The sequence below is a fragment of the Nannobrachium achirus genome (assembly GCF_963921795.1).
Source record: "Nannobrachium achirus genome assembly, chromosome: 4".
Lineage (NCBI taxonomy): Eukaryota > Metazoa > Chordata > Actinopteri > Myctophiformes > Myctophidae > Nannobrachium > Nannobrachium achirus.
In genome coordinates this window covers 6,895,195-6,967,283 of record NC_137813.1, presented here as the reverse complement: position 1 = coordinate 6,967,283, position 72,089 = coordinate 6,895,195, and the positions used below count along the sequence as shown (strand labels likewise).

The following is a 72,089-nucleotide window of genomic DNA, read 5'->3' as shown; positions in this document are numbered from 1 at the left end:
TCATCCTGACTGGAGCATCGGTTTAGCTAAAGAGACTGTTGACAGGAAGGCAGAGAGAGAACCACCATTCTCACCAGACAATGGAATGTGGTGTTTAGAGCACAGCGGTGAGAAATACACCAATGGCTGTGAAACCATCACATTTGAGCGGAATCCTCAGAAGATCAGCGTCCACCTGGACTATGAAGGTGGGGAGGTGTCCTTCTACGACACCGAAGACATGGCTCCCATCTGCAGTCATAAATGCATTTTCACTGAGAAACTCTACCCATTTTTAGCCATTAGAGAGGCTAGCGGTTTCGAAACCACTGATATCAAAGTCTGCAAAGAAGACTTGGATAGCAAGCAGGGGCATAGTTCTGCCGATTTAAAATGACTCCAATACGGAAGTAAAACTTCCTATGATTGGCCGCTAGTTGCGCTGTCCCCCCCCCCGGCCGGTTGCAAAAAGAATTGTTCTCCATTGGATCCCATTCATTTTCCCCTTTCGTGTTCTAGCCTTAATTAACATTTTCATGAATACTTTATGGTTCCTATCGCTAGTTAAAAATTGCCTTTCAATCACTGTTGGAGCCAGTTTTAGTTTTTTGGTTTTGTCCACTTTGTTTCTAGTTTTCGTTTTCATAAATAGAAAATATGATTTTGAAAGATATGAAGTTATTGTAATTTGGTATTCTGTATAGCCCACCTCTCCTCCTCCAGGTATGGAATAATGCTAAAATGTGTCATGTAAAATAAGTTAGCCCTTATGTGGTTCTCTTTCCCCTTCAAAGTAAAAGCTTCCTGTTATACTTTATTTTGAAAGGTTGGACAGGAAGTAGGGTAGCTTGTTTAAGGTTACTTGTCATTCTTGCTGGGAACAATGGAACAAAGAAAAGTTTGGTGGAGGTGAGGGAGGCATACAGTTTTTGACCCTTATTATTTATCGAATTGCTATTTTTGGACCTTTTCAGTTTAATTATTTACTTGGACATTTTTGGAAGACAATAAATATTTTTCAGTGCACTTCAACTTTCTCCTTTCTTCTTTTTATTGGAAAATAATGGAGTCAAGACACCCTTCACCAGTAGAGGTTTGGATTAAATGCCTCTACATCTAAGTCAAAAACTACTGCTTGGACATGGAAATTGGAACTTGGAAAGGAAAATGAAAGATGGAAATGGAAATGGAAAAGGAAAATGGAGGATGGAATCATGAAATCAAATAATGGAAAATGGAACATGAAATCAAAGAATGGAAAATGGATCATGAAATCAAAGAATGGAAAATGGAAATGGGATCATGAAATTAAAGAATGGAACTAATGGAAAAAGGGGAAAAAAACGGAATTTTCTCTGGAAACTAAAGTGTGAGTACAATGTGCTGAATAAGACTTTGTTGCATTGTGTGCTTGCTTTTGAACTTTGTATCTGTGCTTTAATCCACAATAGCCCAAGTGCAAGTTTTGGAAAATGAATTTCTATGGACAATGACTTTTTAATTGTGCTGATATGGCTGACAGTGACATGGCAAAGCAAATGAATGACGGTGATCTGCAAACGGTCACAGATGTACCTGAAGATAAGGCTGTTATGGCAAACCCTAATCCATCTATTGAAATGATGCCCGATGGGGTTTCTGAGGAACAGCTACATAAGCTGATTGGCTCAAGGAGAGCTAAACTTGGAATGGTGACACAAAAAAAGAATGAAATTGAAGTCCTGATGGAAAGTGGAACTGTGGAGGGTGTTTGCCATGCATTTGATGAGTTTCATAATGTATTGTCTGAATTTATGGAATTGCAAGTAAATGTACAAATGTCTCTGCCTATTGGAGAAAGAGATGCAGACCACATGAACTGGTATGAACCCAAGTTGCTTGCATTCAGAGACTTCATTAAGGAAACAGAAAAATGGTTAATAGCCAATATGAAGAATGCAAAACAGCCTTTTCATCACTCTACACAGATTGTGCAGCATGAGGTGAGCTTGGAATCTATTGACCGTGTGTCTGTAGCATCTAAAAGGAGCACAGCATCCAGTGCACGTGCACGAATAATTGCAGAAGCAGAACGTGCTGCACTATTGGTTAAAGCTTCATGTCTTGAAGACCAATATGCTTTGGATCTGGAGGAGCTACAGCTTAAAGCAAGGAAGGAAAAGTTTGCTGTTGATTCTGAGTTGGCTGCTACAAATGCAAAATTGAATGTTCTATATGAATTGGAGGAGAATGCATCTCAATTGAAAGTGGCACCACAAGCACCTGCAAAATTGCATGTGCTGAATGAAGTGGAGGAGTTTTCATCTCCCATCCCTAAGGGAGCACAACAAGCACATAGGACCATGGACCGTTTCAGTCCTCTGACAATGGACCAAACAACATTAGGAGAAGCTTCTTTGAATGCTGCTTATGAACTGCAAGGCGCTAAACCTCGCCCACCTCCTGTCAGTTCTGCTCAAGAAAATACTGCTCAGGTGCCTACTAAAGAACAAGCAAGTATGGAAAGGGGCAGAAGTGAGCAGCAGGCAGATCCCAGACATGGTGGTGGTGATGAGGAGCAGCATCCAGATGTCAGCTCATTAAGTCTCCACACACCGGCAGCGCAAAGGGACCAGCATCGAGACTCCAGACCTGGGGATCCAGTGCAGCATCCAGACTCCAGACCTGGTGATCCAGTGCAGCATCGAGACTCCAGACATGGTGGTCCAGCGCAGCATCCAGACTCCAGACGTGGGGATCCAGTGCAGCATCGAGACTCCAGACCTGGGGATCCAGTGCAGCATCGAGACTCCAGACCTGGGGATCCAGTGCAGCATCGAGACTCCAGACCTGGGGATCCAGTGCAGCATCGAGACTCCAGACGTGGTGGTCCAGCGCAGCATCCAGACTCCAGACTTGGTGGTGCAGCCCAGCATCCAGACTCCAGACGTGCTGGTGCTGAGCAGCATCCACATCCCAGATGTGGTGTTGCAGACCAGCATCATTATGCACCTCAGGGTACTATTGGTGCGAACCTGGCCAGACAGGACCTGGACAGAGGTCACCATGAAGGAGACAACTCTGAAACATTAACTCTTTCAAATATCCTCAGAAGACAAAATGACATCACTGAATATTTAGTTGGGCAACAGCAGCTCTCATTATTGCCCACTAGAGACATTCCAATATTTCATGGTGATGCACTCCACTACAGATCTTTCATCCGAGCTTTTCAACACAATATTGAAAGCAGGACCAGCAGTAATCAAGACAGGCTCTATTTTCTAGAACAATACACTGCTGGACAGCCAAGGGATCTTGTGTGCAGCTGCTTGCATATGGACACAAGAAGAGGATACATGGAGGCAAAAATATTGCTTCAAAAGCACTTCGGACATGAAATGAAGATAGCAACTGCTTATCTGGAGAAGGCTCTCAACTGGAATTCCATAAGGGCAGAAGATGGAAAAGCCCTGCATGCTTATGGCATATTTCTGAGGGAATGCTACAATGTCATGCAGGATATTCAATTCTTAATGGAATTAGAAACCCCTTCAAACATGAGAGCCATTGTTGCGAAATTGCCCTTTAAGCTGCGTGATAAATGGAGATCAACAGCTTGTGCTCTACTCGAAAGGAATAAAGAAAGAGCCAAGTTTATGGACCTCGTGGAGTTTGTTGAGAACCAGGCAAACATTGCTTTGGTTCTGCCAAATAATCGACAGATAGCAGAGCAAAGAGTTCATCAACTTTTGAAAAAGTTCAAAAAGAATGAAAACTTTCACCTTGAGTACACAGCTTTTCTCAATGATGTCATCGAAAAAGGATATGCTGAGCCGGTGCCAAAAGATGAACTGATGAGAAATGATGGGAGAGTGTGGTACCTACCACATCATGGGGTGTACCACCCATGAAAAGGGAACATTTGTGTGGTTTTCGACTGTGGTGCCCCTTTCCATGGAACCTCCCTGAATAAAGAGCTCCTACAGGGGCCGGATTTGACAAATACCCTATTGGGTGTACTTATTCGATTCCGCCAGGGACCTGTTGCTTTAATGGCGGATATTGAAGCAATGTTCCACCAAGTACGGGTGGATAGCGAGGACAAAGACTTCTTGCGGTTTCTATGGTGGCCTAATGGAGACACAACTCAACCCCTTGCTGACTTCAGAATGACTGTACATCTCTTCGGTGCTGTCTCTTCGCCCAGCTGTGCAAGCTTTGCACTAAAACAGACAGCCAAAGACAACGAGGACAAATATTCTGAAGATGTCATCAGTACAGTCAACAAGAACTTTTATGTGGATGATTGCCTCAAGTCTGTTGACAGTGTGGAGCAGGCAATCTGTCTGTACAAAGACTTCAAAGACCTCTGTGCAAGGGGAGGATTTGGCCTAACCAAATGGACCAGCAATAGTAGGTCTGTTCTTGCTTCCATCCCAGTGGAGGAAAGGGCCAAGGAGCTGAAACAGCTAGACTTGGACAGAGAGCATCTGCCCATGGAAAGAGCTCTCGGTGCTCAGTGGAACATTGAACAATACACTTTCACTTTCAATCAGACTTTGAAAAGTCAACCAACCACTCGACGTGGAATACTGTCTATGGTGAGCTCAATTTATGACCCACTTGGTTTTCTCTCACCAGTTGTCCTAGTGGCGAAGAGGATACTGCAGGACCTCTGCAGAGTCAAGTGTGGTTGGGATGATTGCATTCCAGATGCTTTGTCTATGCAGTGGCAAAAGTGGCTGGCTGAACTCCATCACCTCAGCAACTTTCAAGTCAGCAGGTGTGTTATTCCAGATGGATTTGGCAAGATTAAGTCAGCACAGTTACATCACGTTTGTGACGCCAGTGAGAGTGGCTATGGGACAGTGTCATACATCCGTCTGGAAGATCACAATAACAACACACACGTGGCTTTCTTCATTGGAAAAGCAAGAGTTGCACCACTGAAGCACACAAGCATCCCCAGACTGGAACTCGCAGCTGCCGTGTTAGACTGTTAAAAGCAGAACTTCAAATCACAACTGAAGATTCTGTTTTCTGGACTGACAGCATGTCTGTCTTAAGGTACTTGGCCAATCGCAATCAAAGATTTCAAACCTTCGTGACCAATCGAATCTCAACCATCCAAGCACTCACAAGCATCTCTCATTGGCGACATGTAACTACAAAGCTCAACCCAGCAGACGATGCTTCTCGTGGATTGAAAGCTGATGCCCTCCTGTCATCTAAAAGATGGATCAATGGACCTGCTTTCCTCACACTGCCTGAGGCCCAGTGGCCAAAGTCTGCAGCACTGGGGCCCATACCTGCTGGTGACCCAGAGGTAAGGAAAGACATCACAGTTTGCAGTACTGAGGTGAAAATGGATGACAATCCAACATGTCAGTTCATCCAGTACTTTTCTACATGGAGAAGATTAAAAACAGCAGTGGCATGGCTTCTCAAACTAAAAACTAAGTTGAAAGAACTGAGTTTGGCCAGGAAAAAACCCTTGATCAAAACTCAGTCAAAAAGTGTCCCACATTTGTCAGTGGAGGACTTGGATCAAGCAGAAAAGGCAATTGTACGTTTTGTGCAAGACCAGTGCTTCTCTGAGGAAGTTGACATTCTGTCAAAAAACAAAAGCCACATTGGAAAGAAAAGCAGGATTTACAAACTCAATCCAATAATGGTTGATGGCATCCTGCGTGTCGGAGGAAGACTGAGTCGAGCTGCTATGCCTGAGGAAACCAAGCATCAGATGATCCTTCCCAAGAAACAGCATGTGTCAGATTTAATTCTGCGGCACGTCCATGAGCAGGTTGGACATAGTGGGAGGAACCACACACTCTCAAAGCTCAGACGGCGCTACTGGATTCCACAGGCAAATGCAGCAGTTCGTAGGATGCTCAGAAAATGTGTGTTTTGCCAGCGGCAAAATGCTAAAGTTGGACAGCAACAGATGTCTGATCTACCTAAAGATTGTGTGTCCGTGGATTTTCCACCATTCACACACACTGGAGTCGATTACTTTGGGCCTATACTGGTCAAAAGAGGAAGGAGTACAGTGAAACGGTATGGGGTAATTTTTACCTGTCTCGCATGCCGTGGAAATGGCCTATTCTCTGGACACGGACTCATGCATTAATGCTCTGCGACGCTTCATCTGCAGAAGAGGAAAAGTGTCCGAGATGAGGTCAGATAATGGAACCAACCTTGTTGGTGCTAACCGGGAGCTGAAACAAGCTTTAAAGGAACTAGACAATGACAAAATCCACAAAACTTTGCTTAAAGATTAAATTAAATGGACATTCAACCCCCCTCTCGGCGCAAATCATGGAGGCGTTTGGGAGCGATTAATCCAGTCCATTAAAAAGGTCCTCAGATCTGTTTTAAAGGAACAAACCATGGATGATGAGGGCCTGCAAACAGCGCTTTGTGAAGTGGAAGCAATACTCAATGATCGCCCACTTACTCCAATTTCTGATGATCCCGGTGATCTCGAAGCACTCACTCCAAACCATCTACTGCAACTGAAGTGCAAACCCTGGCTGCCGCCAGGGGTTTTCAAAAGGGAGGATTTGTACTGTAGGAGACGATGGAGACAAGTGCAGTACATCGCCGATTTATTCTGGAGGCATTGGACAAAGGAGTATTTGCCACTTCTACAGGAAAGGCAAAAATGGAACAGAGTAAGAAGAAGTCTGGTACCTGGTGATCTTGTCCTCATCGTCGACGAGACTGCGCCCCGCAACTCCTGGCTGATGGGTCGTATCCTTCAGACTATGCCAGACTCCAAAGGCTTGGTTCGACAGGTCAGAGTGAAAACCAAGTCTAACATCCTGGACAGGCCGGTTACCAAGCTCTGTCTCCTTTTGGAGGCAGCTTCATAGAGCCAGCAGCAAAGGCCTCCATCAATGAAGTCATGTCCTGACTTCCAACGACCCCCCCCGCACACACGCAAACAACAAGGACAATCAAGGACATTCGTCTTCAAAAAGAAGAAAGACGTTTTTTGTTTATTTACTACTTATGGTAAAAAGGAAAAAGTGGACAAAGCTAAGTTAAAACAAAAAGCATTTAAGAAACATTTGGAAAAAGATGTGGTATATTTCAAATCATGTAATATGATATCTGGCTCCATCTTGATTTTGCAATGTTGTAATTGTTTACTCTAAAGCCAACAATTAGGGGCCAGAATGTTGGAGCCAGTTTTAGTTTTTTGGTTTTGTCCACTTTGTTTCTAGTTTTCGTTTTCATAAATAGAAAATATGATTTTGAAAGATATTAAGTTATTGTAATTTGGTATTCTGTATAGCCCACCTCTCCTCCTCCAGGTATGGAATAATGCTAAAATGTGTCATGTAAAATAAGTTAGCCCTTATGTGGTTCTCTTTCCCCTTCAAAGTAAAAGCTTCCTGTTATACTTTATTTTGAAAGGTTGGACAGGAAGTAGGGTAGCTTGTTTAAGGTTACTTGTCATTCTTGCTGGGAACAATGGAACAAAGAAAAGTTTGGTGGAGGTGAGGGAGGCATACAGTTTTTGACCCTTATTATTTATCGAATTGCTATTTTTGGACCTTTTCAGTTTAATTATTTACTTGGAAATTTTTGGAAGACAATAAATATTTTTCAGTGCACTTCAACTTTCTCCTTTCTTCTTTTTATTGGAAAATAATGGAGTCAAGACACCCTAGGCCTTAACCAGTAGAGGTTTGGATTAAATGCCTCTACAATCACCATCATAATTATGCGTTTTGTCGAAATTTGGTCAATTTATTTTAAAATGGATGATAAAGTTGCAGGGGCGCGGCTGATCCCAGATCAGCCTTTGCCCACATCAGCTCATCAGCGTCGGTCGTAATGCGACGCACTGTTAGCTTGTAGGTCGGTTTTCTTTGTACAACGGCGTATAAACATTGTTACAATATAAAACTATTATACAAACCCAGGTTACACTGTACAATATAGGCAGACGCTCTTAATCCAGAGCTATTAAAATGAGTGAGGACATAAATAAACACACATATAGGCTATTCTGTATAATTATATAAATGTTAAAACATCGTTTTTGTTAATACACCTATAATTTATTTACTCTTATAGGCATATCAGCCACACGACTTGGTATTTATTTATTATGAAGGCTATACCTGCCCGATTGTGTAACAACTTATGAGAGCCTATATATAATGCCACCAAAACAATGCGTCTTTATTTTCTTTCTCGTCATGATTTGTGCAAGTATGGCATGCCACATCAATCCGTGATCGACATGAGCCTACAGATTATCAGTGGCCACTGCCGCCACTCACAGCTAAAATAGCCTATGTTCAATGGAAGCCTATATTATTTTATGAACTCGTCTTTAACATTGGCATATGGCATTCTTGATAATTTGTCATGTATGCCTACCACAGACTTACTTTACATTAGGCCTACTTCAGACCATTTATCAAATATTTCATGTAACATTTTGCAAACTGAAAACAGCACTTTTTACATGAGTTGCATGTCCTGCTATCCTGTGTATCCCTTGGCATACCTCATCCTATTGTTGGAGCCAGCTGAGTATGGGAGATATTGGTCGGGAGCTCTTTTGGAATTTGAAGTTGGTCATAGCAGGCTTCGGCGACGTGATGTTATGGTATTTAATATCTGTCTTTTTGTAGGTTTAGAACGGCTAGTATAATAATGTATTTCCCGCAAGTAACCACTCGTATATAAAGTGGTATAGCCTATAATAGAATATAAAACTAAACAAAAGAAACACTCAACATTTAGCGCCTCGCCAAATGGTATTAATTAAAACATTTGAAAACGACACTGAGGCTACAGTATAATTGTCAATAGAACAGTCTGCATGTCAAACAAAGTTAGCACTTACATTCACACATACAAATTTCACACAAATTAGCATAGGAACGCACACAAATAGGCATTGGTTGATCTCACATTTTATTTCCAAAATATAAACCAGAATGAAATTGACTGAATCAAAGAGGAGGAATAGGCTGAATGATGTAGGCTACTACTGTAAATACCTCAATCAAACAAAAATGACATGAATCAAGCGCATTTATGTTAACGATCGCTGATTGAAATAACCTCTTTAATATGTAGGAATAATTAACCCACGATAGTACTGCATAATGTCAGCTCAATAATTAGTTCACCAATCAATTCATTAATCCAGCTTCTTGCTACTGTAGCCTACTTAGCATGTCACAATCATTGACTGTAGTCACAATGGACAATTCATATGCATATTGCATCCATTCCTACATTTATCGCATTGTTAACATAGGTGTCACATTGACATTGTTGACAGCTTTTGTTAAGAGGTGTGAATGAAAACTATTAGTGCAACTTCAGTCCTATAAACATCACAAATCCCTGTTAATAAATATGAATAAACCCATGCATATTTCTCTGGACGAATGCCTCTTTGCTTTGTGAAAAGTCTAGTGGACAACTGGATTATTATAAGATCCTGCGGAACTGCACGGGCACTTTCAAAAGTAGAGTCCTCAACAAGGCTTCCAATGCGGGGTACAGAGTCCTAGACGGCCCGGTCAGGTTAGCGGAGGCTGCAGTCCAAACGTTCGGTGCACACATCTCCGTGGTAAAATGAAAAAGTTTTTCGGACATTTACTGTCACTGCGGTCCGTCTGTGTCAGCCATACTGGATTTATTTTTCGCTGGCTGGCTTGTGGGCGGTCCACGTTTTCTTCTTCGTCTGCTATATTTTCGGCAGAGCTCAACACATTCTCCCGAGTATCCTTGCGTTGCACGTGACCGTTGGCAGCCAATAGCATCTCTGGTGCTTTTACAATTCTATTTATTTCTATGATGGCGACACCCATTTCAAGGGGTGGAAAAGGGCCATTTGCGCTGCATAGAAACCAATGGCTTCGCTTCGTCCATATTTTTCTACAGTCTATGATAGCAAGTATATGTGATCAAGTACTGTTACTGTATATGTGATTATACAGATGTGATGACAGACAGACAGACAGACAGACAGACAGACAGACAGACAGACAGACAGACAGACACAGAGAGTATTTTAAAATGTTCTTGTTTTGTTTTTTAACTGGAATAAAAGCTAGTCTAACATGCAAAGGTTGTTGTAATTATTGTTTACATCAGGTATTCATATCTCTCGTGGATTAATATTACTCCCGGTGAACAGTAAAATGTTAAGGTTATGAAGTGTTGGTTCCAGTCATAAAGCAACATTTCCGTGTAATAAAGGTTATTTAGCACACACAATAGAATCCATCGAACATTCTTTAAGTTCTCATCAATTGGGGTTTCAACTGTATACTGACCGATTTAATATTGGATTTATCTTGAAAACAAAGCCTTTCCGGAAGGTGTCTTTTCCTGGATCTTTAGTATCTTCTTAAGCATGTCCAGGGGTACCAGAATCAGTTGAAAAAACATTTGCATTTTTTATTTGTATTTTTTTTTATTTGAGATATAGCCATTTAAAGCTCCCCGCAGCCATCTGGGACACCATCTTGAAAATGACGACTTTCTGGGAGGTACATTTTGGTAGATTCTTTCTGTTATTTAGCATGCCTAATGCTACCAGAATCCATTGAAAAACCTTTTGTATCAATTATTTGGGGGTTAAGTGATTTTTTTTCCATAATGTATATTGACTCACATATTCAGTTTAGTTATAACACCACATCAAAATGTAAAATGTCCAACTGATATTTATTGTCAGTTGTAATGATCACTAGACTCACTTATCTCTCACACTCCCTCCCCAGTCAGTGTTAAAGTTTTGAATGAATGTAGAATTATGCGCAGGATGTAATGTGTAAAGAGATGTGAGGGGACTTAATTTAACTGACTTATTCCAGTGTGCCAGTGATCATAAAGTGATTCACATACTGACTGTTAGGTTCCTATTCAAAAGAAGGGACACAAACTGATAACTAGTTTGATAGCTCGATAGATAGATAGATAGATAGATAGATAGATAGATAGATAGATAAGATATTCGAAAAGCATATCTGGCTATCTCTGTCTCGTCTCTGTTGACAGGAAAAAGAGAGTAGGCCATTGTTTCTACATAGTCTGTATGCATGTTTCTGGTGCAGTTCAAATGATTTAACCCCAAATTCGCAATTCAGTGCTCTAATTGAAATTATATCTGGTATGGTGAAAGGAACAATTTTTCATGTTTTAAGTTTTAACCAGTACTATTACATTTATGAGTAATAGTGAAAGAATCAATTTATCGAAAGTATAAGGTCGTGGGTGCAAGCGGACAAAATGGGTTTTCTTAGACGGATGGCTGGTATCTCCCTTAGAGATAGGGTGAGAAATTCAGTCACCCGAGAGAGACTTGAAGTAGAACCGCTGCTCCTACACTTGGAAACGAGTCAGCTTAGGTGGTTTGGTCATCTAGTACGGATGCCCCCCCCCCCCCCGAGCGCCTTCCAAGGAAGGTCCTCGATGCACGTCCCACTGGGAGGAGACCCCGTGGCAGACCAAAGACCAGGTGGAAGGATTACATCTCCAAACTGGCTTGGGAACGCCTCTGTATACTCCCTGTGGGAGTGGAGGAAGTTGCTCGGGATAAGGAAATCTGGAAGTCTCAGTTGGAACTGTTACCCCCGCGACCCGATTCCGGATAAGCGGTTGAAGATGGATGGATGGATGGATATTTTCACAAGTAAAAGGAAAAAACACCCATTTTCAACATTGAACTATGTCATTAATAGGCTATACCTTAGAGAAAATAAGAAGAAAAAAAGTCATCACGTTGGAATAATTCACTGCATGTGCAATGTATCTAGAATAAATGAAAGTTTCAAGAATTTTTGCTTTTAAACATTATTATTATTATATTAGGGAGTCTTACTGGTTATTATTACTAGAAGCTCGGCGACCTGGCCAACTCGGAACAATGTAAATAGGGAATGAATGCCCCGCCCTTTAAACAGGTATAAACCCCATTATACCTGTTTTCATAGGACCCGTTTTGACCATCTGTCTGCCTGTGTCCATTTATGCCCATATATGGAGATATCTGTATCTGTCTGTCGGCGTCCATTTTATGTCCATATATGGAGATCACTGCAGTTATAGTTCTGGGTCCATTTTATGCCCATATATGCCCATATATGGAGATCTATGTATCTGTCTGTCTGTGTCCCTTTTATGCCCGTATATGGAGATCTTTGTGATTCTGCGTCCATTGTATGCCCATATATGCCATATATGGAGATATCTGTTTATCTGCGTCCATTTTATGCCCATATATGAGATCTCTGTCGCTTTTTTGCCCATATATGAAGATCTCTGCACATACAGTACCGGTTGCGGAAAACTCTGATGTCAGACATCAGCTCCGCATACGGGCATTCATTTTATTCCCATATAGGAGAACGCGCGTGCCGGTGGGACGAACGGTTCTCGAGATACGCGGATTACATACATACATACACACTCACAGAGATTTTTTGTTGACTCATGTGGCGTACGTGATGTCAGAGCCTTTTATGATGTTATGTCACAATGAGTCAGCGCTTGCGCCGATTTCCTCCGGAACAGCCTGATGTCAACAATCAGCCCAGCATAAGGAGATTCCGAACGTTTCGTGCCGGTTAGGGAAAACCGCGCGTCGGGTCGAGTCGAGGCCCGGCACTGCACTCCGTGCCGCGGCGGGGAACGCGCATGTCGAATCTGAAGCCGGTGGGACGAACGGTTCTCGAGATACGTGGATTACAGACAGACAGACAAACACGCAGACACGCAGAGACTTCTCGCATTTATAGATAGATTACCCTTATTCATCCAGTTTGAGGGTCCACAGCATAAAAGTGATCACAGATTAGTGAGTGATCATCAAACCAGTTGAGACTCTTGAGTCTGCATTCCTTTAAATTGTGTCATACTTCATAAATGTCATCAGATACAGATCTGTTCCCATTGTTGTATTAAAGCTATGAAACCATAAGTAGGCTAGCTATAGCCCGATCTCCTCTTGTCCTCAAGTAACCCTGTTCTCTGCATAATAGCATGGTGGAAAGTAACTAAGTACATGTACTAGAATACTGTATTAAACAAATTCTGGGAGCTTTTTCTTTCTTTTCTTTTTTAATTTACTGAAGTGTTTCCAACTGTCAGTACTTTTACTTCTACTTCTACTCCACTACGTCTCAGAGGCAAATATTGCACCTTTACTCCACTACTTTAATTTAAAACTTTAGTTACTAGTTATTATTAGGGCCCGAGCACTGCCCAGTATTGCGAAGCCCTTTTGTATTTGTAAAGATTATTTTATCCAAAATTAAATGGGGAAAATGAGGGCCTAAACTCAAAGTTACTTGAAAAGTTGAGCAACTTTGCACACACATCACAAGTGGTGAAAAAATACGTATTTTGATGTGTGGCCTAAAGGGCTCGATTGCGCCATAGACTGTAGAAAATATGGATGGTGGGAAGTGTTGACGTCACCATTGGTTTCTATCCGAGCGAAAATTTAACCTTTTTTTGCCCTTGTTTGGGTGTATTAATAGTACCCAAGAAATGCTATTGTGGAGCATCTTAGGGCTTATTGCGTCTAAAAATACATAATAGCCACTTGTACGCATGGCCCATGCACTCACTGAAATCAGAATCGCTGTAACGATAGAAAGAAAGAAATCAAAACTAAGTAAGGACCTTTAAATAGCTCTACAATAAATAAAATTGCAGATCCACAAGCTCACAACACCTCAAGGCATTGCAGTTTTTCACAATATCTGATCTGTCTGATCGGAATTTTTTTAATTGAAACTTTCTTTTTTAATAATGCAATGAATATTGCAGTTTTATGCAAATTCTTCTTCTGCCTCTAAAAAATACATGCAAAGTCACATTTTCATGACAAAATAGCGTAGAGGGTTAGTTCAAATATCACTGAAACCAATCTTACCCCAAATGGCCAAAGGGACGCTATATATTTTTGAGCAGTTTGTAAAACGCTTAAACCCTTTTTAAGCCTGGGATTTTTGAGCAATTTGCATGAAACATTCTACACGCAATCTAAGGACCTTTATCTAACATGCCTATGAAGTGCACAATCTTTTTTTAAACAATAATAATAAAAAATATAGCTGCAAGCAGCGATAAAGTGGCCAAAAACAACTCAAATCATGAACACAGCCTGCGATGTGTGTGAAACTTTGCAAGCACGTTCCCACTAGGTCAAGGAACAGATGCCACCCTTCTCACATTGGCCTGTAATAACGCCACCAGCGGGTCAACTTTAGCATAACACATTTTTGGAACAAAATGCTTCAAATCATGCATGCAGTGTCCGATGCGTCAGTAACGTCAAAGAGAGCACTGCCTGCGATCTTGACATTTTGTACTTTTATAGCCATTGTGTTTTGGCTTGAAGCGAGCCCACAATTGTTTCGAATGAGCAATATTTTCTAGTTGAACAAAAAGATTGTCATGTCATGTCATGTCATGTCATGTCATGTCATGTCATGTCATGTCATGTCATGTCATGGTTAATGATGAAATGATGAAGTTTCTTCTTTTGGAACAAGCAAAATAGCAACACAATAAAGTGTAGTATAAAACAAGACAAACATAGTTTCTTAGTGGTTTTGGAGAGCAAAATTTGTGTTGTGTTGGTATGACAATGATGGGCCGCATAGACATGCTGCATTGTCACCAAAACGTGAATGGAGGAGAAGCATTGTTAGATGTAATTATAATCACACCGCTGGATTCACTGATTAACACACCATATAAATGTGTGTGGTCTAGGGCTGCGAATCTTTGGGTATCCCATGATTCGATTCAGAATCGATTCTTGAGGTCACGATTCACAATTTTTTTCGATTCTTTCAAATCAAACAATTCGAATTCAGAAACGAATATTTTCCGATTTAAAAACGATTCTCGATTCAAAATGATTCTCTATTGAATTCATATATCAGGATCTACTCCAGCTATCTCTTACCCTAACCGTAACCTTAACCTCTATGGACGTGTTGCCACTCCGACAATAAGAAGTCATTGTCGGAGTGGCGACATGTCGGAATGGAGAGAGCCCCCCGGTGAGGTCATGAGGTGATGACGTAATGCTGTGCCTATGCGACAAGTAACCAGCAGCAACAAAAACTACCTTTTCCGGTTTTACCTTCAGAATAAAGTATTTACACTGCCCCATACCCAGGCCCTCATGCGACGGCATGGCACGCCACTTAACATTATATAGACTGTAGACACATTTGATGTACCGGAGCGCAAGAGGCAGGTGGTGGAGCCAAGCTCCGGCATTAATTAAGCCCTGGGTCTTGAGCTTTTGAACACGTGTAGTCAGAGTGACTCAGCCTGATGGCCTCAAAAGTCTAGTATCTCCCCTGGTACAAAGGGATATCCCTTTGGTCTGATGGTTAAGATACACGGGAAACCCGCTTTCGAATCCTGGGCGTTACACATGGGGATATAACAACCAAGGTGGTAATTATTGGTAACTATAACTGGGCCAGGTTATAGGAGGCGGAAGTCCCCTAAAAATCTTACGTTAGGCCTACATGTCATTTAAAGGTTTACTCTGACTTTTGTGTGAACCTCAGACAGTAATATACATTTCTTGAGTCAATATTTAGATAGGGATGGGTATCGTCTGCGATACTTTTAATGGTATCAATCGCATGACATCGATACTATTGAGTACATGGTTCACGTAAAAACAAACCTCATTTCGATACTCTTGAACACACCCCTGGCCGGTCGCATCTGTAAGAGTTGGGCTACTGAGAGTTTAATGACTGCTTTAGTAGGCTACACTCGTTACCGTGGAAAATAGCCGACAATAGCCTATAATGTTTATTATTATGTGTATATTCTATTGTAGACAAACAATAGCAGCCACCCATAACAGTAATAGTAGTCACATCAACTACTCTACTACTACTACTAGGCCTACTTGACATGAAAATGGCTGAATAACTGGCTTAATAACCTATTTTGGTGTGTAAAATAGCCCATAGAAAAAGGCGGGTAATAATTATAATAATAATAAATAAATAGTATCGAAAATGGTATCGAAAAGGGTATCGTATCGATTCCCAGGTATCGAAAAAGGTATCGTATCGATTCAAAGGTGAACGATACCCATCCCTATATTTAGATATCTGATATTAATTTAAACAGTTATATGAGAACCAAAATGGTGATTGGTTATTTGAGGTGGAATTCCCCAAATAGGCTACAATGAAGAATTTCTCCTGCCGAAACAAAGAAAGAAGGAATTGAAACCGCTGTCAGCAATATTTTAACTATGTATCTGTCCCTTTAGCAAAAACAATGATTTGTGGTTGTCTGGGTGGCCTAGACAAAAGGCACCCAGACAACCACCCAGACAACCACCAATCATCTGACCCGAAAGTTTCCAGAAAAAAAGTGAACTGAGAAAAGGAAAAAACTGAACTACAATCATACGGCATGTATTTCACACGTATTTCATTGCAATTTCGGTGCGAGTTCTGGCACCCATGGAGAGCGTCAGGGAGCGTCATGGCCGTTCCCGGCGGTCACATGGTTTCCCTTCCTTATTTGAACTTGCAAATACGCGTTCAGACAAACCACAAATCATCTGACCAGATGATCAAGTGCTGTCAGCAATATTTTAACTGTGTATTTGTCCCTTTAGCAAAAACTGCACTTTATTTTTGTTAAAGACAAGGAACTTGCAAATACACCCAGACAACCCACAAATCATCTGACTGAAAGTTACCCGAAAACAGTGAACTGAGAGAACTGAAATGTGCAACATATAGCATGTGAAACTTGACTTGAAGTGCATTTTAAAAGTTCTGTGAATCATTGTTGCATAATTGTTTGCTGTCTTGCCTTTTTGTTAGTTTTCTTTTAACTAAATTATTGACGTAATCTATGTTTGCATTTGTTTTTATTAAACTGACAGTATTAGACTTGACTTGGATCTGGGGCAATTTGAGCCACTTGACTTGACCAATTCTTTTTTCATAACTCATATTTGTATGGCCCTTTGCCATAGATGCTTGGCATGAAAGCAGAGTACATTTACGTAGCTTTTATAATTGTAAAGGTTTTATCAACTTATTGCAATAATGTAAACACACAAAGGTAAATCCAAGACAACATGTCTGATTTATTCATGCTTGCACACATTCTTTGAACTCATACAAACACAACATAATATCTAATAAATTATCGTAATAAAAAAAATCATAATTAAAAATCATAAAATAATAAATCATGAAAATCATGATATCTAATAAATATTATCTAATAAAAAAATCGATTTTTGGAAAATGAGAATCGATTCTGAATCTTGCCATGTTAGAAACACGATTCGAATTCGAATCGATTTTTTCCTGCACCCCTACTGTGGTCCCCCTGTCTGTCTGTCTGTCTGTCTGTCTGTCTGTCTGTCTGTCTGTCTGTCTGTCTGTCTGTCTGTCTGTCTGTCTGTCGCCAATGCCGCAATATGCATCAGTCAATTGATGGGGCTTTATTGAATAATTAATGTGTTGCTATGCTTGAACTGTTGTTTAATTATTTTTCATACATTTTGTTTTAAGTTCTAAATGTGTATAATCATTGTCTCCATGTGCATTACATGACATCTGTTTGTCTGTTAGTGACTGTAGTGTTGTAATATTGACCGGAGGCCTACTGGAACTCAAGTGAAGCAAGACGACAGTTGGTAGACAGGGGAACTTCCTGTCGAGGTGAACAGGAAGCCAGTTCTCAGGAGATGGGAAGTTGTGGTTAGGTGCTTTCCACGCTAGCAGAGCCAACTCAAAACTGTCAACAACACGAGCAGAGGAGAGAGATGATGTGCTGAGATATGCATTAATGTGAGGTTGTGCACATGGGTGCGTGCACATGGATGCTTTGGCATGTATACCCTTCTGCTGAGCTGGTCAAGTCCTCGCTGTGATGTCAGAACATGGCATCCATATATGGAGTCTGTGAGGTCAGATGTAGAGGTATTGACCAGCTCCATATATGGAGACATAGGTGATGATCCAGCCGTCTCCATGTATGGATATCGAGAGTTTGATGAGGTTAGTGTAGTGATCTTCATATATGGAGATCCAAGTGATGATAGTCAGTAGTCTTGATTTGCAAATGAATTCTGTCTTGGCCATATATGGCGCATCCGTATGGGCATTGCCAAATATGGCTTAATATATGGGTATTCCCAGATATGGGCTTAGAATTGATGGCATCAGGGATCTCCATATATGGGCATGGATATCCAGGTGATGATAGTCGGGAGAGTGTTTTCTCCTGGTGATTCAGTCCGAGTGTATCAAAGGGTGCGTTCGGAAATGCGCACCGGGTGTGATTAGGGTTAGGGGTTAGGGTTAGGTTTAGGCATAGTTTTACTGAGGTTAAGGTTAGGGTTAGGGTTAGAGTTAGGCATAGTTTTACTGAGGTTAGGGTTAGGTTTAAGCACTCACTACAATTAGAGCACACACCCGGTGCGCATTTCCGAATGCACCCTTTAATACACTCGGACTGAATCACCTGCAGAAAACACTATCCCGGATTCCCGGTCGTAATTATTATTATTATTATTATCATTACCCAAATGGATGTGTAGGCCTACCTATTTTGTAAAGGTGACAGGAGCATGTTTTTTTTATAGAGAGTAGGCCTAAGCATGATGGGAGCACATGCTTTGAGGAGAACTGCACATAAGAAGCATAATATTCAACTACTGATCAATGTGACTTCACTTGTAAAGAGAAAAGAGGTCAGTTTGAATTAAATAACAATTATAATGACAGTGCCAAACCACATTTCTTTAAATTAGCCTATCTTATTTTCCAGTATAGGCCTAATGGTGAAATAACCCCCATGCAGCTCATGCAGAGGTGCTGGATTTGGGTTTGATGGAAATGTGTTTGTGTTAATTTAAATAAACAGAAGCTTCGAATCATTCTGCTGTCTGTGTCTTGATCGTTTTCTCCTGTGTCGTTGCACCCCCTAGTGGCCTGAATTCATGACTACAACCACTTGTAGCGTACGTGTGTGAGTTGGGTTCAAGAACACTAATCATCAACGCTATTATAGATAACATTTCTCTTTCTCTTAGCGTTGACATTGTTAGAGGATGAGACAACACAACCCTTCCTTGTAAAGTTAACATGCTGATAAAACCCTCACGTTAACGTGCAGGGGTGTCACTGTCTATAAAATAACAGAGCACAAGCTGGCACAACAACAATACAATAGGAAACTAACATCTCTTTACTGTTTTGCTCAGTATATTATATAAAAAAAAAACGTTGTTATTAACTTTGTAACACGATTTATCTCCATTGTAAAAAGGTGAAATGTAGACCTATGTATTATATAAATATACATTTAAATACATTATGACAAGGGAGAGTCGGAAAATAAAAGAAACTCACACACTGCACAGTTTGTCCTGGGTGGGTCACCGTAGAGCCAGCCTGCAGACGAGCTAAGTCAACTTAATGATGTCTTTATAGATATGCAACTTACACCGAAACGTGATCATACAAAAGTACAGTCTCCTACAGATGTGATAGTGTGTGTTGTGGGAATAGTGAAATGATGACGTTTATAGGCTAATAATTATAATGTTGAAGCTGTTAGAGAATAGAGACTGAACAGCCAACTTCAGCAACAGTGTCTGATTCCACCTGTAACAGCATGTCAATAGTTCCACACACACTGTATCATACACCACTCTAAACCAATCACAGCTGCATAGGTAGGCTGTCTTTCAATGTTAGGCCTATATGAGATAGGCCTACAGTCAGAGTGTGGTTCCTGTGGAAATAAGCCGTAGAGCTTTTGAGGATCTCCTTTTTAGTTGACATTGTACCATGCAGTGATTTGTGCTGTCATGAAACTACTTTTTTTCTATTGCAAACTTCAAATAAAAATTTCAATCAAAAAAGGCTTAGGCCTACATAGGGTGGCCTCAGAAAAGAGGACACTTTTCTGGGTGCGCTGATATGGGACCCCCAAATTGATATGTAGGCCTATTTAGTCACGGACCCCCTTCTAAAAATATTTTGTACCAGCCAGGGACCCAAATATTATACCAGATTTTTACACTTGTTAAAAAACAAACAAAAAAAACACTAGATCAAGTAGATCTTGTAGATCGGCTATTTCGAATATATAGTTTAAAAACAGGTTTAAAGTGGTGGGTACCCCATTAATTTATGCACCCAAAGGCCCTTCATGAGTTATTGTATTTTATGATAGGCCTACACAAAGAAGTACATGCTGAGTGCACAGTGACTGTTGAAGGCATGGCTGTGTCATCTACTGCTGCACAGACCCCGGCAGCTGTGATGATCCTGCTCACTGTTACACTGTTAATAACATGCTTGTGCATCGGATATCATTCTGAGCATGAGATCACCGTTACCAGACAGATCAAGTCAATCAGTGCAGAAGGAAATCCTGCTGCATCCGTAAGACTTTTGATCCACTCAGCAAAACCACAGAGCAATGCAGTGGAGAGAGGGAGAGTTCCACTCACACAGGGGCTGAACGACACCTACGGTCCCAGAGAGGAGGAGGAGGATGATGAAGACCAATGTTCCATGGCCCTGGAGAGCAGGTTTGACTGTGCCCGGGACCGGGTCCTCAGCCAGGCCGAGTGTGAAGAGAGAGGCTGCTGCTTCGCTCCCCTGACCGCTCATCACGGTAGGCATGGCACAGTTATTTTGACATAATTGTCTAATCGCAATTATTTGACATAATCGCAAATATTTTGTCATATAGTGTTTCCATGTTGAAAAATGTTGCTATATTTTCAAACATTTTCAAAGATGTTGGAAATAGCAGATCTACAAGCTCACAGCGTGTGTCGAGATTTCCACTCTCAATATTCTTTTTAAAGTATAAAGTTGTCAAATATGTCAGTCATTTCTTGGTGTATTTAGAATAGGTGGTATATTTAGGTTATCAGCTATATTTTCATCCAAGCCTTATCCCTAAACATTTTTTTACCGACTTTTTTTCTATTTTTAAAACCATTTTAAAATAGCCGATCCTCATCAAAATGTTGTGAGCTTGTAGATCAGCTATTTGAAATATTCAAACATGATTTTCAATATACTAAAAAATGCTGAGAGAGCCCTACTGTATGTGTCACATCTGCCATGTGCAAACAAACAAAGCCAAACAGAAATGTAATTGTCAACGACAAAAACACAATTAAATCGTTAATTGCACTTATTTGAGTGACAATAATAGTGGGCTCTCTCAGCGCCGCCTTCTTTCCTTAGCGCCGCCCCGCCGCCATCTTGCTGGGGGTAGAATATGTAAACAAACCACTGAATGAACAGAGCTACAGCTAAAGCTACAGCGTGGTCTTGGGTCGCGCGCCTCCGACTACTCATACCTTTTCTGAGCTGAGGTCTCGCAACAGGGTGTTTTAACAAGTTCTTCACGACTGGATGTGTGAGAGAACCGTTTGTCACCGCTCTCAATAACCTCCATGTCGTCTGTGCTAGGGTAAGTTTATATGTATTTAATTTGTTTGGCAGCAACTGTTAGCAGGCCAGGGCAGGGCTGAAGCAGCTAGTCAGCTGGATAAAAAAAATCACTGCTGCTGCTATAATAATCTATCGCCATAATCCATTAATGTGATTTCAACTGCTCGACTTGAGTTAAAACTATGAATAAACTAGCCCTGAATACATGACGGTCATATGATCGTCATGTATTCAGGACAGTTCAGGTCTGTGTGTCGTCAGTGGTGTAAAAAACGCGTTGTTTTTGTTTTTGGCCACATTTGAAGATTATTAATGACCTTGAGTCTATCTGTGTCTGAAAGGTGAATAGACAAGAGTTCTTAGTAACTAAAAAAAACAACAACTCCTCCTCATGTTTAGCCTAGGGCTAGGCAGCACTTTCCATGTAGTGGCTGAGAAACGTTCTATAAACGTCACGTGTCGCGCTATATGTATTTTGACCTAACATTGTTATTGACCGAAATCATTACAACTAGGGTCAGTAAAACCACGTTATTATAACTATATATAATGGCGATGTTTTAGATCAAGGGTCTTCCGACATTTTTCTAGGTCTAGGAACAGTGGTTAACAACATGTGGGTCTCCAAATTATTTTGGGGGTGACGGGGGTCCCCAGATGATTAACTTAATGATGTGCAACGTTGTTTTCTCACTCAACAGTGAACAAACCAACATAAAGTTTAAGTGTATAGTGGATACCGGTATGTGCATATTTCACAAGTGGCTATTTAAGGACTTTTTAAGGAAGACGTAGGGACACAGAACACCAATGAGCTGGCCAGATGTATGGAGAACCGAGATGACTGGAAACAACGATGGAGGGCTCGTCTGAGGACGACCTAGATAGATAGATAATACCTCTAACATGACTAATTAAAGTTGTACCATGTAACTTTTTTTATAAAACAAATCTTAAAATTGTCCTAACTGTTAAATCGCTAAAGTTTTAGAACACCCACTCCGTTATTTTCAGCTTCTGAAGCCTTCTCTTTATATGTTTTCTATGATCCTGGCCGTGGACCGGATTTCGCGCAAAATTGACGTAATCTGCATCATCTGTATACGTTGTGTATACGTTGCCCAATCACATCGCCGATCATGCACACATGGTACACTACCGGCCAATCACAGCGCATCTTGAAGTGGGGTCGCCATATTTGTAGTCGCCCGTGTGTCTCTTTACTCAAAAGGTAATCTCGCCTACCAGGCAGGGTGAAGTAGTCCGTTTCTCCGGAATGCCTGAACGCACAGGAACCAGGGACCCCTCCAAAGATAGCTCTCGGCGTTGTGGAGGCAGACGCGGGGGTGTGAAGGTACGAAAAACGGGCGAAAGACGCGAACGCGACCGCGGTTTGCTATATGGCTACTGACCACTAGTTGAGAATCTTACACAGTATAGCTTTAACATTGGCCAAATTGTGAAATATTAGAGGCAGAAATTGTTATAATAGCAGATCTACATGCTACATGTTGATCTGCTATTTTCACAATAGAACCATGTTATGCCTCAGCTCTTTAGTGCTCGCCAGGGCCCCACCCCAGTAAAAAATATGATTATTCTAGAGGTCGTTGGCCTGAAAAGGTTGAGAACCACTGGTCTAGGACACCTTAGCTGAGAGATGAAGCAAGCATGCACCCCCATAAACATTGGATAAAATTGTGTTTTTTACGATAAGGTATGACAATAAGGCACGGGAAGGAAAATTCTCAATAGCTGAGTTCTAGGATCAGAATGTAATATAATTATCATAAATGTACTTAGTTACTTTACACCACTGTTCTCAGAAAATCGAACCTCTGTTCGAAGTGGAGCTGTGTGTGTGTGTGTGTGTGTGTGTGTGTGTGTGTGTGTGTGTGTGTGTGTGTGTGTGTGTGTGTGTGTGTGTGTGTGTGTGTGTGTGTGTGTGTGTGTGTGTGTGTGTGTGTGTGTGTGTGTGTGTGTGCAACAGCGCCCCTCCCTTAACATGTGTGGCCAGAAAAGGTTACTGCAGGCTACATACCCGGAGACAGACAGACAAACAGACAAACAGACAGACAGACAGACCCACACACACGGCCACGTATAGGGAGCTCCACACAGCTCCAAAAAACTGACCTGGACTGGTACATTTGGACCACAGCACTAGGCTACCATACATTTAGGGTTAGCAGGCGATGAACCCTGTTGTTTTCTGTGACTATACAACATGTTTCAACTGGCTTTTCTTTTCTCACTGTAGGCATCATCTTTGGAGTGGGTGGTCCTTCAAGTGGAGTCGTCTTCTTATCCAGTTTCATCATTATACTGTACTATACATAACAAATGCATAGAGATGTGATAGAAAATCTGTGTGATTCTAGTCATAATAAAAAATAAATTCAAGACATTGGATTTTCCTTTTGTTTTTTTACTTCTAAGAAATAATGTACACAGTTTTAGTTTAGCGGTGTGTGAACCTGCAATTTGTAACAGTTAACCCAGTAAAATCAAATTGTTGATTATAGCCTTTGTGCAGTTCAACAAACACAGCAAGTACTTTTCTCAGTTATTGTCGGTTTCAGAGAAAGTGGTTCTCAACATTTGGGTCGGGACTCCCATGTGAGTTTGTAGATCGGCTACTTTCACATTTTTATCTGTGAAACAGAGTCAAGCTAAATGTAATAATGCCTCAACTCCTACAGTCCAAGTAAGTGCTTATTAGGGTGGGGGGTCCCCAGTTCACATATTATGTTGCAGGGGTCACGGCTTGAAAGGTTGAGAACCACTGCTCTACTCCAGTATGGTGACAATACGTGACAATGTTATAGATTGTTTTTTATTCACAACATGATTCTTTGTTTGGCTGCAGTATGCCTTTTTGGTGTGGAGCACCTGAAATATACAAAGGACAGGTAGAATGGATGTTTGGATCTTTACAGAAGGAAGGTAGCTTCATAGATGCCTGTATGAACATACCGGTATGTACACAACATGCACTTCAAAATGAATAATACAGGTATGGGTCATTCTAAATAGTATAATATATATAAAACATCTAGTTAGCACAATTTCCCTGTGTGTTAGCCTATCTAATTTACCAGAAACTTCATCTGCAGAAGGGCTGCACGCTTCTTGCTAAAGTATAATGATTTTGCTTCCTACAAATTGGAACAATTACTCAAACTATTCTGATCTTGTTTCCCAATTTGACTTATTTCAATAACAAGCTCACAATGCTCTCCTGTCATTGAATGACTCGACTGTAAACAGAGGGGTTCGATTAGTACTAGTAGTCTAATATTTTTAAATGAGATCACATTGATGTATGAACTCAAGATTGTGTGTGGTCCACGGTTGGAGTTCCTGTAAGCCACTTCTTCCACATCTCTTCTGAGGGCGATTCTTCTATGAACTTGGACATCATAGTGAAGTATGGACTGCCAACGGCATCTCGCTCCTGCATCAAATAAATGAATATGCAATTATAGACAACGAAGATGAAGAAAAAAAGTTTGACTTCCACTGACAAAAATAATAGAGCTAAAAAGTAACAATGTATCACATACAGTAGCTCTGCATTTTACCTTGTTACAGCTTCAATGTAATGTTGAACAAAATAAATGGGACCGTACCTATGTTCCCCAGGTTCTAAGTTCCCTACCCCCACAAAAAAGGTTCTATGTTCCCCGCTCATGCAAAAATTCAGGAAACATGTATTTCTAATGATTAACAACAACTCTAAACACACACAACTAAAATAATGGGGAGAAATTACGAATACTAGTGGGACAGGGAGGCACTAGGACATGTGGGCAGACTGGGCACCTGAACAAATGTACAAGTGGGCACCTAAATTACGATTGCCCACATGTTGCAAGTGCCCAAATGTCCCACCATGTCCTGCATACATTTGACAGATTTGACAGGAAGGACAAATCCCTTCCTGATTGTGCTGGGAATTTGCAGAAAAGAGCAGATCACAATGTTTACAACACATCGATCTTGTGCTATTGTTGGGCAAGAAGTTGGTGTAGAGGGGGAAAAAAGCAGCCCAAGTACAGAGTGAGAAGTCATTTTGAACAACTATTGTTGTTTGATTACGTTATTACAGTTTGCAGTATAGTACAGGGTCATCTAAAAAGGTATTTTCCAAATAAAGCATTAGGCATGTTAAATGTGAAAATGCAACCATTAACATGAATCAAATGGTTAAAAACATTAAAGTAACACAGACTACCGTGCTGTCATACAACTCATGAAGGTGACTATTAAAATCTAAATTATTGTCATTATATATAGTTAATATGCCATGGTTTTAATGACCCTGCATGTTAATAATTTGAACAATAATGAGTCATCCACAAAGGACAGAATAAAGTTATTTCTGAAGTGCAAACTATTTTGTGTCAATGATGATAATGTCCACATTTTGGATTGAACCAAGCATCAACTAACTAGCCTAGCAGCACAGTACTGTCTTTAGACTGAGCCATTGTTGTGACTTGCAATGCAAGGCATCAGTTAGTGATAGAAAGAGAAAAGTGCAAAACAAAAAGAGGGAATTAGATAAATAAAAATAAACTCACCCTCGCACAAATCACGTTATTGAGAACGGAGAAAAGCCCTGGAGAACTCCGCAGAAACGGTGGTGTTGTGTTGGTGGCTACACGCAAACCCACGCCTGCTTTAGAATTATACCAACGGATAAAAGTCCTAAATTCCGCTAAATTCACTTGTTTTTTTACTTGTAAGGATCAACACCAATTACCCTGATATTTTCTTTGTATCGTTTTCTCTCTACAGTTGATAAATGTCCTGTCGGGTCCATTGATTTAGCTGCAGCCAAAAGCTGACGCGTTCAAAACACAGCGTTGCTATGGAATGCTTGGAATGTAAACATCTGGTTGCCCCCAACAAGATGGCGGCGGTGGGCGGGCCGGCGATAAGCGGGGAGGGGCAGATAGGGGACTATTCTTGGTAATGTAACATGTCCTCATGGTGACAGCCCTGCATGGTGGTAAGGTTTCTGGTGGTCTTGGAGCTGGAGCTCCTCCGTGGTGCTTCTACCCACACTCCTACCCCGGCTACACCATGGTGGGACCCCTCACCCCCACCCCGCGGGGCCACGCCGCCACCCTGACGCGCTCCCAGGCCTCCTACCTCCCCGGGGAGGTGGCCACGCTCCGTCTGGAGGTCATGGAGGAGAGCCAGGGTCGCCTGCACCTCACCGTGAGTCTCTCCGTCTATCTAGGGTCTAGGTCTGGCTGTCTTATTTCTGCCTGATTTTACTTTACTTCAGAAAGAGATGGAATGGAATATGCAGAAGTATGTCATGTTTGAGGCTGGGCTATAGGCACCAAAATGTCACAATATTTGTTTTAGCAAATACCTCAGTGTCAGTATTGTGAAGACAATGTCTAATTGTGACGATAATATACATGATTTGTGAAGTGAAAATCTTTTTGAGGTATTAAAAAGGTCTTGAAAGTTTTAAGACCTCTTTAATACCTCAAAAAGAGAAATTAAAAAGTCCATTACTGCATCAAAAAGTAATCAACAAACAAGCTAAAAACCGGTCAAATATTGTCCATATTTTCTAATAATATAGAAGGAGACAACAATTGTGAAAGTAGCTGATCTACAAGCTCACAACGCCTTGCAAAGCGAGGCGTTGTGAGCTTGTAGATCTGCTATTTTCACAATATTCATCTGTGGAACCGAAGTTGAATGTCTCAATTCCTACATTCCATGTGCTTGGGAGGGGTCCCCACTCCCCAGATCAAATGTGATTACCGTTGGGGGTCACAGCCTGAAAAGGCTGAGAACCACAGATGTATAGTAATGTGTTAAGATGAAATACAAGGTAGATTATGTCCTCCTGCCTGTTTAAAACCATGCTTTGTTTCCCCCCAGATAAAGGACCCTTCATCTCAGAGATATGAGGTTCCTCTCCCCCATGGTGACCACAGCAGTAATACTGATGTCCTGAACCCCCTCTACACTGTTGAATTCCTACCGGAACCTTTTGGCTTCGTTGTGCGCCGTGCGTCCAATGGACGGGTAATGTAAGTAGTGGATCGTTTACGTTCTGTCTCTTGTGCATATTTATATGTCCTTATGGCATGTTATGATGGCTTATCATAACATCATGTTGTTGTATTAAACCAGTGGTTCTCAACCTATGGGGGGTCCCCAAGTTATTCTGGGGGTCCCCAGATGATTAACTTAATGGGCAACATTGTTTTCTCTCTCAACAGACAAACCAACATGCAGTTTAAGTGTATAGAGGGTATCTGCACATTTCTAAAGTGACAATTTAAGGACTTTTTCAAACCTCTAAAATCACAAATTAAACATTGGCCAAATCTTCCACAATAGAACCGTGTTATACAGAATGGGAGGGGTCCCCAGTTCAAATATGATTATATTGGGGGTCACGGCCTGAAAAGGTTGAGAACCACTGTATTAAACAGCTCTTTCTCAACGTTGGTTTTGGGGGTCCCTTATTGGTCAATGATTCTGAGAGTTGAATGAACTGAGGACTTTCAGAAATGGTTTGATATAGTTTAGTTTATTTCAGTCAGTTTTGTGGTAGCATACAAATATGTCATGGGTAATACTAAGAAAACAACTAGTCTATAAAGAAAAATAAACCACATTTCTGACAAAAAGGTATAGGCTGATAGCCATAGCTTCATAAATGGTGGTCCCCATGGCCTAATGCAGTGTTTCTCAATCTTTTTTTTTTTTGGCTTGAGTACCTCCTTTCGCAGATTTTTTGAATCCAAGTACCCCCTTGATCCGACAGCAACATTTTCCCAACCCAAATTGAAACAATAACTAGCAGTATGATAACCCCCCCTTTTCAAGAATATAACATCACAAAAAATAAAAAAGGGACTGAGAGTTTCAACATATGTGGCCATAACAATTCAGTCCAGTTTTCATGGCAATAACTTACATTCAAACAACATTCAAACACCAGTTGCCTGGTATAATGTAAATTGGTTTGGCAACTATCAGGCTCACAATAAGTTTCTCCAAGTGTCATCATTAAACATAACAGTAAATGTTGTTTCTCCTTCTAATTCAATTGTAGTTAATTATTTAACTATGAATAATAGTATCATGATTTATACTTATATTTTTCTTTTTGGGGGGCATTATCTTGAGTACCCCCTGCAGTACCTCTGCGTACCCCTAGGGATACATGTATCCCCATTTGAGAAACACTGGCCTTATGCACATCAAAACAATGGTCTTTGAAATGAAAAGGGTTGAGAAGAAACGTATTAATCCACTTGACCAGTGAATAAAGTAATTGTCTTCTACCTGATTATAATCATAATGTAATGTAGCTCATGTTTTCCAGGTGTGTGTGTGTGTGTGTGTGTGTGTGTGTGTGTGTGTGTGTGTGTGTGTGTGTGTGTGTGTGTGTGTGTGTGTGTGTGTGTGTCTGTGTGCGTGCGTGCGTGTGCGCATGTGCGTGTGTGTTCGGTTTTTGAGATGAGATGAGATATACTTTATTAATCGCTGAAGAGGAAATTGAGCAGCAGCATAGTGTGACAATGAATAAGTAAACTACTGGACAAACAAGAACACACAAACATACAGTACACATGGAGACACTCACAAAAGACCCAAGTCGACCCATGACTCATATGCATGAGGGAGAGAGTTCTTATGCATGTACATTACAGTTTACAGTTTAGTTTATGAATTTAGCAGACACTTTTAATCCAAAGCGACTTACAATATGCAGGTAATACATCGCTATAATAAGCAAGATGATATGTCAGAACATCAACAACAATATAACAAATGCATTGGAATATCAATCTAGAAAAAACAATATCATAGGTAGACCATGCACCTAATCAGTAAAAAAGAAAAACAGTTTCTAAAAACCTAAAAAATAATGAGCTTCATGTATGGTCATTGAGGGAAGGGGAGTGTTACAGTAGTGCAATGGGTTTTGGTGGAGTCTGAAGAGATGAGTCTTCAGGCCACGGCGGAAGCTAGGGAGTGAGTCTGTAGTTCTAAGTAATCTAAAAAATAAACCCATACCATACCATACCATACCATACCATAAGTGCGACAGGGAGTTTATTCCACAGTTTGGGGGCCTGGAGGGCAAATTGTCTAGGACAGTGGTTCTCAAAGTGGATTCCAGTGGGTTCTTTAGGGGGGTCTAAATTGACCCATATAAGTCTGTAACTCTGACAGTGTACAAATGGAACCAAATGAACCCGTTAGCGTTCATTTGGTTCCATTTGTACACTGTCAGAGTTAAGGGGAGAACTTGAAATGTGAAAAGTTTGAGAAACACTGGTCTAGGACGAGTGGATTTTTGTCCTGGGGTTTTTAGCGAGAGTTCTGTCAGCATCCCTTTTTGCTGTCTGATGGCAGTAGGCAAGAAAGAAAGTCTGTACCGCTCCGTGCGCATTTTTTCGGGGGGGAAAGTGAGCCTCTGGCTGAAGGTTTTTCTTTCCCTGTCCAGTGTGAACACCACGGTGGCTCCGCTGCTGTTTGCTGACCAGTACCTGCAGCTGTCCACTGCCCTGGCCTCCTCCCTGCTGTCTGGCCTGGGCCAGCACTACACCCCTCTCACCCTGGACCTCAACTGGACCTCCCTCACGCTGTGGAACAGAGACATGGCCCCGCACGTGAGTCTGTCTGGTGAAACCTCCACAATGGATGTCTATCTCTAAACCCATTAACACATGGAGTGCCTAACACTCCGCGGGACCATTAAAGCTATACTGTGTAAGTTGCTCAACTAGTGGTCAGAGCTGTATAGCAAACCGCGGTCGCGTTTGCATCCTTCGGCCGTTTTTCGCCGCGGACCGGGCCTCTCACCACCGCGTCCGCCTGCAGCTCGCCGAGATCTATCTTTAGAGGGGTCCCTGGTTCCTGTGCATTCAGGCATTCCGGAGAAACGGACTCCTTCACCCGAGTATATGCTGTTGTTATGTTGAGGCAAGCTACTTCCTGAGAAGTCAGCAAGATGCGCTGTGATTGGCCGGCAGTGTATAACCCTCGCTGTGATTGGCCGGTAGTGTATGATGACGTAATTTTGCCGCGAAATCCGGTCCCCGGTCAGAATCATAGAAAACATATTTACAGAAGGCTTTAGGGGATGAAATTCACGGAGTGGGTGTTCTAAAACTTTGGCGATTTAACAGTTAGGACAATTTTAAGATTTGTTTTATAAAAAAAGTTACATGGTATAACTTTAACTTGTCCAGGAACATGTTAGCTGGAGTGAGGGAAAAGACTCAGTTTTCCGTGATGCCTCGCGAAATAATGTAGTCAGGATATTCTGTCGTCCTTTCACTTGTATTCATCATGGCTGCAGAAAAACACATATATCTCGGATATTTTTCCCATATTGCGTGTTTGGTCAAAACGTCCTATAAAAACATTTACCATATTTGTTGACAGTGTAAAATACAACCAAAAACACCACATTTGGGATTCTCTGGTCCCAACTTTGAACCGTTCCACATTCTGAATTCAAATAAAAAGTACAGTGGATGTTTACAGTTGTTTATTGTATTGTATCATGTTATTTTCTGTAGAGTGCTGCCAACCTGTATGGCTCTCACCCATTCTACCTGTAGAGTGATGCCAACCTGTATGGTTCCCACCCATTCTACCTGGTACAAGAGGAGGATGGTCTGGCACATGGTGTCTTCCTACTCAACAGCAACGCCATGGGTACTTTATTTATTCTATGGTTACTGGATTACCACTTTATTAATGCTGGATTACCACTTTATTAATGCTGGATTACCACTTTATTAATGCTGGATTACCACTTTATTAATGTCAATGGTACCACTTTATTAATGCATGGGTACCACATGGGTACCACTTTATTAATGCTGTATTACCACTTTATTAATGCCATGGGTACCACTTTATTAATGTCATGGGTACCACTTTATTAATGTCATGGGTACCACTTTATTAATGCTGGATTACCACTTTATTAATGTCATGGGTACTGGATTACCACTTTATTAATGCTGGATTACCACTTTATTAATGTTAATGGTACCACTTTATTAATGCATGGGTACCACTTTATTAATGCTGGATTACCACTTTATTAGTGTTAATGGTACCACTTTATTAATGCATGGGTACCACTTTATTAATGTCATGGGTTGTACTGGGATTATAACTGCATTCATTCCATTAAGTCATGGGATGTATTCAATCGTTGAGTTCAGGAGGAGGCATGCACATCCCACAAAAATAGTTTCAGGTGCTGGACAAAAATACGTACTTAGGAGGAGGAGGACAGAGGTCAAAACGTTGTCCTACATGATTAAATAAAGTACTATTCCTGGAGCTACGACTCAGTGTGCAGACTTTCCTCCTCCTCCTCCTCCTATGTATGTATTCAATCGTTCACATCATTTATTCACATCAGCTTCATTCCACATGCCAATAATAATTTATTATTAAATGTCTTGGCTCTCTGTTCTGTACAGAGGTGGTCCTGTAATGTAATTACTTGTGCAAGCAGAGTGTGCAAGTACTGTAATCCTGGCCCTCAAACTGTGGCATAAACTCCCTGTCGCACTTAGAACTGCAGACTCACTCCTTAGCTTCCATTAGAGCTACAGACTCACTCCCTAGCTTCCATTAGAACAACAGACTCACTCCCTAGCTTCCATTAGAGCTACAGACTCACTCCCTAGCTTCCATTAGAGCTACAGACTCACTCCCTAGCTTCCATTAGAACAGCAGACTCACTCCCTAGCTTCCATTAGAACTACAGACTCACTCCCTAGCTTCCATTAGAACAACAGACTCACTCCCTAGCTTCCATTAGAGCTACAGACTCACTCCCTAGCTTCCATTAGAACAGCAGACTCACTCCCTAGCTTCCATTAGAGCTACAGACTCACTCCCTAGCTTCCATTAGAACAACAGACTCACTCCCTAGCTTCCATTAGAGCTACAGACTCACTCCCTAGCTTCCATTAGAACAGCAGACTCACTCCCTAGCTTCCATTAGAACTACAGACTCACTCCCTAGCTTCCACCGTGGCCTGAAGACCTACCTCTTCAGACTCCACCTAAGCCCATAGCACTCACCTACCCCAACGACCATACGTGAAAGCTAGATAGCCTTTTTTTTTCCTTTTTTTTTCATATAGCCTAAAACTTTTTTAGTGATTAAGTGCTCGGTCTACCGAAGTTATTTTTCTCTAGATTTATGTTTCTATGCATTTGATTTATTAATGTTCATGTATTGATGTATTACCTTGCTTATTGTTAGTTGCTCTGGACTAAGAGCGTCTGCTAAATGCCTAAATTGTAAATTGTCTGAACCTCTGTTCTGTAATTATATTACTATAAGTATTACAGTAACTGTATGAACCTGTAATGTAATTATTACAGTAACTGTCTGAACCTCTGTTCTGTGTACAGAGGTGATCCTCCAGCCTGTAATGTAATTATTACAGTAACTACAGTGTGTGAACCTCTGTTCTGTGTACAGAGATAATCCTCCAGCCTGTAATGTAATTATTACAGTAACTGTATGAACCTGTAATGTAATTATTACAGTAACTGTATGAACCTGTAATGTAATTATTACAGTAACTGTATGAACCTGTAATGTAATTATTACAGTAACTACAGTGTGTGAACCTCTGTTCTGTGTACAGAGGTGATCCTGCAGCCTGTAATGTAATTATTACAGTAATGTCTGAACCTGTGTTTTGTGTACAGAGGTGATCCTACAGCCTATAATGTAATTATTACAGTAATGTCTGAACCTGTAATGTAATTATTACAGTAACTGTCTGAACCTGTAATGTAATTATTACAGTAACTGTATGAAACTGTAATGTAATTATTACAGTAATGTCTGAACCTGTGTTCTGTGTACAGAGGTGATCCTACAGCCTGCTCCTGCTCTCACCTGGGTGACCATCGGTGGAGTCCTGGACCTCTACGTCTTCCTGGGTCCCGACCCCCAGAGCGTGGTCCAACAGTACCTCCAGGTCATCGGTATGTTGGTGAAAACATCACCTTATTCAAACACACTGACCTACTAGTAAGACACCTAAGGGCGAGGTCGCGCCATGTCTTGGCCAACTGGCCAGGGATGTATACTGTATCGGACCAGTTACCCATATATGGAGACCCATGGTACCCATATAGAGAGATCCATGTACTGTATATGGAGATCTGCTGTGAGAGCCCAAACATGCTTACTCAGTTATTTGTTGTGTGAAAGTCCTATGACGTCTATGACATCTGACATCATACATACTGTACAATCCCTTTTATGCCCATATTTCGAGATCCCTATCTGTAGAACCAGCCACACAGATGAGGACTGTCTTCCTCCATAATGGATATGGGGATCTCCATATATGGGCAAAAAAGGGATTCTGTTAGTGTGGTTCCCCTGACATGACAGTGATGTCAGAGTCTTCTAGGGTGGTCCTTCACATTGGGGCAGTGATATGATTGGTTTACAAAGTCTTCTAGGATGATCCTTCACATTGGGGCAGTGATATGATTGGTTTACAAAGTCTTCTAGGATGATCCTTCACATTGGGGCAGTGATATGATTGGTTTACAAAGTCTTATAGGGTGGTCCTTCACATTGAGGCAGTGATATGATTGGTTTACAAAGCAGTGGCTGCAGGTTTCGTATCAGTGGGCTGAGATCCCATCGTCTGAAGACGTGAGTCTGCTCTAAATACAACTTGCAGTCATTTAACATGGTTAATGTCCACAGAAAGAATACTAGGGGAATGGCAGTGCAAGTGTGTGTGTATTTACTGTAAATGAAGGCATCTCATCACAGGTTATCCTATGACAACAACAGGGGGTCCGGGACCACTAGGGGGTCCTCAGAGTTACTACAGGGGGGCCACCAAATCTTTGTGTGACACTGTGACATGAACTTCATTTTTACATTAACCAATTGAACCCTAGCATCCCTATTCTGAGGAGAAGATTTGCCGAAAATAGCCCGATCTACAAGCTCAAGCACAAAATTATTTTCCACAGAAAAGACAGAGATTTCTCTTGAACCCCCATATGTCATATGTAGCCTACTACATTTGTATAACATTACTTAACTACATTGCAAAAAGTAGCATACTTCTCATGCAAAAGTACTTAATGTAAGTGCAACTTACATTAAGTACATGCTTTCTCATTTAGACAAGGTACTAGGGTTAAAAACCGTGGCTTTGACACTATCTTAGAATAGATGTAGACCTATTTGACTGTGCAAAAACATAGGCTAATTGTCTTCCTTGATGCATGAATGATGTGCTAACATTTAATCTTGGCATGCCGTATTGAGGGTTTAAGTGTCTGAAAATACACAAATCCAACATAAACTGAAGGTATCTATGAAATCTATGAACATTTTTAATCTAGTATGTAGTGGAGGTCCCTGCTTCATCTCTGTCTCAGCTAAGGGGTCCTTGACCTGAAAAGGTTGAAGACCTCTGTCCTAAGATACTGTATGTGCATTTAAATGTGTTTAAATGAGGGCATGTGTTGTCTTCACAGGTTATTCTATGATGCCTCCGTACTGGTCCCTGGGCTTCCACCTGTGTCGCTGGGGCTACCGGACCACCAACGCAACACGGGAGGTGGCACAGCGCATGCACCATGCCAACCTGCCCCTGGTAAGGAGGTGGCACAGAGCTTGCACCATGCCAACCTGTAAGGAGGTGGCATAGAGCTTGCACCATGCCAATCTGCCCCTGGTAAGGAGGTGGCATAGAGCTTGCACCATGCCAACCTGTAAGGAGGTGGCATAGAGCATGCACCATGCCAATCTGCCCCTGGTAAGGAGGTGGCACAGCGCATGCACCATGCCAACCTGCCCCTGGTAAGGAGGTGGCATAGAGCTTGCACCATGCCAACCTGCCCCTGGTAAATCAGTCTACAAAACAGGGGCCATAAACGATATAGTATATTATTTCTACAGTGGTTCCCAAACATGTGTGTCGAGGCACACTGGCGTGTCTTGGGATTACTGTGACAAGCTCACATTATTATTGCAATATACATGTATACGTCTATACAAAAGTTACAAGATATATGTTTTAATTCACTGGAATTCACAGGAATTTCATGGAGGCCATGAAGACCATGGCCGTCGTTACCCCTCAGTTTGGACTTGTGCCCCTCAAAAAATGTCATGCCCTGAGGCCACAGTGGCCTTAATGCCCCAGCTGACTGTAGCACTTTCTCCATCCAGTGACTTTGATTGGTGCAGGGCTGAGCATGAACCTTAAATTGAATTAATTATTTAGATAGACAAACAATATATATATAATAATCATGGCCTTCCTGCCCTGGCATTTGGCCTTTGTGCCCCCAAAAAATTACGACACCAAAGGCCAAGTGGCCTTGCCCCTAAAATGATGAAATTCCAAGCCTGGTTTTGTGTTGTTGTGCTCATCAGGACGTCCAGTGGAACGACCTGGACTACGCTGATAAGCGCCGGGTGTTCACCTTTGACCCCCAGCGATTCGGGGACCTTCCAGACATGGTGCAGGAGTTCCACCAGAGAGGCATGAAGTACGTTCTGATACTGGTGAGATGATGTCTTCTACTGTACCTACTGTACCTACTTTACATACTGTACCTACTGTATCTACTGTACCTACTGTATCTACTGTACCTACTGTACCTACTGTATCTACTGTACCTACTGTACCTACTGTATCTACTGTACCTACTGTACCTACTGTACCTACTGTATCTACTGTACCTACTGTACCTACTGTATCTAATGTATCTACTGTACCTACTGTACTGTACCTACTGTACCTACTGTATCTACTGTACCTACTGTATCTACTGTACCTACTTTACATACTGTACTGTACCCTCTAGATTAAAACATGAAGTACGTTCTGATCCTGGTGAGTACTGTACCTACTGTATCTACTGTACCTACTGTACCTACTGTACCTACTGTACTCACTCATCCCATGGCCTAGGGGGCCGTAGGGATGTCATGGTGGATGCTTGGGCAGTCGGGGATCTCTAGTGTTCTCGATCTTCTGCTGTTCGTAGCAGGGTTTGGAAGCTGCAGCCATGCAGTCCATTCCTTGATGTTGTCCATCCTGGACTTTCTCTGCCTGCCTCTTCTTCGCTTTCCCTCTACTGTCCCTTGTAAAATGGTCTTTGATAGGGACGTATGTCTAGTGACATGGCCGTACCAGGGCAGTTTGCAACGTTTTACTGTTGAGAGTAGAGGCTCCTGTTCTCCAGCATGAGAGGTGACGAGTTGTCTAACATAGTCGTTTGTCCGGTGTTCTTTGTATGAAATATGAAGCATCCTTCGAAAGAAGGACTGTATCCTGCGCTCTGTGTCCGCTGTGAGTGTCCAGCTCTCACAACCATAGAGTAGGGTTGAGAGTACTAGTGATCTACTGTACTGTACCCTCTAAAACATGAAGTACGTTCTGATCCTAGTGAGTACTGTACCTACTGTACTTACTGTATCTACTGTACCCACTGTATCTACTGTACCCACTGTATCTACTGTATCTACTGTACTGTAGCCTCTAAAACATGAAGTACGTTCTGATCCTAGTGAGTACTGTACCTACTGTATCTACTGTACCTACTGTACCTACTGTACCTACTGTATCTACTGTACTGTACCTACTGTATCTACTGTACCTACTGTACCTACTGTATCTACTGTACTGTACCCTCTAAAACATGAAGTACGTTCTGATCCTGGTGAGTACTGTACCTACTGTACCTACTGTACCTACTGTACTGTACCCTCTAGATTAAAACATGAAGTACGTTCTGATCCTGGTGAGATGTCTTCTACTGCAGTGGTTCTCAACCTGTGGGTCGAGAAAGTTAAAGTCTATAGAGGGCAGGGTTCGAGTTATGTGGGGGCCAATGGGGGCTTAGCCCCCATAGATAAAGTCTGGGACCCCATAGTCAAAAACCCCTATGGGGTCTCTTTTTTTCCCAAGTGTCTTTTTTTTTTTTTTTTTTTTCTCCCCTGCGCTCTCTGGCTCTCATCAGTGGCGGTTTTAGGCAGAGGCTACTGCCATCTTAGCCTGAATGAGACATCTCTGATAAACCTTGCATAGCCAGACTTACTCGTGTCCCTGATTGGCTCTCACGGCTCTTTGCCGTTGTCCCATTGGCCAAAAAGAAAAAGCAGACAACATTTCTTGACTCCAGAAGAACTCTTTGGGAGTTTCCGCCCCGCCCCCCTTTCAGAGGCTAGTGTGTGTTTACTTTCGCTTTGACTGCACGTTTATCTTTCTGGATATGAGAAAAAGAAAAAGCCTCAAACGGAACTGCGGCAACAGCGAACAGGTAAATAAACATTCTTGCACTGTCAGTTGTAACTTGTGTTGTGCGATGGAGCCACGTTGCTGCTTTAGTGGCGATAAGGGCTGAGTTGCGTTAGCCAGCTGCCTTGCGTGTCACGGATAGACTTGTAATGCTGCTGTTTTGTAATCTCTCCTACCTCGCTGTCTGACTATCTTGCTGGCTGGTGCATGTGTGCCGTTCCCGATTGTTTAGCAAAAAACAAAACGCGGAAACCCGAATAAAATGCGATAAAAACGCGATCAAAACCGCGAAAAGCCGCCAATTTTCGCACGCGCGCTTTGCGTGCGTGCATGACCCCCCCCCATGTAGGGCCCCCATAGCTCTGGGAGTATAACTCGAACACTGATAGAGGGTATCTGCATCAGGCACGTGCACACATAGACATCAAAGGGGGCTTGAGCCCCTGCCCTTTTATCCACCTGTAAAAAGTGCCCTCTCCAGAACATGAATGCAGTTTTTACTGTGGTGAAAAACTGAATGCTAAAACTGAACTTGAATGCTACCCGAAGAAGGCAGCATTCAAGAGAATTGCCTTGTCCAAACTCTCCTGAACTTGAAAGCAGCATCTTATGTTGAAAGAATTGCCCTCGCCGTCCAGAAATCCACTCCACATCGCCAGTATTGCCTTTTTCATGCTTAGTTTAGTGTGTTATGAAGTACCGAAAATAGCCGACCTCCAAGATCAGAGCTTGAGGTCTGCTATTTTCAATATTTTCACCAAAAGGTCTTTTTTAGAAAGTTCAGCCCCTGCCTCTCTAACATTCTCTGCCTGTCCCTGATCTGCACATTTTTAAAGTGGCAATTTGTGGGCTTTTTAATACCTCTAAAATGACAAAGTAAACATTGGCCAAATTGTCAAATATTAGAGGCAGAAATTTTGAAAAAAGCCGATCTACATGCTCACAACGCCTCGTCGCAACGCATGTGAGCATGTAGATCTGCTATTTTCACAATAGAACCGTGTTATTGCGACTGTCAGGTCGCAGTTACTGTCAAAACCTCGACCAGCTGTCCGTCTGTCAGTCTGTCAGTCAGTCTGTCACACACACGTCACACGTCACACTTTTGCCCTGCTCATATCTCCGCAACCGTTGCCCCGATCCATGCCAAATTTTGCACACACACTCCTTGCCTGCCAAACTACAACCTCCACCCAATTCTCACATGCCCCTCTTCTAGCGCCACCATGAGGCCGATTCTTGCAAAACACATTTTTGGACACTGCTCCTACAATTTTTGCCCTAAAATCACGCAAATCGGTACACAGTATGTCTACACTCATCTCTTCAACATGGATCTGTCCCATTTAGCGCAACCTTCAGGCCGATTTTTTAAAACACATTTTTGGACACTACTACAGATTTTGCCCTAAAATCACGCAAATCGGTACACAGTATGTGTACACTCATCTCATCAACATGGATCTGTCCCATATAGCGCCACCATCAGGCCGATTTTTTCAAACACATTTTTGGACACTGCTCTTACAAATCTTGCCCTAAAATCACGCAAATCGGTACACACTTGCTCTACACTCAAGTCATCAACATGGATCTGTTCCATTTAGCGCCACCTTCAGGCCGATTTTTTTAAACACATTTTTGGACACTGCTCCTACACATTTTGCCCTAAAATCACGCTGCGACCTGATGGTCGCTTATCTCCCGATTAGGGAGTCTTACTGGTACTAAATGTAATGCCTCAACCCAGTTAAAATATGATTATTTTGTGGGTCGTGGCCTGAAAAGGTTGAGAACCACTGCTCTAAAACATGTCTTATACTGTAACACATACTGTACCCTCTAAAACAGGGTTAGGGCAACCTTAGGCATGGGTTCCAACATTGGCACAGGGGAGGGTGATCACTGGCACAGTGGCAGAAGTGTGAGAGATGTCCTGACAATCAAAATATGTCGTTTGAAGGCGTGTCATTAAAAGTTATGTTGACATGGCACACTGATTATCTAGAAAATAAAAACATGGCACTTAATTTCAAAAAAGGTTGCTGACCCCTGCTCTAAAACATATACGTTCTGATCCTGGTCTTTTGTATAATGGATGAAATGGTTTGGTTTGATGAACTCTGTCTCCTCCGTGTGTCCCAGGACCCTGGCATCAGCAGCAGCAGCCCCCCGGGGACCTACCCTCCCTTTGATGACGGCCTGGACAGACAGGTGTTCATCAGGAATCTCACGGGACAGCCTCTCATCGGGAAGGTTTGTGCGCTACTCGTCAACAACCAAGAATGTATGTGTGTAACTGTGTAACTAGAAAATACTGTTCCTACGAGACAGTGTGGGCTCGCTACTCCCTCATTGGCTAATGACAGTTTTTGAAGTCCAGAATGAACAGGTTTTTTCAAAAACAAAATGTGTGTTTCATGTCCATATATGGTCATCTCAGTCCAGAATGAACAGGCTTTTTCAAAAACAAAATGTATGTCACCTCATGTCCATATATGGTCACTCCAGTCCAGAATGAACAGGTTTTTTCTGTCCCGTACGTCCAGAATATCAGTCCAGAATGAATAGGCTTTTTCAAAAAGCAAAATGTGTGTCCCATGTCAATATATGGTCATATCAGTTCAGAATGAACAGGTTTTATTGCGACCGTAGGTCGCATTTACTACCAAAAACTCCACCGGCTGTCTGTCTGTCTCTCCGTCCGTCCGTCCGTCTGTCACACGTCACACGTCACACTTTTGCCCTGCTCATATCTCCACAACCGTTGCCCCCATCCATGCCAAATTTTGCACACACACTCCTTACCTGCCAAACTACAACCTCCAAGGACCCCCGGAGCTTCAGGGACCCCCAGGTGTAAAAAATGACCAAATGTGCAAAAATGACCAAATGACCACCCCAACGGGGCTGCTCACGGGGAATTCCTGGGGACCACCCACTCCTGGTGCTCCAGAACGGATGCAAAAGTGGTGGCGCCCCCAGTGGAGGACCCCCTCCACTGCAGCTCACATAAAATGCCGTAACTCGGGCTAGGAGCGTCCGGGAGAGCCGGGGCCGGTACCTATTCGTCCGCCAAGGCAACGCGGAGACCCCACCCCTCATTTCTCACATGGCCCTCTTCTAGCGCCACCTTCAGGCCGATTTTTAAAACACATTTTTGGACACTGCTCCTACAGTTTTTGCCCTAAAATCACGCAAATCGCTACACAGTATGTCTACACTCATCCCATCAACATGAATCTGTCCCATATAGCGCCACCTTCAGGCCGATTTTTAAAAACAAATTTTTGGACACTGCTCCTACAGATTTTGCCCTAAAATCACTAAAATCACTACACAGCATGTCTACACTCATGTCATCAACATGGATCAGGAAGATTTAGGAAAAAACACATTTTTGCCCTATTTGTCGAGATAAGCTCCGATTAGGGAGTCTTACTGGTCTGTCCCGTACGTCCGACTGTCCGTACGTATGTGTGTAGTGTCCGTCCCGGTCTGATGATTGGATACTTTGAGGATTGGTCAAGCTTCACATGACAATTCGGCCCTCCAGATAAAATCATTAATTCATTCAGAATATAAGGAATGTATAGATCACAGAGTTCATAACTCTAGAACACATAGAATAAAAGTTCACCACTTCACTTCGAACCGAGGTTTGATTTTTTTTAGGAGAATAACCTTAGTATATAAAGATTCAGGAGAACATACTGGCCTGGGAGAACATGCTTTCAGCGAGCCCACAAATCTTTACTATATAAAGATTTGGGAGAACAAACTACAAAAGATTTCATGTGGGTGGTGTTGTTATTGTTACTATCAAAACCTCCACCGGCTGTCTGTCAGTGTGTCTGTCTGTCTGTCACACGTCACACTTTTGCCCTACTTGTATCTCCGCCACCGTTGCCCCAAATATATAAAAAGTCCTGCTTGCTGGTCTCTTAGTTGTTTGTCAACTGCATCCCTCTATAATTATTTCAGTTTCTGTTATCTTTGTGGCCTACTAAATGTTTCAACTTCTGCTAGATTTTCAATGTATTTACTCTTGTCTGCCTTAATGCTCCTTTTTACCATTCTGTTAGCATCTGTATATTCTTATTGTGCCTTTGCTTTTGCTCTTATGCGGCTATTTGTCATTGCTGCAATAGGTGAGACCTATTGCATGTACAAGACAGATAAAACCTGAAGGCCAAATTATCATGTGAAGCTTGACCAATCCTCAAAGTATCCATTCATCTGACCGGGAGGGACACCGCACACATATTCTGGACGTACAGGACAGATAAAGCCTATTCATTCTGAACTGATATTTTGCACGTACGGGACAGGAAAAACCTGTTCATTCTGGCCTGGAGTGACCATATATGGACATGAGGTGACATACATTGTGTTTTTGAAAAACCCTGTTCATTCTGGACTGAGATCACCATATATGGTAATTAAACGGACATTCTGTTTTTGAAAAAGCCTGTTCATTCTGGACTAAAATGACCATATATGGGCGTGATACATACAAAGCCACTCATAGGAAGCGGTTTTCACCGCTTCAAGAATTAGCGATAGTACAAAGGCATGGCCCTTAGCCAATGAGGAGCAGCATCCTTGGTGACATCATCACCAACAAGTGCGACCTGATATAAATAACAACAAGACGTGGGCTTGAGGCCAGTATGTTTGCCAGACCCATGAAATGGGTAGGCCTACATAAGCAAATGTCGGTCCGGGTTTTCTATATAAAGGGTATATATGATGATGACATGATGATGACATGCCTACAAAAGGCATGATGTCATAAATGATGATGACAGACAGGGGGTCTGGCACAACCAGGTTGACCTGGTCTAGTTTATCAGTATGTTATACCAAAACTTTATTAACCAAAGTTATTGTCCTCAAAAAATCACACCCAATGTGAAGTGAGCGGTGGTCGTGCTTGTATAACGTCTTCAGACTAGGATATAGGTCTAGGACGTAATTGGTGATGTAATACAGGCTACACACACACACATTGCCATGGCAAAACGCTGAGGAAAAAGTGGCTACAGATAGGTCTAGGATCATGTAATTAGTGATGTAATACAGGCTACACACACACACACACACACATATTGCTATGGCAAAACCCTGAGGAAAACACATTGTTCAAAAAATGACCGACAGTATAGAGGCAGGGCCCTTAACCAATGAGGAGCAGCCAATGGGTAGATCTTTGTGCCCATATGGTGTTCCATGCGAGCCCACACTGTTTCGTAGGAACAGTATTTCTAGTTTATGATGTATTCTCGGGCTTTTATGCCTTTATTGAAGCGGTGAAAGCCGCTTCCAAGGAGTGGCTTTGTCTGTCCCGTACATGTCCCGTACAAAAAGCCATAGACTTCCAAGGAGTCCCGTGCATGCAGAATTGGGGATTGGTCAAGCTTCACATGACAATTTGGCCCTCCGGACAAAATCATTCATTCATTCAGAATTCATAAAAATATAGAACTAAAGCACATAGAAAGCATAGATCTTAAACACAAAATGTATAGATATAGAACACAGATTTCATAGCTCTAGAACACATAGAATAAAAATTCACCGCTTCACTTCGAACTGAGATTTTTATTGATATATAGGACAGCAGACTGACAAGAAATGGGAAGAGAGATGAGGAGTGACACGCAGCAAAAGGTCTTCGTGACCGGGATTCGAACCCGCGGCACGCTGTCAGGCTGGGTACGCATGCATGGCATGGCAACAGTTTGTATTGTGTGTGACGTCAGACAAGAGCTCTGTCAAGAATATCCAAGGTCCAGAGAGACAGAGAGATGCTCCCTGCATACAGATAGATAAGAGTCGTTTTGGGATTCGTGCTACTCGCTTTACTTGGCTGAAGGTCAGTTGATTTCAACCTCTGAATCCATCCCGTTCGGAGCAGTGGGCGACTGAGGATCGGAAACACTGGCCGTTTCCGGATACCAGACGACTGGACAGTGGTGAGGAAATACAGGTTTTACGTGAAATGAAAGGCAGCGACGATGACAATGAAGGCAAGGAGAAGGAAAAGGAGGAGCAGTTACCTATGGTCGGTCCCATTGCTCTGTTCAGGTTCGCGGATGGCTTGGATGTGGTGATGATCGCACTGGGCACGGTGATGGCGTTGGCTCAAGGAACGATCATGCCACTCATGTGCATCGTGTTCGGGGAGATGACGGACAGCTTCGTGGGCGACTCCCTGAGTGGTCGCCTCCCCGGCAACTTCACCGTCCCCAACATGGCCTTTCCTGTGTCCGATCAGATCGAGACTCTGGGCGACATCATGACCCGCTACGCCTTCTACTATTCCATCATGGGAGGCGGGGTGTTGATCGCCGCCTACATGCAGGTGGCATTCTGGACGCTGGCGGCGGGTCGGCAGGTCAAGCGCCTCCGGATGCTCTTCTTCCATCGCATCATGCAGCAGGACATCGGCTGGTTCGACGTCAATGAGACGCACGAGCTGAACACGCGCCTCACGGACGACATCTACAAGATCCAGGAGGGCATCGGGGACAAGGCGGGCATGATCATCCAGTCCTTCACCACCTTCGTGGTGTCCTTCGTCATCGGCTTCATGAAAGGATGGCAGCTGACCCTGGTCATCCTCTCCGTCAGTCCCGTGCTGGTGATGTCTGCCGCTTTGTACAGCAACGTATTGATGTCCTTTACGTCTAAAGAACAGGGTGCGTACGCCAAGGCCGGAGCCGTGGCCGAAGAGGCCCTCTCTGCTGCCAGGACGGTGTTTGCTTTCGGCGGCCAGGACAGAGAGATCGAGAGGTACCGCAAGAACCTCGAGGACGCCAAAGAGATGGGTATAAAGAAAGCCATCTCTTCTAACATCCTCATGGGTTTCACCTCCATGATGCTCTACCTGTCGTGCGCTCTGGCCTTCTGGTACGGCAGCACCCTCATCCTGAGTGCAGAGTACACCATCGGCAGCGTGCTCACAGTCTTCTTCACTGTGCTGATAGGGGCCGTCTCTATCGGCCAGACGGCCCCGAACATCCAGTCTTTAGCCGGTGCCCGAGGAGCGGCACACAAGGTCTACAACATCATCGACAACAGACCACTCATCGACAGCTACTCCGAAGACGGCTTCAAGCCAGACCACATCGGAGGAAACGTCGACTTCAACAACGTGGACTTCAGCTACCCCTCTCGTCCTGACGTCAAAGTGCTGAACAACCTGTCTTTGGCGGTGCACAGTGGTCAGACCGTGGCGCTGGTCGGGAGCAGTGGTTGTGGTAAAAGCACCACAGTGCAGCTGCTGCAGCGCTTCTACGACCCTCAGGAGGGCAGCGTGTCTATAGGCGGCCATGACATCAGGACGCTGAACGTGCGCTACCTGAGGGAGCTAATCGGCGTGGTGAGTCAGGAGCCCGTTCTGTTCGCCACCAGCATCGCCGAGAACATCAGGTACGGACGGCTTGACGTCACCCAGCAGGAGATCGTCCAGGCCGCCAAGGAGGCCAACGCGCACGACTTCATCATGACCCTGCCGGACAAGTTTGACACTCTGGTGGGCGACAGAGGCACTCAGATGAGCGGAGGCCAGAAGCAGAGGATCGCCATCGCCAGAGCGCTGGTTCGAAACCCTAAGATCCTCCTCCTGGACGAGGCCACCTCTGCTCTGGACGCAGAGAGCGAAGCCAACGTACAAGCTGCCCTCGACAAGGCGAGGCAGGGCCGGACCACCATCGTGGTGGCTCATCGCCTGTCCACCATCAGGAGCGCTGATGTGATCGCAGCGGTCCGGGAGGGTGAGGTGGTGGAGCAGGGGACACACGGCCAGCTGATGGAGATGGAGGGCGTTTATCACGGCCTGGTCAGCATGCAGACATTCAGCAGCGCGGAGGAAGGGGACGGAGAAGCGACGGATCAGAAGAGTCCGTCAGACGTTGCTGAAATGGCCCCGTACAGGAGGAGGACATCTACCAAGGGTTCCTCCTCGGCCATCGGCTCAGAGAGAGAGAAAGGCAAGGAGGAGGAGGAGGAGGACAAGGAGGTGCCAGATGTGTCTTTCCTGCAGGTGCTGCGCCTCAACCTCCCAGAGTGGCCGTACATCGTGGTTGGTTTGTTCTGTGCCATCGTCAACGGTGCCGAACCGCCGGCCTTTGCCATCCTGTTCTCCAAGATCATCAAAGTGTTTGCGGAGCCAGACCAGGAGATTGTCAGGCAGAGATCCCTTTTCTTCTCTCTCATGTTTGCTGCCATTGGAGTTGTTAGCTTTGTCTCCAGGTTTCTGCAGGGTTTCTGCTTTGGGAAAGCCGGTGAGATTTTGACCATGAAGCTGAGACTGGGCGCCTTCAGAGCCATGATGAGGCAGGACCTGGGATGGTTTGACGACCCGAAAAACAGCGTGGGAGCTCTGACCACCAGACTGGCCACGGACGCTGCACAGATCCAAGGGGCGACGGGGCTGCGCATGGCGACGCTGGCTCAGAACCTGGCTAACCTGGGGACCGGTTTGATCATCTCCTTTGTGTACGGCTGGGAGCTGACCCTGATGATTCTGGCCATCGTTCCGCTCTTGGCCCTGGCCACAACCGTCCAGGTGAAGCAGCTGGCTGGACACGCCGCCAAGGACAAGAAAGAGCTGGAGAAAGCCGGCAAGATCGCTACGGAGGCCATAGAGAACATCCGCACCGTGGCCTCTCTGGCCCGAGAGGCCAAGTTTGAGTCCCTGTACTACGAGAACCTCCTGGGTCCTTACAAAAACTCTCAGAAGAAGGCCCATGTGTATGGCATATCCTCCTCCTTCACCCAGGCCTTGATCTTCTTTGCGTACGCCGGCTGTTTCCGCTTCGGCGCCTGGCTGATCGAGGCGGGGAGAATGGATTTCGAGGGCGTGTACCTGGTGGTCTTTGCCGTGATGTACGGAGCCATGGCGGTGGGGGAGGCCAACTCGTTCACGCCAAACTACTCGAAGGCCAAGGTGTCGGCCTCCCACCTCATGATGCTGATCAACAGGGAGCCGGCCATAGACAACATGTCCCAGGACGGGGAGAGCCCGGAGGAGTTTGACGGCAGCGTGCGCTTCGACAGCGTCGAGTTTCATTACCCGTCGCGCCCTGGCGTGGCCGTCCTGAAGGGTCTCAGCCTGCAAGTGGGCAAAGGAGAGACCCTGGCCCTGGTGGGCAGCAGCGGCTGTGGCAAGAGCACCGCCATCCAACTGCTGGAGAGGTTCTACGACCCCCTCCGAGGGAGGGTGCTCCTGGACGGACGGGACGCCACCCAGCTGAACATCGGGTGGCTGCGGGCCCAGATGGCCGTGGTCTCCCAGGAGCCCGTCCTGTTCGACCGCAGCCTGGCCGACAACATCGCCTACGGGGACAACAGCCGCGCCGTCGTCCCCATGGAGGAGATCCGGGCGGCTGCCGAGGCCGCCAACATCCACGCCTTCATAGAGGGCCTGCCGCGGCAGTACGACACGCAGGCGGGGGACAAGGGCACGCAGCTGTCGGGAGGGCAGAAGCAGCGCGTCGCCATAGCCAGGGCCGTCCTCCGCGACCCCAAGATACTGCTGCTGGACGAGGCCACGTCGGCGCTGGACGCCGAGAGCGAGCGGGCCGTCCAGGAGGCCCTGGACGCCGCCCGGCGGGGCAGGACGTGCATCGTGGTGGCCCACCGCCTGTCCACCATCCAGAACGCCGACCGCATCGCCGTGCTCCAGGACGGCCGCGTCGCCGAGCAGGGCACGCATCAGCAGCTGCTGGCCAACCGGGGCGTCTACCACGACCTGGTCTCTGCGCAGATGACCTAGCGATAGGCATGGGACCATATGGACATTTCATGTCACGACTATTGTGACAAAAGAATTGTGAATTGAAATCTAAATACCCCCAACATCCATTATCCTGGGGGAGAACATTTGTCCAAAAATACCAGATCTACAAGCTCACAATGTGTGAGACTTTAGATCGGTATTCTTTGGCCAAGAGACTAAAAGAAAGAATCAAGTAATCTTATCGAGTACGTTATTTCCAGGTCACTTTTACCAATTATAGAGGGTTTAAGTGGTTACCGGATATGCAGCTCGGCAAATAAAAGTTCTATATGGGGATTAAACACTGTTACCAAAATAGATTAAAATAAAAGAAAATCACACCCAATGTGAAGTGAGCGGTGGTCGTGCTTGCATAACGTCTTCAATACATCACCAATTACATCAGTAATTGGTGATGTAATACAGGCTACACACACACACATTGCTATGGCAAAACGCTGAGGAAAAAGACTAGGATATAGGTCTAGGATGTAATTGGTGATGTAATATGGCTACACACACACACACACATATTGCTATTGCAAAATGCTGAGGAAAACACATTGCTATGGTAAAACGCTGAGGAAAAGTGGCTACAGATAGTGGCTACAGATAATTGGTGATGTAATATGATGTAATATGGCTACGCACACACACATATTGCTATTGCAAAACGCTGAGGAAAACACATTGCTATGGCAAAACGCTGAGGAAAAGTGGCTACAGACACATGCACAGCCACTCTTAGGAGCGGTTTACCACCGCTCAAAAATAAAAATAAAACACTGTATATAGCTGAGCGTATATGGGGGTTAAACACTGTAACTCAACATGCACATTGCACGCCCGTTTATGGGCTCTTAGTCTTAGCTGTATACTCGGTAAACAAGGTGCATCCCTTCGTAGTCATTTTATTCGGTGGGTAGGGGTGGGTGCCCAAAAGATAGATTGTTATCTACCAGTAGATCACAAAGGCTGTGAAAGTACTTTAGACCACATGACTTAACCCTAAAAAACTATAATTAAAACTTGTATATATTGATATCACACACACCATACCTGTAAAATTATCTAGCCAAAAACTAAAAACCTTTTTTTTTTCTCAAAAAATAAAATAAAACAATCAATTGTAATCGTTTAATTTAATCAATTTAGTCCCCCCCCCCCAGCTAAATTAGTTAATATAGCATGACGATAATTGTATTTGTTGGCCATTCAAGATATATACATTTACAAGCTACGAGCTTGCTACCTTTGAACATCTTGAAAGTGTTTGAGAAATTCTGAATAATTTAGAATTGTGTAACTCAAATCTTTTCCTCTGGGGGTCCCTGGCACAAAACCTTTTCAGATGAGGGTCTGCAACCAAAAGTATGTAAATGTAGGGGTACTTGGCATGAAAAGTGCCGCTATTCCAAAGCCCCCATTTCACCAATGGGATAAAAAAAAAAGAAAAAAAAATGGGTCGGCAATGAGCTGGTCATTTTGAAAGTAGTTCATCAATTCAAAAATCACACTGGTGCGAAGTGAGCCGTGCTCACGTCGCATGGTATCAAACAGGGCTCTGTATCAAACACGACGCACGCATAGGACGCACATGCATATCTCCTTGTATGGGCCCTTCTGTCCGTGACATCAGCTGTGGTACTTTCTGTGACGTTAGTCTCTTACTATGGACATAGGGACACACAGCCATACTACGGACATACACAGGGACACACAAAGCCAGACGTAGGAGCGGTTAGCACCGCTCAAAAATAGGATGGGGTATGGGCCGGGGTAATACTGTACATGACTGAGGTCAATTAATATGATGTCATAGAATGGTCACACGAAGTCCTGGATCCACATGGTAAATGGTTCATTACTTGTGCAAGTACTGCGTTCGGCTGCATATGTAGTAGGCGGGCATTAATGAAAAAGTCGAGAAGTCGACTCAGTCGACTCCCACCAGAGAAAGTCGAAAGTCGAAGTTGAAAAAAAAAAATCTATTGTGAAAATAGCAGATCTACATGCTCACAATGCCTCGCGATCTGCTATTTTTCTTAGGTATTAAAAGGTCCTTAAATTGTCACTTTAGAAATGTGCAGATACCCTCTATACACTTAAACTTTATGTTGGTTTGTTTACAGTTGAGTGAGAAAACAATGTTTCACATTTAATTTAATACAATCCCTTTTATGCCCATATATGGAGATTTCTTTGGTCAAAGTTGATCCCATGCCATAGCACCAGCGCTCGCCCAGCAGTCTTCCGTCACCCATGCGGATGCGTGCACGTGCCCATGTGCGCAAAGGGCGAGGTCGCTTCTCGCCCTTAGGGCGTCTTACTAGTTGCTAATGTGTGGAGGAGCCAAAACCAAAGAATTGTCCCATGTCGTACGTACAGGTGTGGCCCGGCCCAACAGCCTTCCCTGACTTCACCAACCCAGAGACCGCCCAGTGGTGGGAGGACTGCATCGCACTGTTCCATTCTAAAGTGCCTGTGGACGGCCTGTGGATTGTGAGTACATGAACACTGGTGTTGATTTTGATTTAATTTTAGTCATAGTCTTTTGAAAGACATTCCATTTTTAGTCTTATTTTAGTCACCTGAAAAGTTTTAGTTTTAAGATTTTAATAGACTGTCTAAATCTACAGTTTTTTTTGACAAATATTGTGTCTGGCCTTGATGTCGTAATGCCAGATTTTACACTCGGTTGCAAGCCGAAAATAGCCGAACACCAGAGCACAACCGAACATAAAATCACTTGTCTTTTAGTTCTACCGGATCTTCTCCACTAGTCCCTCCCTAACATTTTAGTCTAGTTTTTATAGGCTGACCAAATAGTCAATATGTCAATATTTAGTCAGAGTTTTAGTCATCATAGCTTAGTTTTTATTCAGTTTTCGTCAGTGAAAAAAAGGTAGTCGACAAAAATGTTTCCTCATAGTTTTAGTCGACGAAATCAACACGGACAGAATACAAGAAAGCTCTGTGCAACAGCCTAGTGACAAGGCTGTTATGCCAGGGACCCCCACAAGAGAAGATGTTTACAACTGTAGTAGAGCTTTAAAAATCTTCTCTTATGGGGGTCCCTAGCATATCTTTTCAAACGGGGGTCCAGGGCTAATAAGTGTCAATTTGGGGGGTTGGCACATGTGCACACAAGCCTGCACACAAACACACACTCACTGCAACACGGGTCTGCCTGTGTTGAGTGTCACACAGTGGTGATCATGGTAACAACCTAATTTTAGTATTTAAAAAAATGTAAAACAAGGGGTCATTACTCATAACCGAAAGAATAAGATCACAGATACAAGTGGCCGAAAAGGGTTTTCTCAGACGGGTGGCCGCCGGCCTCTCTCTCTTCCTTAGAGATAGGGTGAGAAGACGTGCAGTCATCCATTTGGTTTGCGCTCGAGTGTTGCAAATAGCAGCTCGACAATCTCACGACACGTCTCGCTGCGACTTCCCCTGCATGTCAGGTCTGCCCAGTCTATCGAGGTTTTTAAGACCCTCATAAAGACTCACCTTTTTAACTTGGCTTTTAATCAGCTTATGTTTTATTTTGTTCACTTGGTCTGTTTCACGTTGTATTTTATTTTGATGTATTGTTGTTTTGTCTTCCTGTTGCATTGATTTCTCCTGTTGTACAGCACTTTGGTCGACACTGTCATTTTTAAATGTGATTTATAAATAAAGGTTGATTTGATTTGACCCGCCTTACATGCATTTTAATTCGACAAAATCAACTGTAGATTTTGCTGACTAAACTAAAACATTTCAGATGACTAAAATTTGGTTAAAACTACATTTACAGTAAATGTATTCAGAAGTAACTCAGAATCCCCCCTGGTCGTCTCTCCTCCAGGATATGAACGAGCCGTCCAGTTTCGTCCAGGGTTCAGTGGATGGCTGTCCTGACACCGACCTGGAGAACCCCCCCTACACGCCAAGTGTGTGTGTGCGTGCGTGCGTGCGTGCGTGCGTGCGTGCGTGTGTGTGTGTGTGTGTGTGTGTGTGTGTGTGTGTGTGCGTACGCTCCATATGGCATTTACACTACGTTTGCACAAATATCGTTATTGTCGGCATGGCCGAGACTATGTTTTCGCCCCTGTCCGTCCGTCCACACATGTGTCCCCGTGTCCTTCCGTCTGAGGACAGCTAATCTCCGGGCACCGTTGCCACCGATGGCAGCAAAACTGTGCACGCACACTCCCTGGGTGCCAGAGCAGAATCTCTGCCTCCAATGTTTCACATGGGCCTGTTATAGCGCCACCAGGAGGCGGATTTGTGATTGTGAAAACTCATTCTTGGATAGTACTCCCACAAACATTACACAAATCGGTACACAGTATCTCTATAGTCATTCAACAAAATGGGTCTTTCAGACTTTGGCCCATTATAGCGCCACCTAGAGGCCATAATATCCTACCTGACCTTGCGGAGACCTGTGCTTGGAAGAGCACTGCTTCTAGTTTAGTATAATTTTTGCAATAATCATTCCACATACATGTGTTATATGATGTGTGATATGTAGGTATGTCAGTTTTTCTCAAACTTTATCGTGTCGAGGACCCACAAGTTGAATGTATTTGACCGCAGACCCGCATCTGAAAAGGTTTTGGGCCAGAAGAATTCTTCGAGATTTCTAAAATAGCAGATCTACATAGCAGGTCCACAACTTGTTTAGCTGGTAGGTCAGCTATTTTCAATAGTTAAAGATGCAGTGCCATGATTATTTCCCCCCTCTAAAACATGATTATCAGGTATTATGATTATACTAGGAGGAAGATTTTTTTCCAAAAAAGTGTACAGAAAGAGTTAAAATTATGTTTTTATGTGGCCACTCCCACCAGTTCATTGGTATGCGTGGTTGTCATGGTGGGTGGTGACCCAGTTGAAGTTAGCCACACCCACATATGTTGGGTGAATGGTAATTAGGGGAGGGGTTGATTCTGTGATGTAATAAGTAGCTGTGTTTTTGGACCAGCACGTTTGACCCCACAAGGTGGCAGCCTACAGCTAAAACCCAAATAGAAAGGCAATACATAATTGCTCATAACAACCACACCAGGGGGTCTAATGAAGTACTGTCAACCTCCTAGACACATGAAAACCAGAAAAAGTGCAAAACTATGGCACCGCCTCTTTAAAACAGGTTTTGATGCTACATTAACTGTGTGTGTGTTCCACAAACAGGAGTGGTTGGAGGCCGCTTGAACTCTGGCACCCTCTGCATGTCTGCCCGGCAACAGCTGTCCACGCACTACAACCTCCACAACCTCTATGGACTGACGGAGGCTAGCGCCACCCACAGGTTAGACACCACACTGCAGGGAACTGCTAACTGGAGCTAGCTAGTGATGTTTTTGTTTGCGTGCATTTTGGTAGTTGATTCAGTGGTGTGTCAGTGAAGTTTAGTGAAGTGATATTCTGCCATAAAAAGACGTATTTTTTTTTTTACTTTTTAAACGTTTTTGGTCAAATTATGAATGTAATGGTTGCCACCTTAAATCTCTTTGAAGTTCCAGGTTGCCACCAGTCTCCATAGACTTCCATGTAATTCATATGATTATTTCGGGGGCCACGGTCTGAAAGGTTGAGAACCACTGGCATACACTACCTGTCTTTGGGCATTGCGCATAGGAGTAAGCAACCTGTTATTGAGCTGAATTATTGTTATATAGTCCTGGAAATTGGGTTAAATATTCGGGAAAAGTTTTGGAAATTAATTGGTAAAAATGTGTGGGAACCCTGGATATCCCACGTTAGGGCTGATATCCCACGATATGACTGCTGAGGCAGACCCTTTTATATCATGTTTCCTGTGGTGGTCCTCCTCAGTGCTCTGGTGAAGGTCCGTAGGAAGCGTCCCTTCGTCCTGTCCCGCTCTTCCTTCCCCGGCATCGGGCGTTTCTCCGGCGTGTGGACGGGAGACGTCCGTAGTGACTGGGAGCAGCTGCACTACTCCATCCCCGGTGAGGAACACACCCTGAAATATGTCTGTTAATGGGTTAATGCAGTGCCCCAGGGGTCCTTGGGGGGGTCCTGACTTCCAGTTGGGCCCCTAGCTAAATTATGGATAGTAAGGAACCAAATGGACACCCCCTAAAGTACTTTTATTTCTTTGGAGAGTCACCACATGGAGAATTCATGGATTTTTGTTTTGTTTTTGTAGCCAATAATTTGAGGAGACTCTTTAGCATATTTCTCTTTAGCATCACCACACCACTCCACACCGCCCACAGGTTTTCCACTACAAGGACCAGGGTAGAGTGGTGTGAAAGCGGTACTACACGTGGTAGAAGTAGGTATAGTTGTAATACAAGTGTTGATGTTTAGAATGAATTGAGGAGCTCGGTTTAAGCTCTAGTTTGGTGTTATAGTTTATTACTTGTGCAAGCAGAGTGTGCAAGTACTTTTAATCAGCTGGGTACAGTATGTATGTAGTTGTCCGACCTTTTTTAAGACCGTAGCCCTGAAATGGCTGGGATTCTGGGAATGTATTTATGTACAGCAGTGTTGGGAAAGTTCACTTTAAAAACGAACTAGTTCAAGTTCAAGTTCAGAACTTCAAAAATGAACTAGTTCATTTTTAGTTCATAATTCCCCATTATGAACTAAAGTTCATGGTTCCCCAAAATGAACTACATAGTTCTTTTTTAGTTCTTTTTTTAACCATATTTTTTTTATACTTTTGGCTATTCAAAAAAAAAAAAAAAAAAGGAAAAAAAAATATATAAAGGTCTATATATATATAAATGTTTAGACGTTGCTGCATGCTATTATTTGTCAAAATTATTGACTCAGCCCATATAGAACCACACACAGCAATAATTTCATCCAACTTAACATTGAGGTGCCCACAATATTTATGTGCCCACTGCCTAGTTCCCAGTCTTCCTGCACCCTTATTGTGAAGGGCTGAATGTAATAACCATGTTATTGTCTCATTGTGTGAAATATCATAATATTCAAAACAAATATTTGACTCCAATTGATTCCCCACACAGTATTGACTTGATATAGCAATAAAAAAATATATATATTACACAGCAGTTGTGGGAAAACTAAGACATTGTTCAAAAAACACAATTCCGATTTTGGTCATTTTGGAAATAGGGCAAAACATATATTTTTCTTCAATCTACTGTCTTGACACTCTAACCCAAATTGTTCTATAAACCATAATCTACAAATTGGAAGTGAAAGAAACTTTAACACACATTTGAAATGAAAACAAAAAATTACATGTACAAGGAACCCCACTAGAAAAAAACCAAAAAATTACATGTACAAGGAACCCCACTAGAAGGCAGACGTTTCTAAACCGTGCACAGCATGTTTCCGCGTTGGTTAAAATAGCTGATCTACAAGCTCACGTTGTCTCGTGGATGCGACGCGTTGTGAGCTTGCAGATCAGCTATTTTCGCCGTGCAACACACATAGGACAAAGTATAGTCAGTCAGGCTTGCGAGACGAGGAGGAGATTCACAGTGCAGCAGCAGAGTGCAGACAGCACCGCATATCGGAACGTTCACGAGATGCAGTAGGCACTGCTGCGTGCTGCTGCGTGCAGTGCCTACTATTGGAGCATGTAAATGAAAAGAGAGACGAGAGGAGCAGAGGACAGATGACCGCGGAGGCGCGGACCGCCGCATGAACGGCCGACGAACGCCGACGAACGTCGTTCACGGGCGTCAGAATGACCGCGTTCGACAATATCGTTCATCAAGCGAAAACAATTACGTTCAGTTCACGTTCGCCCAAAATATGAACGTGTTCATGAACGATCGTTCTTTGAACGCGTTCGGGTACAACACTGATGTACAGTATGTATGTATGTAGGTGTCTGCCTACAGAAAATGAGGTACCAGCATTCCTGGTTGTGCCACTGGTGATGTCACCAGAGTTTGGTAAATAAGAGCATTCTTGGTAATGTCTTCATTAACAGCCATTGAGGCCAGCAGTTCACACCTCGTGGAGCTTGTTGTAGATCGACTATTTTTTGGCAAAGACATTTAATAGAGTGGGAAAAAAGACTGTATCAAGTACAAATATTACACGTACCTTTTACCAATTATAGAGGGTTTAAGTGGTACCAGATAAGCAGCTCTGCAAATAAAAGGAGAATTTATCCCAGTGCATAAATTAAATCACCACGATACGATTATCATGAGTGTTTTCCTCCCCCTCCAGCCATCCTGCGTCTGGGCCTGTTCGGGGTCCCCCTGGCGGGGGCCGACGTGTGCGGCTTCGGGGGAGACGCCACGGAGGAGCTGTGTGTGCGCTGGATGCAGCTGGGAGCCTTCTACCCTTTCATGAGGAACCACAACGACAAGCCCAATGCTGTGAGTGTGTGTGTGTGTGTGTGTGTGTGTGTGTGTGTGTGTGTGTGTGTGTGTGTGTGTGTGTGTGTGTGTGTGTGTGTGTGTGTGTGTGTGTGTGTGTGTGTGTGTGTGTGTGTGTGTAGGCCTGTCACAATTATCACATAATCGTCTAATCGCATTTACTTGACATAATCGCAATCATTTTGTCATAATCGTCAAAATCGTTGTTCAAAAACATATTTTTGTCTAATACAAGCTCGTAGATCGGCTATTTCCACTGTTTCCAATGTTCTTTTTCAAGTTTAAAGTTGTCAGTATGTCAGTCATGTCTTTGTACATTTAGGTATTGTGTCATATCTGCCATGTGCAACTCCAAGGCCTACAAGCCAAACAGAAATGTATTGTACACTGATGAGGTGAAATTATATTATTATGTTATATTGTTTGTAGTGAATACAATAGGTAAACGCCATTTGCAGTTAAGGTCAGAAGGTAGGGAGTGTATCATGAAGGTCACAGCTGGCAGCTAGTCGGTGCCCATTTGTTTTATGACCGTTTGAAGGAAGATAAGCCGTGTGAGGAGTTCTTGGCTTTTTAACAAGAATGTGTTATTGTTTTTGCTTAGTCAATTATTGAACTGAGAATCAGGGGAGAGCGATTCAGTCTGTCTTGTCTGTCTCTTGGTGTAGGACGTATGTACATGTGTGTGACTGTTACAGCGATGTAAATAAATGTTTTCTATTATCTTTTAACATTGTTTCTGAGTCTAGGTTTTGCTGATCTTTTGAGAGTTTCAATTCTGCTATGGAGTACATAAATTAAGTAGGATTTCTACGTCAACACGTCTGCTATGTTCAGCTGTTTTTTGACTATTTGACAATCTTGACTACTTTCGATGCCATCCTAAAATCTTTATGTCCTCACAAATCTAGTAATAGAGTGTGTGTGTGTGTGTGTGTGTGTGTGTGTGTGTGTGTGTGTGTGTGTGTGCGTGTGCGTGTCTCTCTCTCTCTCCCCCAGCCTCAGGAGCCCTATGTATTTGGACAGCGGGCGCAGGAGGCCATGCGCGACGCGCTGAACCTCCGCTACTCCCTCCTCCCCCTCCTCTACACCCTGTTCCACCACTCACACACTGCTGGGGAGACCGTGGCCCGCCCCCTCTTCCTAGAGTACGTATCACTATGTTCCACTCACAGTTTCCTGGTCAGTTTTAACCCATTTAGAACGGGTACACATTATTGTGTATCATTATTTTATGCTTTAACTATTGAAAAACAGCAGATATACAAGCTCGCAGCGCAGCACCGCCGCGCTGCGAGCTTGTAGATCTGCTATTTTTGAAAAATCGTGAAAATTAGAATTTTGACCCGATTCTGTAAGTGTCTTTTGAATCCTTCTAAGGTTTTTTGAAAACCCTATGTTTCTATGTCAGCAATCTGGCCAGCCATCGTCAAAGAAAAGGTCCTTTTCACTTAACTGGAGCTCAGTTAGTCTGTTCTTTAGAGACTACTGTATGTCAGTGGTTCTCAAACCTTTTCATGTGACTGATATTTATTTGGCCACAGACCCCCATCTCAAAATATCTAGTTCCAGGGACCACCCAGAAGCAAAATCTGAGTTACAAACGTTCGCTTTGAAAATACATATATTCAAAGATTTGCACACATTTTCACAACTTTTTTTCAAAAATAGCAGATCTACAAGCTCGCAGCGCGGCACTCGGTGCTGCGCTGTGAGCTTGTATATCTGCTATTTTTTAATAGTTAAAGCATCCAATAATTTTAGGCCTTTAAACCACTCACACACTGCTGGGGAGACCGTGGCCCACCCCCTCTTCCTAGAGTACGTATCACACTGTTCCACAGGGTTCCCACGGTCATGAAATTCCTGGAAATATTTTGAAATTAGAAAAATATCTTTTCCAGTACTGGAAAAGTTTTGGAATTGATCAAGGGTCCTGGAAGGTCCTGGAAAAAAATAGCTATGCATTGTCTTTGGTTATTGATTTTGTTAATACCTCTGAAATGACAAATTAAACATTGGCCAAATTGTCAAATATTAGAGGCAGAAATAGCATGTAGATCTGCTATTTTCACATTAGAAACGTGTTATACAAAATTCCTCAACTCTTAGTGCTCGTCGGGGTGCCGGGTCCCCAGTTAAAATATGATTATTTCAGGGGTCACAGCCTGAAAAGTTAGAGAACCACTGGCATACACTACCTGTCTTTGGGCATTGCGCATAGGAGTAAGCGACTTGTTTTTGAGCTGAATTATTGTTATATAGTCCTGGAAATTGGGTTAAATATTCTGGAAATGTTTTGGAAATTAATTGGTAAAAATGTGTGGGAACCCTGGTTCCACTCACACACTGCTGGGGAGACCGTGGCCCGCCCACTCTTCCTAGTGTATGTATCACTCTGTTAAACCCATTCAGAACGGGTACACATTATTGTGTATCATTATTTTATGCTTTAACTATTGAAAAATGGCAGATATACAAGTTCACAGCGCGGCACCGAGTGCCGCGCTGCGAGCTTGTAGATCTGCTATTTTTGAAAAATCGTGAAAATTCGAATTTTGACCCGATTCTGTAAGTGTCTTTTGAATCCTTCTAAGGTTTTTTGAAAAAACCCTAATGTTTCTATGTCAGCAATCTGGCCAGCTATCGTCAAAGAAAAGGTCCTTTTCACTTCAACTGGAGCTCAGTTAGTCTGTTCTTGAGAGACTACTATGTCAGTGGTTCTCAAACCTTTTCATGTGACTGATATTTATTTGGCCACGGACCCCCGTCTCAAAATATCTAGTTCCAGGGACCACCCAGAAGCAAAATCTGAGTTACAAACGTTCGCTTTGAAAATACATATGTTCAAAGATTTGCACACTTTTTTTTCAAAAATAGCAGATCTACAAGCTCGCAGCGCGGCACTCGGTGCCGCGCTGTGAGCTTGTATATCTGCTATTTTTTAATAGTTAAAGCATCCAATAATTTTAGGCCTTTAAACCACTCACACACTGCTTGGGCGACCGTGGCCCGCCCCCTCTTCCTAGAGTACGTATCACACTGTTCCACAGGGTTCCCACGGTCATGAAATTCCTGGAAATATTTTGAAATTAGAAAAATATTTTTTCCAGTACTGGAAAAGTTTTGGAATTCATCAAGGGTCCTGGAAGGTCCTGGAAAAAAATAGCTATGCATTGTCTTTGGTTATTGATTTTGTTAATACCTCTGAAATGACAAATTAAACATTGGCCAAATTGTCAAATATTAGAGGCAGAAATTGTGAAAATAGCCGATCTACATGCTCACAACGCCTCGCGTTGCGAGGCGTTGTGAGCATGTAGATCTGCTATTTTCACAATAGGAACGTGTTATACAAAATTCCTCAACTCTTAGTGCTCGTCGGGGTGCCGGGGTCCCCAGTTCAAATATGATTATTTCAGGGGTAACAGCCTGAAAAGTTTGAGAACCACTGGCATACGTCTTTGGGCATTGGGCATAGGAGTAAGCGACTTGTTATTGAGCTGAATTATTGTTATACAGTCCTGGAAATTGGGTTAAATATTCTGGAAATGTTTTGGAAATTAATTGGTAAAAATGTGTGGGAACCCTGGTTCCACTCACACACTGCTTGGGAGACCGTGGCCCGCCCACTCTTCCTAGTGTATGTATCACTGTTAAACCACTAAGACTCCCTAAATCGGGAGATAAGCGACCGTCAGGTCGCATACACAAACTTTAAAAGGCAATCGTAGCCAATCAGGAGGGAATATGGGGAATGGGACAGATCCATGTTGATCACATGACTGTAGAGATACTGTGTACCGCTTTGCGTGATTTTAGGGCAAAATCTGTAGGAGCAGTGTCCAAAAATGTGTTTGTCAAAAATCTGCCAGATGGTGGCACTACATGGGACAGACAGATGCATTTTGATGACATGACTGTAGAGATACTGTGTACCGGTTTATGTGATTTTAGGGCAAAATCTGTAGGAGCAGAGTCCAAAAATGTGTCTTGCAAGAATCGGCCTCACGGTGGCGCTAGAAGAGGGCTATGTGAGAAATGACTGGAGGTGGAGGTTGTGGTTTGGCAGCCAAGGAGTGTGTGTGCAAAGTGTGGCATGGATCGGGGCAACGGAGGCGGAGATATGAGTAGGGCAAAAGTGTGACGTGACGTGTGACAGACAGAGGTTTTGATAGTAACTGCGTCCTGACGGTGCAGATTGAGAATACATACATGTGTGGCGGAGTGAGTCGCAGCCCCAGCCTGAAGCCTCAAAAGTCTAGTATCTGCTCTAGGAGCTATGGTTAAGATATTGGACTTTCACGCGGGAGACCCGGGTTCAAAGCCAGGTGGGGAGGTTCGGATCACCTCCGTTACATTGGTGCCGTGTCCCGGATCCGGGCTTCCCCGTAGGAGGAGGTCAAAAGGGGGGTGAGTGTGGCGGAGAGAGTCGCAGCCCCAGCCTGAAGCCTCAAAAGTCTAGTATCTGCTCTCGTTCCATAGGGATATCCCTTTGGAGTGATGGTTAAGATATTGGACTTTCACGCGGGAGACCCGGGTTCAAAGCCGGGTGGGGAGGTTCGGATCACCTCCGTTACACATGCATGTCTTCCTCCTCAGGTTTCCCGCGGACCCCAACTGTCAGACCATAGACCGCCAGTTCATGTGGGGGGAATCCCTCCTCATCAGCCCCGTGTTAGAGCAGGGAGCGGTGGAGCTGGCTGCCTACCTGCCCCCCGGCACTTGGTACAGTCTGCACGATGTAAGTACCCCACACACACTACCTAAACCCCTCCACTTGGTACAGTCTGCACAATGTAAGTACCCCGCACTCACTACCTAACCCCTCCACTTGGTACAGTCTGCACAATGTAAGTACCCCGCACTCACTACCTAACCCCTCCACTTGGTACAGTCTGCACAATGTAAGTACCCCACGCTCACTACCTAAACCCCCCGGCACTTGGTACAGTCTGCACAACGTAAGTACCCCGCACTCACTACCTAAACCCCCCGGCACTTGGTACAGTCTGCACAACTGTCGGGGCACAGTGTTTTAGTATTCTGTGGTTCTTCTGGGTCTTCTACTGTATGTCCCTCTGGCAGTGTTGGGGAAGTTAAAGTTACATGTAACTGAGTTTCGTAACTAAGTTACATTTTGCTGTAACTTGCTGGTAACTGAGTTACAATCATATTTCTGTGTTCAAATGTCATGTAACAGTTTAATTAATATTTATAGCAAAGGTGTTGCTATCACTATACAAGGCACCAGTCTTTTTCTCTTTTTTACTGTTAAGTTACAGTTTTACAATTGAGATGTGATCAAATTGAAGATCAAATGTCATGACTAATGTACAGTATAAAAAAAAAAAAAAAAAAAAACAGTTGTTCCTTTTTGAAATAAAAAATACAAAAATAGTAACTTGAAGTAACTCGGTTACTTTGTCTATGTAACTTTATAAGTTACATTTCTCCAGGGGTATAACTTTAACTTGATCAAGTTACTACCATGGTGAGTTACTTGTAACTGTACAAGTTATGCTTTCAAAGTAACTTCCCCAACACTGCCCTCTGGTCCTTGTGGTTGTGTGTACTAGCCCTGTCACAATTCTCACATAATCGCAATTATTTTGTCATAATCGTCATAATCATTTCCATGTTGAGTAATGTTCATATCGTTTCAAACACTTTCAAAAAGTAGTGGAAATAGACAATCTACAAGCTCTCAATGCATCGCATCGCGATGGGTTGAGAGCTTGTAGATCGGCTATTTCCATCACAGACGTTTAAAGAATAAAGTTATTAAATATGCCAGTCATTCCTTTGCATATTTAGATTATTTGTCATATCTGGCATTGCCCTCTTTGGCTTTTTGCCCTTCAAAGCCAAACTGAAATGTAATTTTCATTCATAGGCTCCAGTGAGTGTCCAGCAACAAAAAAATAAATACAAATAAATTGTTAATCACAATCATTTGTGTGACAATTAATCGGAAAAAAGGTAAAAAAAAGTCCTAACCGTGACAGCCCTTGTTGTGTGTCTACTAGTTACTCTTGATTAAAAATAGCTCCCTTACGCTACAAGCTATCCCCAGAGAAACTTAGCAAATTTACCGTTACTCTACTTAGAAATGTAGTTAAGCTACGTAGCTAAGCTACTTGTAGCTAGCTACTGCCCATCGCTCTGTGTCTTCTGTGTCCTGCAGGGTCAGCCGTTCTCCAGCAGGGGGCAGTACGTGCTCCTGTCGGCTCCCCTGGACACCATCAACGTCCACGTCAGAGAAGGACACATCGTCCCGCAACAGGTGGGTGTGTTACACTACGCCAGGGGTTTCCAAACCTTTTTGTCTCAGGGCACCCCATAAATATTTTTTTAGTCTGAGGCACCCCTACATTATAATTTTCACTCCCAGCATAGCATATCGACGTTGTCGGGTGGAAACCTTGTGTGTCCAAAACCGTTCGTTTTGTATTTATCATCTATAAAATGTACTAAACTAGTGAAAACAGCAGATCTACAAGCACACAGCGCCTCGCGATCGCGCTACAACTGTGCACGGGGTGTTTCGCGTGTGTTTACAGTCTTCCCCAGTTTTTAATTCAACCTTCAAAGACAAACCGTTTAGGCACAGAAGCAAAAGCATTTTGACCAGAAATTCATACAAAAATAATCATAACAAAGGCTCGAAACGGATCGTCACTTCCGGTTCCGGTTCAAAGGCTAAGATCCAGGGACGTGCTGGGCCCCTGATTCAGCCTGGGTAAAAAAGTTGGAGAGGCCCTCATTGCGCGTTATAGAGAGAGAGCTCTCTCTATAGCGCTGCTGCTGCTCAAAGATTTGCCATTTCAAATCATGACAAGTGACAAGCCAGTGCGCCAATTACATTATAGTTACCTGTATATAAGTTATATTTCGTCATTGGCGGGTGGAAACCTTGTATGTCCAAAACCGTTTGTTTTGTACTTAGACCAGTGAAAACAGCCGATCTACAAGCACACAACGCCTCGCACCGCAAGGCGTTGTGTGCTTGTAGATCTGCTATTTTCACTACTTTTGTGCAACGGCCTTGTATTATGAAGCAGGGCTTTGCTTTGCGAAAAAAATTATAAATTTGAAACTTGGAGATGCGAGGTTTCTGCCCGACAGTGACAATTTACTTTGTTGGCCGCCCAGCCCCCAAAATGGAACGAAGGCTGACATTTTATTTAGAATTTTTTCCTAATGGCCGGGAATGAACCGGCCGTTCGGGAGTTGTCCCGCTTTTCCCAATGGCCAGCACGTCCCTGGTAAGATCTGTTTTCAGCGAAGCCCCGGGGAGAGCTATTTTAGCGATTTTATTTTTAAACTTTTATTATTTATAACCAAATTAATAAAAGTCACTAACTACGCTTTTGGCATCAATCACCAAACACGTTTATTCCGCTTTTACGTTATTGCGACCGCATTTACTACCAAAACCTCCACCGGCTGTCTGTCTGTCTGTCTGTCTGTCAGTGAGTGAGTCCGTCACACTTTTGCCCTGCTCATATCTCCACAACCGTTGCCCCCGTCCATGCCAAATTGTTCACACACACTCCTTGACTGCCAAACTACAACCTCCAAGGACCCCCGGAGCCCCAGGGACCCCCAGGTCCCTGGGGGACCCCCAGATGTAAAATAAATGTGCTCACACGTCACACGTCACACTTTTTCCCTGCTTATATCTCCGCACCCGTTGACCCGATCCATGCCAGATTTTACACACACACTCCTTGCCTGCCAAACTACAACCTCCAAGGACCCCCGGAGCCCCAGGGACCCCCAGGTCCCTGGGGGACCCCCAGATGTAAAAAATGACCAAATGTGCAAAAATGACCAAATGACCACCCCAACGGGGCTGCTCACGGGGAATTCCCGGGGACCACCGACTCCTGGTGCTCCAGAACGGATGCAAAAGTGGTGGCGCCCCCAGTGGAGGACCCCCTGCCACTGCAGCGCACATAAAATGCCGTAACTCGGGCTAGGAGCGTCCGGGAGAGCCGGGGCCGGTACCTATTCGTCCGCCAAGGCAACGCGGAGACCCCACCCCTCATTTCTCACATGGCCCTATTCTAGCGCCACCTTCAGGCCGATTTTTAAAACACATTTTTGGACACTGCTAGTAACAGTTTTTGCCCTAAAATCACGAATATCACTACACAGCATGTCTACACTCATGTCATCAACATGGATCAGGAAGATTTTGGAAAAACACATTTTTGCCCTATTTGTGGAGATAAGCCACCTACGGTCGCTTATCTCCCGATTAGGGAGTCTTACTGGTGTTAGTTTGTTTACTGTTGAGTGAGAAGACAATGTTGCACATTAAGTTAATCATCCGGGGACCCCCCAAACCGCTGGTTTAACAACAGTGCTTTCTTTTATTTTCAAGGAGCCGGCCTTGACGACCACAGCCTCACGCAGAAACCCTTTCTTCCTGACGGTGGCGCTGTCTGCAGGAGGCTGGGCTTGGGGGGATTTGTTCTGGGACGACGGGGACGGTCTGGACACCTTCCAGACGGGAGACTACTGTTACCTCCTCTTCATCGCAGGACAGGTCACTAAAGCCCCTTTTCCACAGGCCCAACACCACACCACTCCACACCACACTGTCCACAAACACTTCATAATGACTGATCACTCACTGACTTTTCATTTAGACCACCAAGATATAGTTGTAATACATGATAATAGATTATAAGTGTTTTACAATCACGGTTATAATCTATTATAGTTATCATAGTAATGATTACAATTAATTGTAGCTATCTCATGAAGGGTTTTACTTGATTATTAGAACTAAAACATTTTTTGCTTGATAACTGGTCATTTTAGGTTGTTTTTTAGTGTCCGCGGAATCAAGAATTGTTCTCCACAGAATTCCGCAGGATCAGGATTGTTCTCTGCGGAAATCAAGACTTTTTCTTTGCGGATTCCTGGGGGAACTAACTTATGACAGTGGTTCTTATCAGGCCGTGACCCCCCAAAATAACCATATTGTGAACTGGGGACCCCCGCAAAATAACCATATTGTGAACTGGGGACCTCTTTCTCTCTCTCTCTCTCCCTCCCTCCCTCCCTCCCTCCCTCCCCCTGGTATCTTTGAGTGAACAGGGTTTAGAACGTGAGTACGTTTTGAATATTATGTACTACAAAAAAATGGAAGACTTGGATGTGTTTAAAAACATATGGGACCATGAAGGGTTAATTTTTTATGTAAATGAAATTGGAATCAATTTTGTTGATATGCGGGGACCGCCGCAAAATAACCATATTGTGAACTTTACTCTCTCTCTCTCTCTCTCTCTCTCTCTCTCTCTCTCTCTTTCTCTCTCTCTCTCTCTCTCTCTCTCTCTCTCTCTCCCTCCCTCTCTCTCTCTCTCTCTCTCTCTCTCTCTCTCTCTTTCTCTCTCTCTCTCTCTCTCTCTCTCCCTCCCTCTCTCTCTCTCTCTCTCTCTCTCTCTCTCCAGTCCCAGGTAGTGGGTGACCCAGTGAGGCTGAGCGGGGCTCTAGACGGCCTGGTTCTGGGTGCTGTGCGTGTGTTCGGCCTGCCCTCGCCGCCACGCTACGTCTGGGCCAACGGGGAGAAAGTCCTGGATTTCACCTACCGCTCCGACACCAAGGTGACTCCTTGCTCTGGGGAGGGGGGGGGGGGGGGGTGGGGGTCTATAGAACAGGGGTTTTCAAAGTGGGTGACGGGGCACCCTGGGGTGACGGGGCAGACAGGGCCGCCATGGCAGTCCAGGGGTGCCACGAGATCATTTGATAATATTTGGACACTTATTTAGTATCATTTTAAACGTTATTTTCAATCAGTTCTAACCAAAATGGCTATTGTCTCAATGTTTTCCTCGCGACATAATCACTAAAATATCGTCACTGTCGGGCAGAAACCTTGTATCTCCAAGTTTCAGATGTGTACGTCTTTTGGTAAAGCAAAGCCCTGCTTCATCATACAAGACTGTCGCACAAAACTAGTGAAAACAGCCGATCTACAAGCACACAATGCCTCGCGATGCGAGGCGTTGTGTGCTTGTAGATCTGCTGTTTTCACTAGTTTAGTACATTTTATAGATGATAAATACAAAACGAACGTTTTTGGACATACAAGGTTTCCACCCGACAACGACGATATGCTATAAATATAAGGTGCTGGGAGTGAAAATTATAATGTAGGGGTGCCTCAGATTAAAAAATATTTATGGGGTGCCCTGCTGAGACAAAAAAGTTTGCGAACCCCTGCTATAGAAAGTCTCGTTGGCACGTGACATGACCATAGACTGTAAAAAAATATGGACGGTGGAAAGCCATTGTTTTCTATGCTGCGCAATTGAAGCTTTTTTGGCCGTTGTATGGGTGACGCCATCATTGTAGAAATCAACGTTCATTGGTTGAAATGATACCATCTCAAATGCTATTGGCTGCCAACGGTCACTTGCAACTGCAGCGATACATGGGACATTTTGTCTTGAGCTTGCCGAAAATAAAGCACACGAAGAAGAACCATCACAAGCCTATGATCACAAGCCCCTCCTACAGCATACCCTGCTTTAACATCAAATATAACATAAATTGGATCATATTTTCACAAAACGCATATCATGGTGATTGAAACGAACCCATTCAGGCCGGGAACACATTTTGCTGTTTGGGAGGGGCTTACAGTATGTACTGTATGTAGCAACATATTTGTTTTTGTAGGCTAATTTCTGATTTAGCCCTAACTATAGGTTAGTCCTAAATGGGTTAAACTAGCGACAGGAACCATAAAGTATTTATGACATTAGCCATGTTTCCATAAACGTATTTGAATTAGGGAAGCGAATTATCAGAAATGCGTATTAAGACAAAGCGAATTTAGCCTGCTTCCATTAAACTGATGAAATGTGATTCTTGGGAGATCCTGCCTGGGTCCGTCTGACCGACGTGCTGTAAATACTTTCCGCTGGCTTGCACAGAGCTGGGATGGGGCTGATTTTTTTCAGACCGAGGCGAGAGACATGCAGATGCGAGCTGCTGTGAGCTTGTAGATCGGGCACTTTTGGCACGTGCAACACGGTGTGATGACTAAGGGTCACTCTGTGTATAACAACCGGTTTGTTTTGTGGGCTAACGCCATTAATGGACGTTAATTAAGCACTCCAGCTGTGCTAGCACTAATGTCTAAACAGAAAACGGACGGGAGCAGGGAAGCTATTACAGGGAAAGGACCTGACGTCACTTCTGCTTCATGTCAGAGGAGCCATGCGCTATCGATGGACGAGCGGTGACTAGGGAAGGTTAGACGATCACCGATTTTCGGATAAAAATAATTTATTTCGTTTTTAATGACATAGTACGGTAAAAGACGGCGCGGCTGAGACATCCTTGCTCAGATGTCCGGTATATTACGGTTTTAATATTAAGTGGCTCCCTGTGGCTTGGAAAGGGTTAAGGTAAGAAAATCAATTGTAAAAGTTCAGGGGAAATGAATGGAATCCAATGGAGAACATCAGGACAACCACACCCAATGGTTGAGAGCAGTGGTGATAGATAGATAGATACCTTTATTATCCCATTGTGGAAAAGTACTCACATTCTTTACTTTAGTACAAGTGTAAGGCCCTGTTACAAGTAAAACTATGGAAGTGTTGGCATCAACATATTCTTCAAGCTCCAAAAGTAAAAGTACAACATGTTTGAAAATAGCAGATCTATAATCGTCTGTTTTCAAATAGTCAGTATAAAATAGTGCTTACGTGGATGCAGCGCTTTGTGAGCTTGTAGATCGACTATTTTCAAATAGCCTAGGTATAAAATGGGGCTAAAGTGGTTAATGTATGTTTTATAATACCGGTACTATCATTGATATCTGCAAAGTAACTAGTAACAGTAAAAGTACAACCATCTGGATCTGAGATGTAGTGGATTCGAAGTAAAAGTATTTATTGGCGCTGGTGTTGATGTTGTCATCTGCCCATTTGTCGATTTGGTCAAAAGAGAACAGAACTCATATTTTGGGCCGATTGCTCCATTGTTCACAATGGTTTGTGATGCAGGCTGCCAACCCAGGAAGTCATGTGATCCAAGAAGGCCGCGGTGGGAATAAGGTCTATCGGTAGAAATCCGGTCCTGACACTCCGCTCCTCTAGATGTCGCTGTAGGCTACTATATACCGTAGCTAGTTCACCTTCAGGAATATATTGAAATTTATATCGCAATATATATTGAAATTTATATCACAATATGTATTGCATCGAGATATATTGTGATACAATCGCATCGTGATACGTATCGTGCCGATACCCATCCCTACTTAGTACTTCTCTCTCTCTCTCTCTCTCTCTCTCTCTCTCTCTCTCTCTCTCTCTGTCACTCTACAGGCGTTGACGGTGACCAGCCTGGCCTTGCCAATGTCACAGGTGTTCACGGTCCAGTGGACTCTGTGATCCACCAGGTGTTCACGGTCCAGTGGACTCTGTGATGCACCAGAGCAGTGGTCCTCAACCTTTTCATGATGGCTAGGACCACACTCTTCGCATCGTCCTATTGTAATAAATTGCATAAAAACAAATGTACCTTTTGAATTGAATATGAGCACAATAACTGTCACATTTAGTGTAGCCATGTAGGTTACGTAACCACTGATCTACATTCTGTCTGAGGCTACGTAGCCACTGATCTACAGGTAGTGACAGATCTACATTCGGGGAAACATTTCAAGAGAAATCACCAAGCTTTCCACACATCATGTTAGGGCATCAGTTTCCGTGTAATGTAATAAAACATGCATGAACCACTTTAGCCCTATTTCATATTTGAGTACAGCATAATGTATAATGTATGAGGGATTGAATGTAGGAGTCTCAGAAGTAATGTTGGAGAACCCAGACCGGTGCCCGTTGGGCAGAACAGTCACCATTGATGTCCTCTTTTATGCCCATATATGGTGTTCTGTGTTCAGGCCAGTCTGTGATGTCATCTCCAAATCCGAGCACTGTAGTGATGTCAGTCAGTGTGATGTTTGTAAAGCCCCTTTTCGACTGCAGTTTTAGCACCACACCACACAACAAACACCACACCGCACCACATAAAAATATCTACATTTTCCATTACAAAAAAGTACCCCTATCAGTAAGAAACATATTGACCCTTTTAACTGTGATTATAATACAATATACATTTGTATTACAACTATCCTAATTATAATGCACTGTAATGGATTAAAACTGTGATTATAATCCATTATAAAGTATTAATGTATTACAGGTACTATGATAATTAAAATACACTATAATAGATTATAATAGTGGTTATAACACAATAGAATCTATTATCATGTATTACAACTATTTCCTGGTGGTCTAAATGAAAAGTCAGTGAGTGATCAGTCATTATGAAGTGTTTGGCCCTGTTTGGCCTAGCTCAGACCTACTCTAGAGTGGATACTTTTTAGTACCCTGTTTAGTACCACTTTCACACCACTCTACTCTTTCTTGTAGTGGAAAACCTGGCACAAGTGGGCGGTGTGGTGTGGAGTGGTGTGGAGTTGGGCCAGTGGAAAATGGGCTTTAGTTGGGCATTGTTTCAGCATGCGGCTGTTACCATGGTGACGACACCGTGTAGTATCAGTGATGTCAGCATGCAGACAGACGGTCAGACATTCAGTAAATTAATAGTATTGATGTATTAGTATTAGTATTAATCAGGCACGTGCACACATAGACATGAAAGGGGGCTTGAGCCCCTGCCCTTTTAACAGTCTGTAAAAAGTGCCCTCTCCAGACCATGAATACAGTTTTACTATGGTGAAGGAAATTCAAATGCCCCCTCTTTCCATGCCATACCTGAAGGCAGTGTTCAAGAGAATTGCCTTCTCCCAACTCTCCTGAACTTGAATGCAGCATCTTATGTTGAAAGAATTGCCCCTAGAAATCCATGCCGTTACACCACATCTCCAGTATTTCCTTTTTTATGCTTACTGTAGTTTAGTGTGGTATCAAGTACTGAAAATAGCAGACCTCCAAGCTCACAACGCGTCGCAGTGAGCTTGGAGGTCTGCTATTTTCTATATTTTCACCAAAAGGTCTCTTTAGAAATGTCAGCCCCTGCCTCTCTAACATTCTCTGCACGTCCCTGGTATTAATAGTAAGATTAGATCAGTGTTTCTCAACCTTTTTTCTGCATGGGCACACTTTTCATGTCCCAAGAATCCATGGGCACACCAACATAATACAGGGGTGTAAATATCGCCACTGTCGGGAAGAAACCTTGTATCTCCAAGTTTCAAATTTGTATGTTTCTTCGCGAAGTAAAGCCCTGCTTCATCACACAAGGCTGTCGCACAACAGTAGTGAAAACAGCAGATCTACAAGCACACAACGCCTCGCACCGCGAGGCGTTTTCACTAGTTTAAATCATTTTTAAAATGATAAATACAATACTGGCTTTCAAGCAGTTTCAAGGGGCACACTTGACCCTTCTCAGGGGCACACCAAAGGTCCCCAGGTACAGTGGTTGAGAAACATCAAGTACAGTATTAGGCCTACCATGTGCTGGCCTGTCCCTGCTCACTGTACATCTCTCTGGATTTAGAGCAGCCTGCAGGATGCCTACATTATAAACTGATTAATAAGATGCAATCAATGAGGATCAATGCTGGTAAGGTCTACCGACCTGGATTAATAAATACCTGGCATTGAATGTGTTAAGATAACCCAATGTTATTCTCCATAGTAATAGTAATAATTACTTCATTGGAACCGGGGGATGAGCGAGTCATTACAGTTCATCACTCTATTGAGTGAAAGATTAGCTATTTCTAGAAGAAATACAATATTTCAGGTGTTTTTGAACTCTTTGTATCATACATGGGCGGGCAACTGGCGGCCCGGGGGCCACATGCGGCCCTCACCTTCACTTAATGTGGCCCGCAGGTCAATATCAGAATACTGATATATGACTGATTTCAGCTGTTACAATTCCAAACATGCAAACATGACCCATTTGAATTACTTCAGTCTATATTAGTAGCTTAATGACTAGTATAGGCCTAGTTTTTTTATGTCCAATGTATGTGTATTTAAATTAAGTTAATAAAGTTAACAGAAGAACATATAAATGCTTTCATTTTTTACTTTTCAGGATTCCAATTCAAAAATAGCAAAACAGCCGATCTACAAACTCAAAACGCGTCGCGCTGCGACACGTTTTGAGCTTGTAGATCAGCTATTTTTGCCTGTGTATGCATTGTGGCCCTCTGGAGTGAGTGTGAAAATATAGTGGCCCTCTCCGTCATCAAAGTCGTCCACCCCTGCTCTATATTGTAGCAAATAGTAGTGTAACGACCCCCGCTAAAGACCCGGCCGTAAAAAGCCCTTAAGTCTGTCCCCGTTACAGTGAGTAGCTATATACAGCTATATAGTCGGGGAGCCACAGGCCCAAAAGCTCAAAGAATAGGGTTTTACCTGTGACCTCATGACATACTTTTTATTTTAGTTTTTTTCTATTCATTTTGTCATTAAGGTACACAGAATGAGAGGCCTGCTCTGCCGGAAACATTGCGAAAAAAGGTTATGGCCATTTGTATCACTTGTCCCATAAACTTCACTATACAGGTAAAGAATACAAAAAAAAAAAAAAAAAAATCTGCTTTAAGTAGCATGTGAGGGGGGGTTCTTCCTGATTCGGAATCCATTGCAAGCATTTGTTTTGCATGAAAAACATTCATTGGGCAAGATTTCGGCCTCTCAAAACTGTGATTTTTGATGACTCATCACTTTTCACCGTTTTGTGGGGCTGAAATCTAGCCTAAGGCATGTTTTTCATGCAAAACAAATGCTTGCAATGGATTCAGAATCATGAAGAACCCCTAGTTTCACCCCTCACGTGCAACTTAAAGCAGATTTATTTTTGTATTCTTTTCTTGTATAGTGACGTCGATGGGACTTTTTTTTTTTTTTTTTTTTTGCAATGTTTCCGGCAGAGCAGGCCTCTCATTCTGTGTACCTTATTGACCAAATGAACAGGACAAACAAAAATGTGAAGTATGTCATGACATCACAGGTCCTCTCTCATTTTTGGCCTGTGGCTCCCCGGCTAATAGGAGGTGGATTGCTGAGGTGGAGCGTAGGGCTGTCAAAATTATTACATAATCGTCTAATCGTGATTATTTGACATTATCGCAATTATTTCGTTA

General features: G+C 43.3%; 2 protein-coding genes across 2 annotated transcripts; both read left to right on the top strand.

The window, feature by feature from the left end:
• Positions 1-20,258: 20,258 nt before the first annotated feature.
• Positions 20,259-69,135, top strand: gaa (alpha glucosidase; the record flags this gene model as incomplete). The annotated part of the gene is made up of 20 exons (XM_080724528.1): positions 20,259-20,658; positions 26,458-26,681; positions 27,366-27,517; positions 29,953-30,118; positions 31,076-31,172; positions 33,366-33,485; positions 35,013-35,131; positions 35,917-36,048; positions 39,932-40,042; positions 49,962-50,075; positions 51,430-51,514; positions 52,761-52,878; positions 53,406-53,539; positions 55,761-55,912; positions 56,912-57,060; positions 60,515-60,656; positions 62,100-62,198; positions 64,305-64,469; positions 65,383-65,535; positions 68,275-69,135. The coding sequence occupies 20 exons, from the start codon at positions 20,259-20,261 to the stop codon at positions 68,338-68,340; spliced, it is 2,898 nt and encodes a 965-aa protein (XP_080580654.1). The 3' UTR covers positions 68,341-69,135.
• Positions 44,031-47,570, top strand: abcb4 (ATP-binding cassette, sub-family B (MDR/TAP), member 4; the record flags this gene model as incomplete). Its single annotated transcript, XM_080724763.1, has 1 exon — positions 44,031-47,570. Exon 1 carries the CDS (start codon positions 44,043-44,045, stop codon positions 47,568-47,570), a length of 3,528 nt encoding a protein of 1,175 aa, XP_080580889.1. The 5' UTR covers positions 44,031-44,042.
• Positions 69,136-72,089: the final 2,954 nt, after the last annotated feature.